This window comes from Eschscholzia californica, unplaced genomic scaffold, assembly GCF_041429995.1.
Source record: "Eschscholzia californica isolate CP2 unplaced genomic scaffold, dmEscCali1.0.p SCAF_3, whole genome shotgun sequence".
Lineage (NCBI taxonomy): Eukaryota > Viridiplantae > Streptophyta > Magnoliopsida > Ranunculales > Papaveraceae > Eschscholzia > Eschscholzia californica.
In genome coordinates this window covers 21564864-21634129 of record NW_028238420.1, presented here as the reverse complement: position 1 = coordinate 21634129, position 69266 = coordinate 21564864, and the positions used below count along the sequence as shown (strand labels likewise).

The following is a 69266-nucleotide window of genomic DNA, read 5'->3' as shown; positions in this document are numbered from 1 at the left end:
TGGGGCTATGGGGTGAGATCTTGTAACCACTATACAAACCATCCTCTTCATATTGATTAATAAGAAGAGAGAGAGACTGAGAGACGACATTGTGTTACATATTAACTGGACGTTCAACACTATAAATAAGGGTCCTCCCCTTTGGTTTAGACACAGAAAAAAAAAATCTACTTCTCTATTTCTTATCTTTTATTTCTTATAAACAGTCTTCTTCTCAGTTTGCATTTTCTTACACTGTCAAGATCTTACAGATCAGAAATACGAAATGCTACTATATTTCTGATTGACTGCTGAATCCTAGAGGCAGTCGTCCAATCAACTGCCTAGCATTTCTGAGAGGATAGCAGGGGCGAATTTTGTCTTAAGGATAGCGTGTTAAACACGTGCCTCAGTCGAGTTCTTCACCTTTATCATCTCTGTGGTTGCAGGTCTTTCCTCAGGATATATGACATCTATATCTTCATAAAAAATAGATAAGTTATTTTATTTTATTTTATTTCAAGGTTATTTAAAATCAATAGAGGAAATTTATTTTTATTATTATATATTATTAACAATCTTAAGACAAAAATATTCTATTTATTTTTCACCTCTATTTGGTTTTAACTTCTCTATTTTTGGTCAAAAGAAAAGAAAACAAATCTTATTAATTTACCAAGTTGCTTATTTGTTTAACATGGACTACAAAATGAGCTTTGAGAAACAAGAAAAATTTGATGGCCAAAACTTTAAAAGATTGCAACAAAAATTATTATTTTTTCTGACCACCCTCAACATTCATTACGTCCTAACTGACCCAGCAACCAGTGGCGAGGCCAGAAAATTTTATGAGTGGGGGCACTTTTTTTGTTATAGTTAGTGAAAGAATTCCATAGTATACGATTAGGCTAGAATCAAAAAACAAATTTTCAACAAAATTTTATTTATAGTTTAGATATTCCATGGTAATTTTGATGTACAACAAGCAATAATTTTCTCATCAATATGGTTTGGGGATCTTTCCCCCAACTGCATTCCCAAAAAATATTAAAATAAAAAACAAAGGAAGGGATGAAGAGATAGTGGTGAAGATTACGAAAACGATGGTGGAGATGATGAAGAGCAAGTGATCGTAATGGAAAAAAATAAAGATAAACTTTTCTTTCTAATAACATGTTTACTATAACAAACGTGTAAAAAAACAGTCTTGAAGTCCAAAATACAAGTCACTAGAAAATCAGACAGAATCAAAATTAATGGAGTTATTTAGAAAATTCATCATCTCTACGAAGTCGTGTTATTAAGTTGGTCTCTTTGAGGAGGCCAAAATTGAATTAGTTGAATTCATAAGAATCAATTTTACACCAAACATGCACTTTATAAAGTATTTTCAATAAGTAGTCATCTTAAACCAAACAATACTTTCAACTAATGTAAATAGTAGAAATTCTACGAAAAAATGTAAGTAGTGGAAATTCAAGAAAAAAATGTGTTGTGTGTGGGTCGATCCCAAGACCTCCACAATGTAATCCAAACATTTCACCACTTGAGCTACAAACGAATTCTGTTTAAAATGTGGAACTATAGATACATAATATAATGACAAGTGTAACTTAAAACATACGAGTCACATTAGGGTCGACCGTCGTGGGGGCACGCGCCCCCACGGGCCCCTATGTGGGCTCGCCCCTGCCAGCAACCACAGTTATTGGGGAAAATGAACCGGGAAAATCTGGGGCTGAGGAAGCATGGAAAAAAGCTGACTACTTATGCAGGAATTATATTTTAAATTGCCTTGACAACACTCTATATGATATCTATTGTCAAACAAAATCTGCTAAAGAGTTGTGGGATTCCCTACAACAAAAATATATTTCTGAAGATGCAGGAATCAAAAAATTTGTAGTCAGACGGTTCCTCGATTTCAAAATGGAAGATGCTAAATCAGTTGTTGAGCAGTTCCAGGAACTCCGGTTAATCATAAACGAAATAATGACAGAAGGAATGGTGATTGATGAGGCTTTTCAAGTTGCTGCAGTAATCCAGCTGGAGTGAATATAAGAAAAAATTGCGTCATAAAAGGAAGAATATAGATATCCAATATCTAATCCTTCAAATCAGAGTGGAGGAAGAACACCTCAAACAGGAGAAAAACGAAGCTGCTGCATCTTTGGTTTCTAAAGCTCATGTGGTTGAAGAAAGGAAAAGGTTTATTAACTCTAAACCTCATATCTCGCGGAACAAAGGTAACTCTAAACCTAAGAGGGGTATCACTAAGGCTAAAGTAGGATCTTGTTTTGTATGTGGCAAACCCGGACATAGAGCTAAAGATTGTAGACACCGGAAAACTAATAATGACAAAAACCCTAAGCCTAATACTGTTAATGTAGCTGAAACAGAGAATTTTTGTGCTGTGATCACTGAAGTTAACTTAGTGACCAATGTGAAGGACTGGTGGATGGATACAGGGGCCACCAAACATATTTGTTCATCTAGAGAGGTCTTCACCTCATATACTCCAATAATAGATGCAGAAAAATTATACATGGGGAACTCTTCTTCCTCTATTGTTGTAGGCAAGGGCAAGGTGATCCTGAATCTCACCTCTGGAAAAAACTTGACTCTGAATGATGTCCTTCACGTCCCCGATATTCGGAAGAATCTAATCTCTGTTTCAGTTCTTAACAAGAAAGGGTTTAAACTTGTAATAGAGTCTGACAAAGTTATTCTCACCAAGGGAGGAGTTTATGTCGGGAAGGGTTATGCCACTGATGGCTTATTTAAATTAAATGTTCTTGACTCTGAAATGAATAAAGCATCTACTTCTGCTTACTCTGTTGAATTATCTAATATGAATGTATGGCATGGTAGACTAGAACACATAAGTTCCTCTTCACTCCAACGACTAATGAATCTAGGATATTTACCTAAAGAAAAATTCAAAGATGGAAATAAATGTGAAATATGTGTAGAATCCAAGCTAAAAAGAAAAACATTTAAAAATGTAGACAGAACAACTAATAAACCTCTAGAACTAATTCACACTGACATAGGAGACTTAAAATCTACTCCATCTAAAGGAGGAAAAAACTACTACATAACTTTTGTAGATGAGCATTCTAGGTATTGTCATCTATACCTACTACATAATGAACATGAAGCATTAGATGTATTTAAAACATATAAACTAGAAGTAGAAAATCAACTTAATAAGACAATAAAAATACTTAGATTAGATAGAGGATGAGAATACGTAGGAGACCTGTTTTCGGAATTCTGCAAGAATAATGGAATAATACATCAAACAACCGCTTCATACTCACCTCAATCTAATGGAGTGGCAGAAAGAAAAAACAGAACACTAAAATAAATGATGAATTCTATGTTAATAAGTTCAGGGTTACCCTACAACTTGTGGGGGGAATCCATTCTCTCTGCTTGTTATGTGTTGAATAGAGTACCTTCTAAAAAGCAATAAATTACTCCATATGAAATGTGGAAAGGACGAAAACCAAGTTTTAAACACCTGAAAGTGTGGGGGTGCCTAGTCAAAGTAGCAATTCCTTTTCCCAAAAAGACAAAGATAAGTCCCAAAACCGTAGATAGTATTTTCATAGGCTATGCAGAAAATAGCAATGCATATCGCTTCTTAGTTTACAACTCTTCAGTTTCAAGCATAAGTGAGAACACTATAATAGAATCTAGAGATGCTGAATTCTTTAAAAGCACATTTCCTAAGAAACTTGAAACCCTTAAAAGAAAAGAACCAGAATTGGATGTATTACCTTCTAGTAGTCATCCTACTCCCAACATAGAAGATGAACCTAGAAGAGGTAAGAGGGTTAGGACAGAAAAAACCTTCGGCCCCGATTTCGTATCTTTCTTAACCGAAGATGAGCCACTAACCTACAGCGAAGCAATGACTTCTCCAGATTCACCCTTCTGGAGGGAGGCTGTAGTAAGTGAAATGGACTCTATCCTTCAAAACCAAACCTGGGAACTAGTTGACCTTCCTCCAGGTAGTAAAACAATAGGGAGTAAGTGGATATTTAAAAGAAAACGAAAACCAGATGGGACCATAGAAAAATACAAAGCTAGGTTGGTAGTTAAAGGCTACAGGCAAAAAGAAGGACTAGACTTCTTTGACACTTATGCTCCGGTAACTAGAATTACCTTAATAAGAACACTTATAGCAATAGCTGCCTTGTACAACCTAGAAGTACATCAGATGGATGCCAAAACTGCATTCCTAAACGGTGAACTTGACGAAGAGATCTATATGGATCAACCTGAGGGGTTTGTAGTAAAAGGACTAGAACACAAAGTATGCAAACTTTTAAAATCTTTATACGGGTTAAAGCAAGCTCCTAAACAATGGCATGAAAAATTTGATTAAGTCGTAATATCTAATGGTTTTAAGATCAATGAGTCAGACAAATGTGTGTATACTAAATGCATTAATGGGTCGTATGTGATTGTGTGCTTATATGTTGATAATATGTTAATATTAGGAACTTCCCTAGATGTAATCAATACTACCAAGGACATGTTGACTAGAAATTTTCAAATGAAAGATCTAGGTCCTGCTGATGTAATCTTAGGGATTAAAATCATAAGAAAACCATACGGTATCATCTTAAGTCAAAACCACTACATTGAAAGTGTACTTAAAAAGTTTGGCCAGTTTTACTCGTCTCCAGCTAAGACACCCTTTGACCATACAACCAACTTAAAGAAAAATAAAGGTGAACCCATATCTCAACTAGAGTATTCCCGAGTCATTGGGAGCTTAATGTATATAATGAACTGCACTAGGCCAGATATAGCATATGCAGTAAGCAGGCTTAGCAGATATACCTGCAATCCTGACCGGACTCACTGGGATGCTCTAATCAGAGTATTGAGATACTTGAAGTATACTCTTTCCCACAGTCTTCATTATTTGCATTATCCTGCTGTGTTGGAAGGATATAGTGATGCAAACTGGATCTCTGATTTAGAAGATTCTAAATCTACTAGTGGATATGTTTTTACACTTGGTGGGGCAGCTATAGTTTGGAAATCCTCTAAGCAAACCTGTATAGCGCGATCTACGATGGAGTCAGAATTCATTGCACTAGACAAAGCGGCAGAAGAAGCTGAGTGGTTGACAAGCTTCTTAGTGGACATACTTCTTTGGCCTAAACCAGTGCCTTCAGTTCTGATTCATTCTGATTCTCAAGCTGCCATAGCTAAGGCTAAAAACAAAATTTACAATGGGAAATCTAGACGTATTCGTCGTAGGCATAACACTGTTAAACAGTTGTTATCTAATGGAGTAATATCTATAGATTTTGTAAGGTCTAAGGATAACCTTGCAGATCCTTTGATGAAAGGACTATCGAGAGAAGTAATACATGAAATGTCGAGGGGGATGTGGCTACAGCCTATCATCACATGATACCATCTGTGACGGATACCCAACCTTGGAATTGGAAACCCCATGCACATGGTTCAATGGGACAACTAAGTTGTAGACGGTAGTATAATAACCACTCTATGGAGGTAACTCCCTCCCATCCCTACGACAAATTAAGAGTGGTACCTGTTCAATGTGGGGGATGAGATCTATAGCTTGGAAATGCCAAGTGGGGTGGAACAGGCCACTCTTGATAGACTCACCTATATGAGTGTGGTAGTGGGCCCGCTTCCTATGAGAACTGGGCTAATTCTCTAGAGCACTCATGAATACTAGGATATGGCTCAAGGCCGAAATGAGCACAACTGCTAGATCTTGACATGAAAGAATATAGTTATGTGTGAAGTCTGTTTGTGTCTGTAACATGGAAGGTTAGTTCAAGACATTGTGTTCACTGACCAACCACTAGTCTCAACAGACTCTCACTAAGTAAAGGTTCAAGTCCAAAAGACACCTTCACTAAAGCATAACAATTCTTGTTTTTGATTTATCGTTATTTCATTCATGTGGGGGATTGTTAACATTATTTTTGTAAGGATTTTGGTAACTAAATGATTTCTTAACAAATAATTAAAATTGAATGAAATTTTTGGTCTATCTATAAAATTCAAATTTGAATTTCAAATCACAGTCAACTAAATTTTCCTTCTTTAAGAGAATATGCCATTATTTTATTGCCTTGGTATCCAATATCATTTGTTTCCTTCTCTGGTTGATTTGTCATTATTATTGATTTTATTCTCCTTTAACATAAAATCAAATATGGCATATTCTCTCTTATTCCTTTTAAATTCGTTCTCCATTTTAACCGTTAGATCATAGGTTTTAAATCTAATTCAGTCATTAGATTGCAGAGATTTTGTTGTCAAAATCTAGACCGTCCATGTAGAATGTCAACATTATGTCGACATTGTGTTACATATTAACTGGACGTTAAACACTATAAACAGTCTTCTTCTATTTCTTATCTCTTATTTCCTATAAATAGGAGTCCTCCCCTTTGGTTTAGACACAGAAAAAAAAATCTACTTCTCTATTTCTTATCTCTTATTTCCTATAAACAGTCTTCTTCTCAGTTTGCATTTTCTTACACTGTCAAGATCTTACAGATCAGAAATACGGAATGCTACTATATTTCTGATTGACTGTTGAATCCTAGAGGCAATCGTCCAATCAACTGCCTAGCATTTCTGAGAGGATAGCAGGGGCGAATTTTGTCTTAAGGACAGCGTGTTAAACACGTGCCTCAGCGAGTTCTTCACCTTTATCATCTCTATGGTTGTAGGTCTTTCCTCAGGATATAAGACATTTATATCTTCATAAAAAATAGATAAGTTATTTTATTTTATTTTATTTTATTTCAAGGTTATTTAAAATCAATAGAGGAAATTTATTTTTATTATTATATATTATTAACAGAAGTAAGTACCTTTCTTTGATTTGCATTGCCTCTCATCTTTGTCTCTCAGAGATTTTATTACTTAGGGAAATATTAGGGCAAAAAATTTGTTGCTCCATTATAAATCTGTTGTTTTGTCATGAATCTAGGTTCACTAATCATCAACAAGTCCATACCAAATTATCTAAAAATAACAAATCCATACCAAAACCATAAAACTAAACTTGTCTTTCCAACAAAAGAGTTTGAGGTTTCAGATTTACCCAATTCTTCTACATTACATTTTTTATGATTCAAAGATTGGACGAAGAATATAGAAAATTATCTTCCTTAAACGCAAGTTCGTTATGCTAGATTTTTTATGGCTATCTTCACAATAAGAGGACCAGCTAGGTGCTACAGGCAACATTTCTTTTTGGTTATGCAGATTTTCAGTCATCTTGTTTGGACAATTAGGCACGCCCATTTATACATGCTCAATTTTTATTTGGTACAAGTGGGAGAAACCACTTCATTTAGACGGTGCCAACGCCAAGGTTTGTTTTTCCTACTTAGATCTTCATTATTGTCATACTCCTTGACATGCTTTGGTAGCATTAAACTATAATTCCCTAAAGAACCACTTCATTTACATAAACCTAAATTCATCAAGTTTGATGTATATGTTTTGGCATAAAGTTATCTAGACAATTAGCAAATAGTTTGACCCTAAAATTTCAACTTCATACTTTCATACCATAGATCCAAAAAATGTAATTTACCTCAAGATAGATTGTCATAAAGATCGCTATATATGTTTATAATGTAATGTGTTAATTTGGTTCGTTTTTTAGAGTTCTAAACCTTAGATATCACTCCTTAGGTTTCTGATTTTTCTAGGATTTGTTTTTCAGAGTTCACCCCCTCCAAAAACGCCATGGAAATGGAGTTGAAATACTTGAAGTTGGATTCTTGAAGATTGATGCCAAATAACATGATGCCAAGGAACTAACTAAGCCCTGCATTAAAGATAACTTGATGCCTAGAAGTAGAGCTTGGACCTCCTAAACTCCAAAGTGGATGTATCCTATGTTGGGTGATAGTATGGAGAGAATAGCCAAGTACCTAGAAATGGAAGACATAAAATGCACTTTATATTCTTGGATAAAAAGTGTCGACACGTTCAGGCTCGTTTCTGATGCGTTTTGCCGAAAGCGTGAGTACGGAGTGAATGTAAAATTGTAACAGAGTAACTAGGAAGATCCGGATCACCACACTTTGATAAAGTTGCCACCACAAAGTGATAAAGAAACCGGTTGAGCTAACACCACACCTGGATAAAGTTTCCACCACCAGATGATAAAGACGCTCGAAATCCACCACCAATGGCTCTTCCAAAACCAAAAGATAAAGGAGTTGATCTAAACATACCCAAAGTCACAAAGTCTCTATAATTTCCAATTCAATATTCTTTGATTTTTACATTCATAATAACCCTCATTATATAGAGAATAATACATTAAATGGGGAAATAAAAGCTAGTCTAAATGCATAGAATCTAGTTACATTGGAGACTTTCTTAGATTAAATGCATGAATGTAGAAAGACTAGACTAAATTTAATGCAAGTTACTAAAACGAGAATGACTCTGCAAGTCGACGAGAAACTTCTTTAAAGACCATAATTATCCAATTGATTGGTCCAACATCAGCAAAGTAACGCTCAGACCCCGGGTAGGAATATCGTCGTATCCCAGCGCTACTTGTTCCAGACCTATTTCGTGATCCAAAGCTATTTGGGTCAGCTCGGGTTGATCTAGCTCTGATGCTCCCGCATCAGATTCTCCGGGTTGGAAAGGATTTGTCTTCAAATCTGATATCTCCTCATCTTCAAAATAAGGAGAAAGATCACCTACATTGAATGTAGCCGAACCACCATAGTCACCTGGAAGCTCTAGTTTGTAAGCATTATCACCAATTTTCTTAAGTATCTTAAAAGGACCCTCTACTCTTGGCATTAGCTTCGACTTGCGTTTATTTGGAAACCTCTCCTTTCTTAGGTGTAACCAGACCAAATTACCTGGTTCAAAAGACTTAGCTCGCCTGTTCTGGTTAGCCTTTTTCCTGTACTTCTCATTAGCTTTTTCAATTACTGCCCGAACAGACTCATGTAGCTTCTTCATTGTGTTTACCCTATCTATTGCTTCAAAATCTACATTAAACCCCAAAGGTAGTGAGATCAAATCAATGGGAGTAAGTGGATTAAGACCATAAACAATCTCAAAAGGTGAACGTCTTGTAGTGTAGCTTGTTGACCTATGCAAACTCAGCCTGAGCTAGCTTCAAATCCCATTCCTTCAAGTTCTTCTTTATCAAGCCTCTCAAAAGAGTAGTTAAGGTTCTGTTTGCCATCTCTGTTTGACCATCAGTTTGTGGATGACAAGAAGTACTAAAAAGGAGCTTAATACCAAGTAATCTCCACAAATTCTTCCACAAATAGCTCAGAAACTTTGAATCACGATCAGAAACAATGGTTTTAGGAATACCATGAAGGCGTACAACCTCCTTAAAATACAAGTCAGCAACCATACTAGTATCATCAGTTTTGTGACAAGGAATAAAATGTGTCATTTTGCTAAATCTATCAACTATCACCATTATAGAATCTTTTCCCCTCTGAGCTCTTGGTAGTCCCACACAAAATCCATGCTCACATCATCCCAGGGCTAGATTGGAACAGGTAAAGGTGTGTACAGACCTGGTTGGAAATGACTTTTCATTCTTTGACACGTGGCAAATCGTTCTATGATTGAATGAACATCTCTTACCATCTTGGGCCAGAAAAAATGCTCCTAAAGCATGTCCACTGTTTTGTTGATCCCAAAATGACTAGAAAGACCTCCGCCATGTGCTTCACGAATCAGTAATTCCCGAACAGAACTCCTTGGCACGCAGAGCTGGTTTCCTTGAAAAAAAAAATCCATCTTGCAAATGGTACTGATTTGTAACTCCCTTTTTGCACTCATTATAGACTTCAGCGAAGTTTAAGTCTTCATCATATAAAGTCTTCAACAAATCGAATCCCATAAGCCGAAAATCTAGAATAGAAGTTAGATCATACCTTCTTGAGAGTGCATCAACAACAACATTCGTTTTTCCAGCCTTGTACTTTGACACAAATGAGAAGGATTGTAGAAATTCTACCCATTTAGCATGTCGGTTGTTTATCCTGTGTTGGTTGTTTATAAACTTTAGTGCCTCATGATCAAAATGTAAACGAACTAACCTGGCCTCAAAGAATGCTCCCAATGAGTCAAAGCTCTTACAATAGCATAAAACTCCTTATCATAAGTCGAGTAGTTCTTTTGTGCTCCTGTAAGTTTCTCACTGAAATAAGCAATGGGACGTTGTCCTTGGATCAGAACAACTCCTATACCAACTCCACTAGCATCACACTCAACTTCAAACACTTGATTAAAATCTGGAAGTGTTAAAATAGGTGCATCGCATAGCTTCTGTTTCACCAGTTCAAATGCCTTTTGGACAGTACTGCTCCATTCGAACTTGTCCTTCTTCAAGCACTCAGTTATTGGCGCCATGACAGTGCTGAAATTCTTCACAAAGCGTCTATAGAATGATTCAAGTCCATGAAAGCTTCTTACATCAGATTGGGTTGTCGGAACTGGCCATATCTTGATAGCTTCAACTTTACTTTCATCTACTGAAATGCCCTTATCTGAAACAATATAACGAAGAAACACAATGCTAGAAGTAAAGAACTCACACTACTCCGGCTTAGCATATAGCTTGTTTCTTCTCAACACCTTGAAAACTTTCCTGAGGTGTATAGCATGCTCGGCTTCATTGTTGCTATAGACAAGAATATCATCAAAATACACCACAACAAACTTTCCAATTAAATCACGCAGAACCTGATTCATTAGTCTCATGAAAGTGTAGGGTGCATTGGATAATCCAAATGGCATGACTAGCTATTTAAACAGTCAATTCTTTATCTTGAATGCAGTCTTTCACTCATCACCTTCCTTCATTCTGATCTGGTGATATCCACTCCTTAGATCAATCTTCGAAAATAACTTTGATCCATTCAGCTCATCTAGCATGTCATCCAACCTGGGTATAGGATAACGATACTTGATGGTTATTCTTTTAATACCTCGACTGTCTACACACATCCTTATTGAGCCATCTTTCTTTGGTACAAGCATAGCTGGTACAGAACATGGACTCATGCCCTCTCTGACATACCCTCGATCAATCAGTTCTTGCACTTGTTGTTGCTACTCCTTAGCCTCTTCTGGATTGCATCTATAAGCAGGATGATTTGGCAAAGGTGCACCTGCCAGTAAATCAATTTGATGCTCAATACCTCTGGTTGGAGGTAGTCCGGGTGGTAATTCTTTAGGAAAAACATCACTGAACTCATTCATCAATTCCAGCATCAATGGAGGAGAAATCCTTCAGCTCCGCCATTCTTTTCAACCACCAATAAAGCAAAGACCTCCTTACCCTTACCCATCTTCTTCATGATTTGGTTTCACCTAAAAACATGTTCTCCTTGCATTTCTCTGCTGCAGACTTAGCACACATAGTAGGTGATAATGGTGTCAATGTAATATGCTTCTTATCCTTATGAAAAGAATAAGTGTTCTTGTACCCATCATATACAACTCTTCTATCAAACCCCAAGGTCTGACAAGCAATAGATGACAAGCATCCATTTGAATGACATCACAGATTACCTCATCATGGTAGTTCTTCCTAATAAAAAAGGAAATCACAACCTGTTTAGAAACTTGCAACTTGCTCTCATCAGTCAACCACTTCAACTTGTAAGGTTGTTGATGCTTTATAGTTGGCAAACTCAGCTTCTCCACAAGTTTACTAGATGCCACATTAGCACAACTTCCACTATCAATGATCAAATTGCAGACTTTTCCTTTGATTGTGCACCTGCTCTGGAAAATAGCCTCTCGTTGCGCTTCTTCTGTATTATGAACAGAATGCAACACCCTTCGAATCACCAACAATTCTCCTCGATCAGGTTGCTCAATGACTTCATCATCTTCCTCATGAACTTTCTGATCAGCAACTTCTAAATCATGAGATTTCTGTTTGAGTTCTTCTTCAATTTTCTCAATCTCTTGAATTGTCATAACTCTTCGATTAGGACGTTCAGCCTGGAAATGCCCAAATCCTTGACACTTAAAGCACTTCTTCTCCAAATTCAAGTCCATAGATTTTGATGAATTCTGAATTTCTGGCTTTCTATTGCTGCTACTAACATCAGTCTTCATAACTCCTTTTGGAATCAAAGAAGAAACTTGATTGTAGGGTATGTTATATGGCTTCTTGCTTGTTTTGATCTGCTTCTCCACCTTGATAGCAAGCTTCTTTACGTCATCAAGAGTCCAGAAAGGCTGCAACTCCACCTTGGTTGAAATCTCATCATTTAAACCATGTACAAAGCGTACAATAGTCCTCTCCTGTGGTTCTTGAACATCACACCGTAATTGGAGAAGATCAAACTCCGTTGAAATCTCTCGCTTTAGGTACAATTCTTGCTTGTAATCATCGGGTAAAAATTTCCTCTTCATAAGTCGTTTTAGCTTTTCCCAAGACCTGATTCTGGTCTTGCCTTCTCTTATACGCTGCGACTTAAGAGTATCCCACCAAAGGCTAGCATAACCCTTTAGGCTTAAGGTTGCTATTTTATACTTCTTTTCATCATCATAAATATTATATTCAAATGCACGTTTCATTGATCTTAACCAATCTAGAAAGTCATCTGGATTTAGATTACCTTCAAAATCTAGAAAATCAACTTTGAATTCTTCTTGTCGAGTGTGTTGATGTGGTCGATTATCTCTTCTTCTCCCACGTCCCGAACTAACACTATGATCATCATTAGAACTAAGAAAAACACGTCCGTCTCCATCAGAAGATGAATGGTTATCTCCAACTCTTTGTCTTCTTGGCTGCGCTTGCACATTCATGCCATTAAAAGTCTGAACCATTTGTTGCATTTGTTGCCTCAGCTCTTCCATTTCTCTACCAATACGCTCAGCGTATGCTTGGTCGAGAGTTAATCCTCTTGGAAATTCCATATTATCAAAACAGGGGATTGATAATTTCACTTGATACCACTTGAGTTATTAGCTTTGAATTATAATTTCACTCCACCAACCTGAATTAGAGCTCTGATACCACTTGATGCGTTTTGCCGGAAGCGTGAGTACGGAGTGAATGTAAAATCGTAACAGAGTAACTAGGAAGCTCCGGATCACCACACTTTGATAAAGTTTCCACCACAAAGTGATAAAGAAACCGGTTGAGCTCACACCACACCTGGATAAAGTTTCCACCCACCAGATGATAAAGATGCTCGAAATCCACCACCAATGGCTCTTCCAAAACCGGAGGATAAAGGAGTTGATCTAAACAGATCCAAAGTAACAAAGACTCTATAATTTCCAATTTAATATTCTCTGATTTTTCCATTCATAATAACCCTTATTATATAGAGGAGAATACATTAAATGGGGAAATAAAAGCTAGTCTAATGCATAGAATCTAGTTACATTGGAAACTTTCTTAAATTAAATGCATGAATGTAGAAAGACTATACTAAAACGAGAATGACTCTGCAAGTCGATGAGAAACTTCTTTAAAGACCATAATTATCCAGTTGATTGGTCCAACTTCAGCAAAGTAACGCTCAGACCCCGGGTAGGAATATCGTCGTATCCCAGCGCTACTTGTTCCTGACCTGTTTCGTGATCCAGAGCTGTTTGGGTCAGCTCGGGTTGATCTAGCTCTGATGTTCCCGCAACAGTTTCTACATTGATGTTGTAATAAATTGGGAGGCATGGATGTCGTGAGATGTTCACTCTCTTTCCTCGCCTTTTGTAAATAGTTTTTTCTCTTTATATATTCAATCAAAGTTTCAAAAAAGGGTTATTTCCCTAATGGCCCCCTACTTTGTGACCAGCTTCCCGCCTGGCCCCCTACTTTACGAAAAATACCCATATGGCCCCCTTCCGTTATAACACCGTCACTCTCTCTCCTCCATCATGTTTTCTCTCTCTGCCAAGTCACGCCACATCACCTTTTAAGCCACCTCATCATCTTCTCCGGCATGTCGCCGACCGGCCAAATTTTCGACCGGCGACCTTCAAATTTTTTTTTCTCTCTCTCTAAAAAAAATTTTTTTTTTTTATTCTCTCCTCCCTCTCTCTCTCTAAACTCCGGTCGCCGGAGTTTAGAGAGAGAGTGAGAGGTGAGAACAAAAAAGAAAAAATTTTTTTTTTAGAGAGAGAAAAAACTTTGAAGGTCGCCGACCGGAAATTTGGCCGGCCGGCGACCATGCCGGGGAAGATGATGAGGTGGCGTAACAGATGATGTGGCGTGACTTGGCAGAGAGAGAAAACATGATGGAGGAGAGAGAGTGACGGTGTTACAACGGAAGGGGGCCATATGGGTATTTTTCGTAAAGTAGGGGGCCAGGCGGGAAGCTGGTCACAAAGTAGGGGGCCATTAGGGAAATAACCCTTCAAAAAAACAAAAAAAAATACCTAGAAATGAGATCTTGCAAGAACACATTCTTAAAATAGAGATTCCACTGTATGAAGTTCAAATTCATACATTCTTGGATAGTTTTTAACAGTCAGAACAATTCAACAATGGTTTCTTTCTTTAACATGGGGAAAAATTGAAGTCGGAATGCAGGACAGCGATTTTAAGTCAAATTAGTGAGAGTGTTTTTCGCTTTTGAGTCATTTTTGAAGTTGCAACACAAAAATGGCACAAACCATTTCTTTTTGTTTATCATATTGCTTTGTTACTTATTGTGCATGTATTTTCTTCATCAATTGATACTATGATTTTTCCCTATTTTCTTCTCGTCGAAAACAATTATCGATGTCAACACTTGGTGCCTAAGTGGTTGATAGTGTTGACATAAACTCCAAAATCCTTGAAGTCTCAGACTCGATTTTCATAGGAGGTGGAATCCATAGTTACTGAATTTAGGTTTATTAAAGGTATAAATATTAAGTTTGTTGGGTTTGTCAACAACCCTTGGTTGGAGTGGTAAGAGGTATAGTCTTCCATCCTGGAGGTCAAGGGTTCGAGACATGCTAAACAGTTCAAAAAAAAGTTTGTTGCATTTTAAGCTCTTTAATATGTTCTTGGGCTTCGGACCCCTTTAATTAGTGGTTTAACTTAGGCGGTTATCGTATTTATCACATCTTATGATGTATCAATTTCATGTAATGACTAACGTCGTAGATCGTAGTTGTAGACGGTAGAAAATCACACAATTAATAGATCGTCGATTGGTGGGCCACCGACAACTTGGGCTCTAGATCTCGAGACGGTTGAAGTTCCGGTTGGACCTGTAGACAGACAAAAACAAGTAAAATCGTGAAGTCTTGGGGACACCGGGATGGTGTCTTGCCAAGGGCACTCCAACGGTCAAGTCAGCAAACTATAAAAGATAAATATTAATCGATTGAATGCTGAGGGTGTCACCGTGTTGTATCATTGGAGGGTGGCTAGACTCGTAGAGTGGCCGGAGCTTCGACTCTACGGGATAGTTGGTCGGATTGATCTCCTGGAGCAAGTCGAGAGGTCGTCTCGATCAGAGATTCTGAATAATGGAGAAGTGGGATGTAACAAGGACTTTAGAAGGACTTCCAGAGCGATGGAGCTTGAAGATGTAATATCGTCGTCTAGAGTGATCCCCTGGAAGATTATCCCTCAAGACTTCTGGAATTCGAAGGTTGGTTATTGTCGTCTAGAGTACTGATCAAAAGATGATAAAGGAGAGAGAGAAGAGTCTTCAGTAGTTTTCTAGCTGGTCTTCGATGCCTTTGGAGTTGGGTCTCCTTCTATTTATAGGCGACTGATGGACTCGTGGAGTCTGTTAGATCCGAGATAATAGGGGTCGAGGGTGACCCCAAACCCTAAGGGAGACTCGTTCTTGACCGTCGATCTGTCGTTTGGAGTAACTCGATCGTACGATTACGCCGCCTCGACTTTAAACCCTTTGTAGTCTGAGATCGCCTAACCGTACTCAAGGCGACGTGGGGTTTTAGAGCGACTTCGTCAAATGAGTACGTGGCGAGGTCTCCAGAGTTGAGGTTGACTCGGTATACTGTAGGCTCGGTTGAGGGCGACCAAGGGGTGCTTGGAGCATTGTAACTTTTGGTGGGTTATTGTTCGTCTAGATGGGCGTTCGCAAGGGCTTAGACCCGTCTGGACCTCTAGTGAGTCGAATTCCATATTGAAGAGTGTCCAACTAGCAAGCGAGTGGGCTGGGCCCAAGAGGTATTTATTCGAAGTAGGTTGGGCCTAGCCATTGAAGGATATGGTGCCTGAAGTCTGAAGGAATGGTATCCTTCCGAAGGAGTGTCCTTCGACCAAGGATGCAATGCGTGCAATTTGGCTATTAGGATCTTAATGACCTTATTCGGAAGATCATTAGTCCGGTCCAATTAGGGGTCGTAATGCTTAGCTAGAAGCCAACTACGATCGTCGAATCAAGAGTTGATTCGCGGCTAACATAGACCGGATCCTACAAGGGTTACACAACAGAATAATGATTTGAACGGAGAGAATTGACTAGATGGATAATGGCAAATAAGTGGATTGGATCCGTTATTGGTAAGTCCAGAAAGATTCGGAGAAGTCCGAAAGAGATAAACATGTCCGGGCCCAAAAGGGAGGCCCGGAATGGCTTTAGGGAAGCCGGCCATGTGATGGCCGGCCAAGGCAATAGGCCCGGCCATGTGATGGCCGGCTAGGCCCTAAGTGGGCCGGCCAAGGAAGCCCATAAAGGGGTATGTTGGCCGGCCACACTTAAGTGACCCAATGGAGGGTATTTTGGGTGTTGCCTAATAATTAGGTTTATGGAATCCTAGTTTGAGTCTAATACCTCTTCTAGGGAATTCTATATATACCTAATTATACAACCTAAAGAGAGAGATTGAATTCTCAACAACTGAGAGGGTTAACTGAAAGAGTTTCAGAATATACATCTCAGAGAGAGAGAGAGAAAAGGAGTTTTCTCAAGTATCTAGTCAAGAAGAAGGAGTTCTTCATCTCAACCTTCAAGAAGGTCCTAGCTGACTGAAAGGAGGGAGTTCAAGTCATTATTCGGTGTCTCAAGTAGAGGAGCTACACTTGGAGCTCTTATCTTCCGAATACTGATCGGAATTTAGTTCGTGGGAAAGCGATTAAGAGGTAATCTTCTTTCCAATCTAGTTCATTGGTATGTTCATGTATAGATCCTGGAATTAGTGTTAAACATATGATGTTTGAGATTCCGCTACCAACACTAATAGACAATTAGGTGTATGAGATACACTAGTTTATTCCCCATCAGTGGCATCACGAGCCGTTTGCATGAACTATCTTTGACTAGATGAATTAGATTCATACTTGAACAACTAGATATTAGTGTTTTAATGTTTGAATAGAGATTTAAACATAAGTTTGATGAGATCAAATTAGGGTTTTGGATGAGATTCATGGCCTAGAAACACTAGAAACAAAGTTTTATGAAAAGAGTTTTCATAAACAAGTGTTAGGGTTTTAGAATTTTGATAGAAATCATCAAAACCATGAAGATTGGTTGATGAATTGATCAAAAACAGTACCTAACAGTAGCTGGAACAGAAAGAAAGAAAAGGAAAAGAAGTTGGAACGGCAGGAATTTCCAAAAAATTTGGAAACCCTACTGGCCGGACCGGCCAGGACGCGTCCAGGACGCGTCCGGGCCGGACCAGCACGTCTCGGACAGACAGTCCGAGACAGACAGGGACACGGACTGGAAATCCCAGTCCGTGAAGGACCGGGAATCCTAGTCCGAGCTGGACTAGGAGTCCGAGACTCTCGGGTCTCGGACATCCCAGAGCGTCTAGGACGCGTCTGGGAATCCCAGTCCAACACGGACTAGGAGTCCGAGACTCTCGGGTCTCGGACGTCCCAGCGCGTGGGACGCGTCTGGGACATCCCAGTCCGAGACGGAATAGGATTCCGAGACAGGAGCGTCTCGGATATCCCTGACGCGTCTGGGACGCGCTCGAGGGAACCTATTTAGAGTCTCGGTCTAGGACCGAGACACTGGACGGGCGTCCGGATGCATCGAGGATGCGTCTGGAGCAACCAGAAGCATCTCGGATGCGACTGGAAGCTTCCGGACGCAACTCGGATGCGACCGGAGCATCCAGAAGCGTCTAGGACGCGTCTGGACACGTCCAGAAGGCATCCCAGATGGGATGGCCTAGCCGTCTGTGCACAGAAGCGTCTGGGACGCGACTGTGGGGCACGGGTGCATCCCGGACCAAAAATCCGAGATGGCACATGTGCTGTCCCGAGACCAGACACGTCGGGGACGCGTCTGGGAGTTCCAACAGCTCTCGGATTAAGCATCCGAGAGGCATATGCAGCAACCGGATGGTCTGGACGCGTCTAGGACGCGACCAGGACGCATCCTAGACATCTCACCCGAGATGTCTATGGTCTGTCCTAGGACAGATGCGTCTAGTTGGGCTAGGACGCGTCTGCCCGAGAGACATAGCACGGCAGGAAGGTGCTGTCTCTAGGACTGGACCTTGACCAGGCTGAGTCAAGAGTTGACCAGAGACCAGTCAAGGGGCTTTGACCAGGGTTGACTCATATCCTTTTGAGTGAGACTCAAGGGCCTTTTGGGCCACGATCTGAAAGGGAGTTTTTCAGACTTTTCTCCCGGTTCCGAGCATAATTTTTCCGACTTAGACCCGGGTTAGAGGAGTACCCGAACGGAGTTTTTCCTTATTTTGATTTTGGAAACAATTAAGGAAGAAACGTAATGTTTTAGTTTAAGTATTGAGAATACGAAACTTTAGAAACATTAGACATAGAGATGTCACAAAATCCCACGAATAGCTATGCGATAGCAAAACCTAGAAACGAATCTAGGATACATACTTTATTTATTATGATTGTCATATTTTTGTATGTATGGATATATGTGATTGCGTAGAATAGTATACCTTTAGATAGGATTATCGTTTCTTGTTCTAAGCGCAAGGAGTTGTGCCCGAATAATACTTAGAGTATAGGGTCTTAGAATCTATTGACGAACTGAATGATGAGATCATGGTTCAAGTGGGAGTAGTCAATAGAGGTTCTTGGATAAGAATCCAATCGAACCATAGGCGAACAAGAAATAAACTTAAAAGATGGCATCTTTTAAGGGGTAATACTAAGATTTAACAAATCATTACGCAAACCCACATAAACTTTTACGTAATAAATCATGAATGGTTATGCAAGAGTTCACAGTAACGCAACTTGATAAATTACGTAATAAGTCCCAAAAAGAATTTTGAGTAAAGCCTACCCAGATTAAGACACCTGTTGAGCCCTTGTTCATCGATGGTGGGTCATGCCAAAGCAGGGTGCCATCTTTTACCTCGGGACAATACGGGTAGATCTATGAAGAGGTCTACATGTCTAAATGGTTATTCTCAAACGAGTCAGCAAAAGGGTTTTGGATTTCGAGGCTAAAGGACGATTTAATGTTTAAATCGTTAACCAAGAGTCATATGAGATATGATCAGTAAGGAGTTACTCACCCAGGAGGGTGAAGTTAAGGGCAGTGCCAAAGTACGCTTAGCTTCACAGGAATGGGATCTTGGAATTATATTATTCTAAGGGGACAACAAAAGTAGAATAATATAGGCAAATTAGGAAAATTGCCAGGATAACAAGTTTAATCACTTTCGCATTTCTTACATGTAGTTTAATTATGACAACAAACATCTTCAACCTCTACACCATACTTGAGAAATTGAACGACACCAACTTCGTTCAATGGGAGAGGAACCTGAGAAAGGTTCTAGGAAAAAGCGCAGAAATATTGGACAGTCCGATCCCCGTGCTTTCAGAAACTTCTTCTGATGAAGAACGTAAGCAAGTAGACGATATTCGAAGGAAGTCAGCGCCAGTAACCGGTTTAATGCTAATGGCCATGGAAAGAAAATATATAGATATGTTCATTGAAATGGAGGCATACACCATTATTCGACGGCTAAGAGAAGTGTTTGGAACACAATGTCGAATAGAAAGATTTAGAATCACAATGGTGATACTGGGGATGAGACTGGAGAAAGGGAAACCCGTTCGTTATCATGTTTTGGAGATGATTGATCACTTCAAAGACATGGAATGGATGGGATCTCCTATGCCAGTCGAACTGGCTGTTGACATCATCCTGAATTCATTGGATGAAAGGTTTAAGGATGTAGTAGCAAACTTTGAAGATAAGTTTGGACGGGTATCCTTCGAAAGTCTACTGGCGATTCTGGAAGTTGCTGAAAGTGGTTTCAGCACTCCTGAAACTCTAGAAGAGATTCTAGGGATTCAGGAAACTATAAACACGGGAACGGAAGACGTTAGGAGAAGGAAGCCGTCTGGCAGGAGAATGGGCAAGAAAGCACCAAGACCCAGAACCATCCTTCCTAACAAGAGATGTCTTGTGTGCGGTAGTACATCTCATATTCGATTAAGAGATTGCCCGCGATTCTTGGAAGAACAAAACGACGGAGCTGGGAGTTCCGGTCAAGGTAAAAATTGTTAAAAGTTATTCAATTAAATACACATTCCTCAAGGTATGCGATACCTAAAAGACTCTTATCATTGTGAATGACAGGAGCGAGAGGGAGCTGAGTATTTATTGAAGAGGAGATGAACCTGTCGAAAGCTGAAGAAGGCAAGAGTTGCTGGAAAAGCTCAAGAAGGATCATAGACTCGATAGGCAATACTTTAAAGTAGTTTTAGTATTTCTATTTCTTTTTAGAACATTGACTCTGTAATGAGATTATGGGAGTGAATAAAATATGAGATATTTTATGATGTTCTTAAAAGAGCCTATCTAACTTTTAAGTAAATTTTAACGGACGAACCGACTTAGTCATTCTAAATCTTGTAAGAGTATACAAGAGTACAGTTAATCGTAGAAAACAATGTTGGACATGAAAGTCTGCGATTAGTGTGATTAGAATGGACATAAGACTTGATTGTGGAGGAGTTTTAGAAACAAATCCAAAGTCGAGAAGTGGATCTGGATGACTAAAGAATATGATGAGATCATGAGTTCGATAGTCATCGGTCTTCCAAAACACAAAGTCTAATACGTATCTGCCAAACCACTAAAAACCTAAAAGCTATAGTGAATAATTGAGTCCATCCGGATATGGACATCATTTTAGAAGGAGTTCTAAAATTATCAATTATTCCAATGTCTAAAGCGTGTTAGACATAGGTTCTTCAAGAAGAAGAACGGGGTTTTCCTGCCAAACATCGGAACACAATGAGATTGTTGCTCTCGATGGTGTCTTCATTAAAAGGAGGGTCCTTCTAAGAAGACAAGTGGGAGGAAAAATCGAATGGGATTCGATAAAGAGCAACAAGAGGAAGTAAGGAGTTACTTGCCTTAAAACAAAAGAGAGTAAGAGTTACTCGACTTAAAACGAAAGAGAGTAAGAGTTACTCGTCTTACGTGACAAGGGATGTCGACTTGAATGGTTCAAGGGACGATCGCCTAGAAACTTCTTAAGGAGTTAAGAAGGTTGCTCAAAAACCCCAATGAGTCTTGGGAAGATTCAAAAGAACTATAGCAGAAACCACTCTGAAATTGGATCGGAAATCCAAAGAGATAAGAGTAAGAATGGTTGAATCTTGTGAGACAAGAAGGTAAGTGGGAGTGAAACAAGAGTTGTTTCAGGGGTCCTGTATGTGGGAGACATACAAGAAAGGACAAGAAGACGAGGGTGAATTAACCATGGGCATCAAAAGTCTATGGAGATAGACCTTAGATGATAAAGACTCGTTCAAAAGGAGTTTTGGAGAGGTCTGAATAAGAAATTCTCTTGGAGAGAAATTCTACCCAACTCCCGTGATAAACACAGGAGAGACACTTATGTTAGGAAACATAAGAACGATCATGAGATGATTGTTGTTTACCCGTACATCTAAAAAGTACTTGGAGTACGAAAAGATGTCGTCGCCCATACAAGTCAGAAGATTGAAGAAAGTCATAAAAGTAATCTTCCGAAAACAAAGATAGGAATCTTTTAGGAAGGGCTAACAGATGGGAAAGAGTTTTCCATGCTGGGAGTCGTTACTTAACTCTACTAGATAAGAAAGTAAAATTAGAACTTGGGAAGTACTAATTTCAGTGGGAGAAAACTGATAATATCATAACAGCTTACGAAGAGTTCGAAAGCAAGATAATTACAAAGCGAAGTGAAAAGGAAACTAAACTGTCACCTTAGAACGATCATGAGATGCTCGGGTCTAAGGAATTAGGATCTAGGAGGAGAATCCTAAAAAGACTTGTAAAATTGAGAACGTGAAGGAGTTCACGCGGGTGCTCAAATTTTACAAACTCTTGTTATCCGAAATAAACTGGGTTTATTTCGTCATCTAAATTGTGGTTTAGAATTTAGACGACAGTCCAAAAGGATGGAGTGTTCCAGGTAGGTTTATTAGATACGTGATCTAATGAAAGAAACCCTACTAAGTGAACATGGAAGCACATCATCCTACTATCCCTAGTCCAGGTCATTAGTTGGACAATAATGACTTATGAAGACTAGCATGAGTGATTGACAAGATAGCGCTGTTTCTTGGGCTATGGGAATAGGAGTATTCAAAGGTCAACTTCATGGGTGTATAGTTGATACACTGGAAACCCGCCGAATGAGAGTACTTCAAGAGTTGAAGTTATAAGATGTCATAACTCTCATTTAAGCAAATTGGAGAGATTCCTCAAAACATGAGTACTCACTCAGTTTATGGAAGGAATGTCGAACTTTGGTACCGTCAAACGCCATCCGTAAAAAGTGGTTATAAAAGTGGCATACTGGGGGAGACAGGATAGACATGAAATTGAGTGGGAGTACAAGAATGGATTATGTTTTCCTGAGTAAAATCGGGATAAAGTATCTCCGGGCCACTTGATGAGAAACAACTGAAAAATGCATGGCCGTGCTCAAACAGATTAAGAGTTAATCGTTTGGATTGGAAGTTGTTCTCGGGATCAAGAGAGTCTGATAAATATGACATATCAGATGAGATACGAAAAAACATGGGAATCGAGCATTGCACTTGTTCTAAGTACAAGTGGGAGACTGAAGGATATGGTGCCTGAAGTCTGAAGGAATGGTATCCTTCCGAAGGAGTGTCCTTCGACCAAGGATGCAATGCGTGCAATTTGGCTATTAGGATCTTAATGACCTTATTCGGAAGATCATTAGTCCGGTCCAATTAGGGGTCGTAATGCTTAGCTAGAAGCCAACTACGATCGTCGAATCAAGAGTTGATTCGCGGCTAACATAGACCGGATCCTACAAGGGTTACACAACAGAATAATGATTTGAACGGAGAGAATTGACTAGATGGATAATGGCAAATAAGTGGATTGGATCCGTTATTGGTAAGTCCAGAAAGATTCGGAGAAGTCCGAAAGAGATAAACATGTCCGGGCCCAAAAGGGAGGCCCGGAATGGCTTTAGGGAAGCCGGCCATGTGATGGCCGGCCAAGGCAATAGGGCCGGCCATGTGATGGCCGGCTAGGCCCTAAGTGGGCCGGCCAAGGAAGCCCATAAAGGGCTATGTTGGCCGGCCACACTTAAGTGACCCAATGGAGGGTATTTTGGGTGTTGCCTAATAATTAGGTTTATGGAATCCTAGTTTGAGTCTAATACCTCTTCTAGGGAATTCTATATATACCTAATTATACAACCTAAAGAGAGAGATTGAATTCTCAACAACTGAGAGGGTTAACTGAAAGAGTTTCAGAATATACATCTCAGAGAGAGAGAGAAAAGGAGTTTTCTCAAGTATCTAGTCAAGAAGAAGGAGTTCTTCATCTCAACCTTCAAGAAGGTCCTAGCTGACTGAAAGGAGGGAGTTCAAGTCATTATTCGGTGTCTCAAGTAGAGGAGCTACACTTGGAGCTCTTATCTTCCGAATACTGATCGGAATTTAGTTCGTGGGAAAGCGATTAAGAGGTAATCTTCTTTCCAATCTAGTTCATTGGTATGTTCATGTATAGATCCTGGAATTAGTGTTAGACATATGATGTTTGAGATTCCGCTACCAACACTAATAGACAATTAGGTGTATGAGATACACTAGTTTATTCCCCATCAGCCATCACTTCGTCGAAGTGGACTTGATACGATTTTTGACCACTACAGTAGTCCATTTCTAAAAAAAAAATATTACCTATCAATCGACTATTTGCCCGCGATCTTCTACTTTAAAAAACTTTTATTCCTCTCTCCTTCCACTGCTACCATTTCTTTTGATACAAATTTGTCAATCTATTATCAGTTAGAAGAGTCAATCTACAACATTCGATCTTGGCGTGATTGATGAGACCGTTACGTTGAATCTCGTTTCAATCAGTCCTCCTCCCGCCCCTACTTTTGTGAACCTGGGGGGGATGGGGGAACCTGCAAGGAGCTCGAAAATCTCTTCGACGCTCAAGACAGTTAGATTGTCATTGTAGTTAAAAAATTGAGTATTGAGTGAATCATGGATTTTGTACCTTGTACAAGGTAATTTGATGATATTTTATAGACTGTTTTGTTAGACTGTCGTTAGGCGATGCGATTGAGGCGGTTGAGATCCATCATGTGGGTTTGAAACTACTATTTCATAGTTAGAAGATATTAGGGTTTCCTTTGAGGTTATCCCATATCTTTGATATTTAGGAGTTCCTCTGTTTAAGGATCCTTGATAGATATCTTTTCGAGTTGATAAATATTCTAGGAGATGATTCCTCCTTTATGACTTTTGAAGCCCAATTTAGTAAAATACTTAAGATCCTCACCGACTGCAATTTTTTATTGGATTCGGGATTAAGTCGGTAACGTGAGGCATACTTCTACCTCCCCATGTTTCGGTTTTAAGGTATCGGCACAGATTACGTGGACTTCCCTAACCTCCTCGTAAATCTCAGGACAGACTTGGTTATATTTGAGTCAATGCACGATTTAAGGTACATAGGATAATCGTGTCGACCCCCTGTTCTGGGCTCGAGGGGCAAACCTCCTTCGAATTTGACCTCCCTGTTGACTTGACGCGGGTTGACCCGCGACCCTTCGATCTTCTCTTGACTCATTGACCTCAGTCAACTGATGACCATGTTTTGGATCATCACGAGTCTGACTACTCTTTAGTCGAAAGTAGAGAAACTAAGAAGTAGAAGAACTTAGAAATCTTTCCTGTAGCTCACCTTTGTACGAGTGATCCTCACGTGGATTATGATGCTACAATAAATTACTTAACAAATAAGTCCTTCAAGTTCTGAATATACCTGAACCAGAGCTATCCGTGAAGTCCGGTTATTCTTTTTGTAACTTCAACATTTTTGCAGCACCGCTTGGCAAGACTGCATCTTCTCCAAGTACATTACGACCTAAGGCCAGAACTAGGAGGTCAATACGAGTTTCCTAGGTGTATTAACCCCTGCTTTGACTCTAAAGAAAACCAGGCCATCCTTGGTAAGAGCTCTGCTCTGGGTCTTAAAGCACTATTTTGGAGAAGTTCCAAAAACAAAAAAAAACAAAAAATAGAGATGGCTCGGCCAGGTAGGACGCATCTCCGCCAGCCGCCAAAGGCTCGTACAAAGTCAAAAACGTGCACGGCCCGAACTTTGCCATGCGCGTCAGTACGCACATAAGAAATCCCAAGCGAAACTCGAATAAATGGCCCAGGACCGTCTTAGGCCAACCGATGGCGCCTTCGCCTAGGGCTGAGACAAGTTTGGCCTAGTGCCAGAGCATGTATGGACCTTAGTTGAGACATGGCCATGGACCAAGGCCGAGAGGTATCAGGCTTTACCAAGACATTCTCCAATCGTTCGAGAAGGCCTCGGAACGCGGGCCGAGATCGGAGTTTTTCGTTTATCTCCAACTTTTCTCCAGTTTTAGATACGCATTTTTTCGAGATATGACACGGGACGATCTAAGTCCCATACCTCATATAAATACACAGACTGGCTTATTGTTTCCCTGACAAAGTTCTCAATTTTCATTCACTTCTTCAATTTATAACAAGAAAATGGAAGAATGTATAAAGAAACCCAAGTTAATGAACAAAAGGTAGTTTTTATCTTATAAGAAATCTAACATAAGCCACACGTTATTTGGTTTCTTTGTTGTAGGCCTAAGGGCTTCACTCCAAACAACTTTTATGTCGCTAAAAGCTATCATGTTCGTAGCATATCACATATTAGTACTAGAACGCCCAAAACCTCGAAACGCTGCTCGACATGCCTAGATACGAACGGAAATGTTCAACCCAAATCCCAACATGAGTAGCGCGCATCCAACCCACCTAAAATTTATGAGTGCCTTGGCCTTCATCCAAAAATCCTTACCCGCCCTATATAAACAGAGTACTGGGCCCATACTATTACCCGTCTTAGAAGCCCAAGTGTCGCCATATACTGATGGTCCTAAAAGGTCACCCAAAAAGGTCTCCACCCGCAAGTATACGGGCGTCAAGTAATAAAACCCGATAAGACCGAGGTCGATGCACTGAGACTAGTTAACTCGTTCTTAACCTAGAATCAGTGCGGTTTTTCAAATGATTTTGTTTTGGTGATGAAGTAATAAAATAATCGGTAAAATGAATTCAAATGGGGGAGAGGATCTGGGATTTTCCATCTTAACATGTATCAATGATAGTCTAAACATGCATATCTATTCTTATCACTCAAGTTGTGGTAAACGATCATACCAAACCACGGAAAATAGTCGAATTAAAGCCGAATAACCCTAAAGTCAAAACTTCAAAGTATCGAAATATTGAACTCGCAACTATTAAGTATCAATCCATAAGAATGAAACATTAAAGACGATGAGTCTAAATATAAAACATCAAACTAAAAACATAGCTAATGAAGAAATATTCGTACATCGAACTAAGAATTATTTACAAGAATCAAAGCATCATAAGATATCAAGCATAGAAAGGATGTGATGGAGAGATTTAGCAACACATAATTATCAAATTCATCATAAAGAACATCATACAAGAATTTAGATCACAAGAAAATTAGGAAAGAGGTCACCAAATGAGAGGTTTCAAGATGATGATATGATGGACATTGATGATGTAAAACACCTCCCTCTCTCCCTCTACAATTCTCTTTCTTTCTCTATCTTCTCGTATATAACATAAAGAAAAGAAAAAGATAGATCTAGTGTATATAAGAGGCTCTCTATTTTCTTTCTCTCTACAATGCCATTCTCTGTCTCTTCTCACTAAAAATTTTCTGAATAAAAGAGGAATAAGACTCTGATTTCTCTCTCTAAACGTTGCTTTCCTCTCTGTTATTTTCCTTCTCTCTCTATAAATTCCTTGAAGCTCTTGAGAAGAAGAAAAAGAAGAAGAACATAGCACTTATTTTTTGTTTAATGTTGTTTCCTGTTCCAGAGAAGAGAAGATGACACCCCCTCTCTATCTCACTGATTATATAAGAAGAGTAGAAAATCAAAAACAAACTCTCTATCTCTCTCAAATATCTTCTCTATTGTCGGAAATAGCAATGGAGATATTGGAGATTATCTCTCAATCGTATCATTCAATCAATCTCTAATAAAATATCTTGTAAAAATCTCTTTCTCTTATCTTGTTTCTTCATCCAGTTGAATCCCTTTCTAATCACTGTCTTCGATTTCATTCTATCTCCATCTCCCTTGAAATCAAGAAAATGCTCTCTGAAATCTCCAGCTATTTGTTTCCATCTTCCACTGTATCACGATTTCTTTCTCTCTTAGTTTAGAGAAGATAGATAGATGAGATCAAGAGAAAAAGAAAGAATCAGATTATCTTTCCTGTAGAAGAAGCTCCAGCTCCCTCCACTATTTCATTCTTTCTCTCTACTTTAAATAAGGAAACATCAATTTCTCCTTCTGTAATCTTTCGATCAATCACTCTTTTCAACTCCAACCGAAAGCTCTGTTATCTCCAGGGCTCTCATTCGATCTCTTTCCATCTCTTGTAGTTTCAGTCAATCTTCAAAGCATCTCCTTTTTTCTCCCTCTAAAATATCATCTTCAACAGCTCGCTGATCTCTTACTCTCTCTAAGAATATGTCGTTCAATCTCTCTCAGTTCTTCTCTCTCTAGAATCTTTCTTAAATATCTAACGCCCTTATTTCAATCTTTCTCTTTGAATCTTTCTCGGTTTCTCGATGTTCTCTCTCTCACTATACTGTTAAGTTTAGAAATAAAAACGAGGGAAATAGCAAGGTATTGTTTGTTTTTTAAAATTCTCACATATGAAATCTGAATTGAAATCCAATTCGGATTTCAGATGTTTGTTTTGTATGTAGGTAAATCTTTAAAATTTTCACAATAATCTGAATTGAAATCCAATTCGAATGGAGGATAGTATCGGTAGCCGTCAGTTGGCTATAAGGAAAACCCAGTTTGGCCAGCTTGCTAATGAGCCTGACCATGTGACGAACATGAGGCCCTACTGGTTTTCCTTTCTCGAGGCGCATGTCCATAAGTGCTTTAGAGGTTTCATACCTCTCCAATCTCGACTATTTCTGGAACATTTCCCAAAGTTGTCGAATAATGGAGCAAGCTTCCATGTCTATGAACTACTCTTGAAGAGTTGGTTCCATGGTTCCTAGCATCAAGCACGTTACTGGGTCTGCCTTCTTCCGAATACTCTTTTCATTATCTTTCTCTTCTTGAGTCGAACTAGCATCCAATATAGGAATTGGGTTTCTAGTACATTTTGCTTGCCTTCCATCCTGAGAACTATTCCCAGGTTCCTCTCCCAGTCGAGGAAGTTGTGCTCATTCAGCTTCTCCTTCTCGAGAAGTGAGCGGAAGTTGAAATTCTCTTTTGTCATCTTAATTCTACATAAAGGAATGGCAAAGTTTTAAAACTCGTTATCATTTTTGAAAAACATTAATTTTCACACATAATTCAATATAAAATCGTCCCCGATTGAATAAGTGATTCCAAGACCCCCAGTTCTTCGGAGTAAAGCGGACTAGGGCCCTGTCCTTTGACTCAGTCGTTCCAGGTGAGTGAACTTACTTCACTGATCATACCCTTATGACTCTTGGTTGATAGATTTCATTGATGAATGACTAATCTATCCTTTTGCCTCGAGTATCCAAAACTCTCTTGCTGATCTCGTTGAGTAGAACCATTTAGACATGTAGGCCTCTTCTATAGACCTACCCGCATTGTCCATAGGTAGAGGAGGTATTCTGCGAAGGCCGACCCACCTTCCTCGAACAAGGGCGCAAAGGGTGTCTTAATCTGGATAGGCACTTTACTCAAGATTACTTTTAGGGACTTTTACACTAGTCTGACGTTTGTTATAGTGAACTATTTAGCCTAACTAGCATCCACGACATAAAGCATAAATAAGTAAGTAAATGCGCGCGAAAAAGTAAATCAAGCAGACATGGATCCTAATATGGCCCCTAACCTAGAAGATCTAATCTCCTTTGGTTTGCTTGTTGTTTCATCTTTTGGTTAGTCTAGATCTCCATCTTTGAATCTCCATTGATTTCTCTCATTCGCCTTTGGATTTCTTCCTCGAGTTTCTTCAATTGACTTATACACTCTAAACTCTAATTACAAGACTCTAACGATTCGCAGATCGTATAAACTTGAAATTAAAACTAATTACAAATTATGCACCCATCTGTGCTTAAAACAAGAATAAAGAAACACTTTCTATGGCCATACTAGTTTCCCGCATTCACATCACATGCAATCATATGATATATCAAGGCTAAGAATTATATATGCATGATAATCCGAGAGATACTTTTGTCGACATCCCATGTCACATTCCGGACCTTAAGTCTAAATTCGAAGAATTCGACTAATGGTGCGTTCTTGTTTTATCTCTTATGATTTCTAAAATCAACTTTAAGAAAAACTCCGTTTTAGGCTCGACAAACCCGGGTCAATTTCGGAAAAAACTTAGTTCGATTCTTAATGATTTCATAAATCAATTTAAAGAGAAACCCGTTTTGGCCTTCCGGATGGCCCGTATTAATTTTGGAATTATTTGGTTGGAATCGGAAGAAAATTTGGCAAAAACTCCCACTCGAATGATGGTCCCTTTTCATGGTCTAAAAAGCCTCGAAAAAGGCCGGGACAAGTCCTAGCCATGACCCGGCCCTTAGGGGCGGTATGTCCTGGCCGAGGCCTTTAGGCCTGATCTCGTCCTGGCCGAGGCCTTTAGGCCTGATCTCGTCCTGGCCGAGGCCTTTAGGCCTGAGCTCGTCCTGGCCAGATCTAGGACGTTAGTCCATGCACCAGACGCGTCCCAGACGCATCTGGTGTTGGACCGGACCAGCACTAGGTGTCTCGGACCTAGTCCGAGACACCTAGGACCTCCCAGACGCGTTTGGTCGAGTGCTATTGACGTGTCCAGGAAGCTCCCTCGCAGTTGCTGGTCGCGTCCTAGACGCGACCTGGATGGGTCTCCAAGACGCGTCCAGAAGCTTCTATCGCAGTTGCTGGTCGCGTCCTAGACGCGACCTGGACGCGTCCCCAAGACGCGTCCAATAGCTGCTCTGGACGCGTTCGAGACGAGTCCAGAAGCTTCCTGGTTGCAGTTGCGTCTCAACAGCTGCTCTGGACGCGTCCAGAGGATGCGTCCAAAAAAAACCCTAGTTTCCAAAAAAAATTTATTTTTTATTTTTGTTTTGCAAATCTCTATTTGCTATTTTCCAAATTTTTTAAAACTCTTTCTAAATTTTGAAATCCTTTTAGAACACTTTTAAAATATTCCAAATTTTGTTTTTGGGAGTTTCCTAAAACTCAAAACAACTCCTCTTAGAATTCTTCTAAAATTCCAAATTTTTGTTTTTGGGAGTTTCCTAAAACTCAAAAACAACTCTTTAATCAATCCAATTTGGATCAAAATCTTAGGTTTTTGAAAAACTATCAAGAACAAATTTTGAAATCTTTTGAAAAATCTTGAATCCCATTCAAATCTAATCAAAATTTTGTGTTCAAAACACTTTTAAACACAATAATCTATCAAGAAAAGCATGGAATTGGTCTAAAACTAAGATAATATAGGCTAATTGAAAGAGACTCTGACGCCACTGTTGGGTTTTACACCCTTATACTAACGTCAAAGGCGGAAACAAGACATCTAATGTCTACATTAGTATTCCCAGGATCACATGCATAAGCCCATAATAGTACTAAGCAAAAACTAGGAGATGAATACCTTATTCGCTAGTTTTTCCCTCGAACCTTTCCAATTGCTTTTGAGAAGACCTAGAGCTTCAAACGTAGCTCCTCTAATTGGGACACGAGCAATCAACTTGATCTCCCACCTTGTTGTTAGCTAGCACACCAATGGTGGTTGGAAGAAGAACATCTTTCTTCTTTGACTAGATAGATAGTAATGGGAATTAGCTCACTTTCTCCTCTGTACTTGATGTGGTAGAGTAAGAAAGCTTAGAGAGAAATTCCACACCTTATTCTCTGCCCTAAGAGTGTTTATATAGGACCCTAATGAGAACACACCTCCTCAAAGGTTTCCTAAAACACCCTTTAGAATAAGATTTAGGGAAATTATCGAAAATAGCAACTATTGATATTTTCTCAATTCTCTAAGGAGGGGGTGTCCAAACACCACGAAATTTTGCATACATATTGCTTTATTTACCAGAAATTCACCCTAAAAATTCAGCCCAATCCGAGCTCTAGAAGTGCCCGAATCGGCCTAGGCCCAAAACCCCATTTTTGGGCTTTTTGTACTATCTTTGCCTAATTTCTCTTTAGGCCTATGAGATATATTTATGGGACATTCCCATTATTATATCTCACTCCCACTAATCATATCCTATGTCAAATTGACACTCTTATGTGTAACCTGTTATAGGATCCGATCGAAGTTAGCCGGAATTACTTCGTAATTCGACGATCGTAGTTGGTCTCTAACTTAAACTCTACGATCCGTAAATCAATCGGACTTGATGATCTTCTACATTAATTGTCCTATCCGACAAATTGTTCGCATTGTCACCTTGGTCGAAGGACATCTCTTTCAACTCCTTCAGGTACATGGTTTATATGTTATTCTGAATGTTGTCTTTTAAACTAAGTTGATACTTCTATTTTTTTTGTAGATCAAAGTAACAATATAAGACTGAGATATTATATGGAAAAGTGTCGTTCTAGGTTATGTCAATGTTTCAGTTGAAAGTGAAGCTCAATCTAGAGCAGTGTGGTACAAACTAAATAGCTCATCAGGGCGGGTGAATTCACTTTCCGACATTTGTTTTATCGTCTAATTTGAATTTTTTTTAGTAGAAAGCGACTTATGTGTGCTATTCCAGGTCTGTCTTCGTAACTAACAAGTAAACTTTCCGACGATCAATTGGGTGTCGTTAAATTTGACACTTTTTACATGATGGTTAAACTGTATGTATATATGCGTCTATTCTAATCAATTCGACTATTTGATATTGAACACTGTTCTGACTAGATATGTTGAAATCAATACTCAAAAAAGGTTATCTTAGATAAGCAAGATCCCACTATGGTTCATCAAAGATCTAGGCCGCTTCAGACTATCTTTGAGCTCCCTCGAAATGAGGTGAGCTCTCTTTGCATCGTTAAAGTCATCTTCATTTGTAGAACTTGACTTGAATAACATTCTAACTTCTTACCTCATCTCTCTAAGGGTCTTTTGGATCATCGAAACACTTGATTTAACAAAATAAATGTTTCTGTTTTAGGTTGTTCCAAATAGTTTTTCACTTGCTCTTGAGAGGTCATTCTTGTATCATGAACATGTCTATATCTCTCCATGGCATATTTACTTCCATTTTTATGAATTCTCTAAGCATATGAAGGTTAGGTCATCTTTTCCATGATTTAGGTTATAAATTTACTAAGCTTTATGTAAGTATTCTGTAAAGGAGGTCATTTGTTCTTTTTTATTTACACAGTACACCTAAGTATGTGGCTAACACTCTACTACAAATTCATTAATATTGACAGTTTTTTTTGGTTGCCAATACATGGACAAACGAATTTCTTATGTGGACAACAAATTCGTTGGGTGTAAAAATAATCTATTAGTTTTTTGGGACAACTCTATGTTTCTTTCTCTCTCTAAAATTCCTATCTTCACTGCCATCACCATGGAGAACCAAAGTTTTTCATCCTCTACACCATCACCGTTTCCATTAGCATCAGCCATGTCTATTAAAACTGTCAATTTCTTGTTTCTTTTATTTATGTGAATCATTACCATGTTTGGTTTATGGATTTTTTTTTAGGGTTTGGACATTTGGGTTGAGGTGAACTTTCTTATTGGGTGAAGGCCTTGGATTTAATCTATCCTTGTCAATTAAGAATTAATCAGATAGTAAAATCTTCAATTGTGTTCACTGATTAACAATGGATTTGATCTTCCTGGATATTGAACGAATCACAAATACATATTTTGAATATATAATGTACATTTCTCGAATCTTGGCATTGTCGATTATATAATGTTCAAACTTCATTTCTGCAAATATATATCTTGTTTATTCTAATTTTAATTTGATTTCTATAAGTGGCTACGATTTAAATCTCACACACACCCATATATTTCTAGAGAGAGAAAGAGGTGAATCCATACAGTATTCCTTCTCTCTAGATCTTGATTTGTTTTAGAGATGTAGTGATTGTTGAAAGAAAACCTAGGTTTGGAAGTTTTGAAGAACTCAACAGAGTTCGGAGTAAAGGGAAAGTGAGCGTCGGCTTTGCTGGATTTGTTAATCAACGTTTTTAGTTGAAGAAGAATGAAGTGTGAGAGGAAGAAGACTGAGTGTAGGTTTATTTAAGAAGGTGTTGGTGAAGAAATTTACGAGATTCACAGAAAACAAATTGTCCCAATTAAAACTACTAATAAACTATATTTACACCCAATATTTTTGTTCACATAATAAATTTGTTTGTCCGTATATTGGCCACCTTTTTTTTTGAGACAAAATGACATCTATTTGATTAGATTAAGTCCAAGTACATTGATGTTATGATGAGAAGAAGGGAAATTAGGAATTGATTTAGAAATGCTAGTACTGTTTTTCCTAGAGTTTACAGCAAGATGATTAGCTTTTCCGTTAAACTTCCTATTTACATGAATAAAAGAGAGAGTAGCAAAAGAAGGAGCTAAATTCTTGACTTCATTTAAAATATGCTTGGAAGTCTAGTGGATCGAGTTCCTCATATGATTCAAAAAGTTGCTAACATTGACATAATCTCCTTCCAAAATGACTTTTTGTACTCCATGATCTTTGGCCCAGATTGCTCCAAGGAGGGTTGCTTTTCCTTCCCCTTCATCTAAATCTGCTGGTTGAGATGGTTGATTCCTTGGCGAGTTGGTTTCCTGAACAATCATGAATAACAATACACAGATAGGTAAGAAGTGAATCTTTAACAAATGAGATATCATAGTTAATTTTGAGGAACCCTGTAGGGGGTAGACTTCAGGAAGTAGCTCCCCCTGTATGTGAGTGTTGGTAGGTGGTGAGAGAAATGGTCTCGGAAGGAAGGTCAGAAGATATCTCTGCGTTGAGGGTATCCATGTTTAGTTGTCTCTCTAAATATTTTATCACATCTATGCTTTCATAAAAGCCAAATTGAAGTAGATAAAGTTTCAAGAGTTGTTAGAGAGCACATGTGATCATAATCTTCATCAATGTGATTGAAAAAAACTAAACCATTCCATGAACTTAATAAAGCTCCTTTGGGGTTGATGTGAAGGATTGAAGTGATGGAGAAGGGCTTTAGTGACCTTACATTCTAGAAGGAAATGCATTGTTGTCTCTTCAGTTTCCTCACAGAGAGGACAAGTTGGGGATATACTATCCAGATAACCAGATAAGAAGAAATTTAAGGGTAGGATTCCTTGGCCTATTTTCTAGAGAAACAATAGGATTCTAGGATGGACTCTCAACTTCTGTAACCGTTTCCATATAGAGTTGGGGATAGGACCATTTGGACTGAAGTTGTGAACTAGGTGTTTGTAAGGGCAGAGATAGTGAAGTCTCCGGTCTGAGATAACTGCCATTTTTGAATATCAACAATGGAATTTAAGGGAATAACATGTAATTTTTTTGTTGTCTGGAGGGAAAAGGAAAGAGGGAATCTACTGGTTCCAAGAGTGATCATGAGAGATTAATTGTGAGACTTGGTTATATCCATGAGTGTGAGCAGGTGATGCACCCGAAAAGGTTGCACACCCAAGCGGAGGTATCAAGTAGTAACCGGTAAAACCGGAGTCGATCCAAGGATAGGAAGGTGGTTCGGATAACGAAGGATCTTGTCCCTCGGTCTAGATATTTCAAGCTAACTTAGACTAAAAAGGAAAGGAAACAAAGATAAATGGGGGTTTGATCGACTAAGGTGATAAGAGAATAAAACAAGTAAAATAAACTAAACTAAACAATAAAAGTAAACGGGCGAGAGAGATTCGAGAGAAGAGTCGAAGGAACAAGAGTCGGGAGACGGTAAGACTCGATTCGGGCAACAAATAAGTCAGAGAGGTGTCGAAGTCCGGAAATCCATAATGATAAACCTACGACTATGTGTAGTCCGATTTGATGTGTCGAGGTACAATCGATATTCGACTCCTAAAGTAGATGTCTCTAAGTACTATGTATATCCAGAGATCATACTTAGTCAAACAAACGTCTAAATCAGTTAATCCCGAGTCATCGAAAGTGTCGTCTAGTCGCCTAACTATATGAAGTGCATGACAAGACACAGGAAAATACGATCAAAACGATAATCGAAATAAATGAACATCAATTTATAATCAAAATATCAAATCATATTAAACATAGTCACGAATTCATCACATTTCATCTCATATAATCAACAAACTAAAGTTAGCTAAACATGGTGATTGAATAAGAAATGGAAAGGAAATAGTGAGAGAATCCCCCTTTTTCGATGTGGTTCGAGGCTAAGATCGTCGGAAAATATGAGAAGCTAGCCAAGATGATGGGGTGCAAAAGCCCTAAGATTTCGGACCAAGAAGGTTGCCGGAATACACAAGAAAAACCGGCTAAAGAGATGAAGATTCTGGCCAAAACCCTAGGTGTATCCGGCAATAAGCTGTTGTCCCGGCAAGAAGCTGTTGTTCCGTGCGCGTCTAAGGTGCTGTCCGGAGCTGTGCACTGTCCATGGACGCGTCCCATGCACGTCCGAGCTGCAGCTGCCGTCCTTGGTCGCGTCCCGAGCTGAATCTGGCGTGAAGCTGCTGTCCCGAGCAGATCTGCTGCTGTCCCGAGCAGCTCCAGCTGCAGCCGCGTCCCTGCTAGCACAGCTGCTGTTCGGCCGTGCTCTGTGATGCCTTCTCTCCCGGGCTGCTGTGCAGATTTCCCGAGCAGCTCGAGCTGCTGCCGTGCAGCCCGAGCTGCTGCCGGCCAAGACTAGGCCGGCCTTGAGCTTGGCCGACCTTGCTTTGGCCGGCAATCCTCCTTCTTCTCTCTTTCCCTCTTCAAAACCCTCAAACACCAAGAACTTAGAACCCTCCTTAGAAAACTCTAAACTTTTCTCTCCCTAACTCCTTGCTTCCTTCCCAAGGTTGAAGATGATGAATAGTAGAATACACTACTAAAACCTTAGGGTCCATTGACTTAGTCAACTTCTTTAGACTATGTTGACTTGGATCCATAAAGAGAGGGTACTTATAAAATCTTCCTTGTCATTCTTCTTTGGGCTCTAGGGCTTTGATTTAGAAACCAAGAGGGTGCCTCCATCCTTGTCTCTGCATTTTCAAATTCTCACAAAGGACTAGAATACCCTCGGACTTCTTTCTTTCATATCTTCCCCGTCCGAACTCCGAATTAAATACCGTTTTCACCGTCGGACTCGTCATTGACTATACTTGTCATTTGATTTGCTTGAAGTCTTTTTCTCTCGTTTTCGGCACATGAAATGATAGTGACAATTCGTTCCCTTTATTCCGATTTTCATGTCTAACTCCAAAATAGGTACCTAACATGAAAAACACATAAAATATTATTGATAACACTCGAAAAGGAATAATTCGCCTAAGTTAGGTTCTCCAAATGTGACATTTTAGTGTCACATCAGCAGGCAATCTAATATGTTGCATACCTCGGATCCAAAAATGGGTTCAGATGTTGACTGAGGTTCCATTGCCTATACCCCATGTTATATATTTATCCACTAAGTCTTGGTTTCTTGCAATAGTTTTCCATAACCAAGAAGAAGTCGGAGGAAAATTGAGATGTTTCTTTAAAGAAAAAGAGTATTTAGCTTTCATAAATGGCCATCTGGTATCTTGGGGCAGCTGAGAAAGATGATTTGATCAGTTCACCTTTACCAGCCTGAGACAGAAGGTTCCTTTTCCAAGTAATGAGCTTTTGATTTAGTCTGTCCAAATGGGAATGAATGGAGTAATCCTTGATTTTCCAATGAAGATAATAGTTCCTAAGTAGGTATTTCTATGATTGATGTTTTTGACTCTGAGAATTCTAAAGACTATCCTATCGTGTTTATGATGAGCATTGGAGCTAAAAAAAGATTCCACTCTTTTGGAAATTGATCATTTGTCCTGATATTTTTCCAAAGGTTTTGAGAAGATCTAGCAAATGGTGAACAGAGGGGATATCCATTTTGATGAAGATGAGACAGTCATCGACAAATAATAAGTGGTTAATTATAGGAGTAATGGTAGAGATTTTGAACCCTTGAATGAGATTATTAGATTGAGTTTGACCTAACATTCTGCTGAGGGCTTCCATACATATTATGAAGAGGTATGGAGAGACAGGATCTCCCTATCTTAATCCCCTGAAAGGGGGGAAAGAGGGTCCATGAATCCCATTAAGAAGAACATAAGTGGTGGAAGTGGAGATACATTGGGAAATTAACGAGCAGAAAGGCTAAGGAGTATCCTAGTTTAGTCAGGTTGTCCAGGAAAAATGACCATTCAATTCTGTCAAAAGCCTTACTTATGTCTAACTTAAGACACATGTATTTTTTACTTTCCCCTTTGAGATTTCATTGACTGAGCTATTTCAGTAACTAGGATGATGTTAAGTCTCATGCCTCCCTGGAACAAGAACACTCTGATGAGGACAGATGAAGTTATCCAGAAGAGGCTTTAGTCTATTTGGAAGAATTTTCGAAATCTGATAAGTTGTGTTGCAGAGACTAATAAGTCTATAGTCAGAGGCGGTTACAGGACTATTTGTCTTAGGAATCAAGACTATATTTGTATGATTTATCTCAGGGGCAATCTGCTTGGTATGGAAGGAATCTTGAACCATTATAATGATATCTTTAGAAATGGTTTCCCAGTGTTGGTGGAAGAAGGATGGGGAGAACCCATCTGGTCCTTGAGATTTGTCAATCTTGAGGTGATAAACAACCTGAGAGATTTCTTCTTCTACGGGAACAGAAGTGATAGCTTCATTGATCTCTATTGATATAATAGATCTGAAGAAGCCATCCACCAGACTATTTGCAGGAGGGGAGGTGGTGGATAGAAGTTTTGTAAAGTGGTGAAGGAGAATGTTGTCTAAGCCTTGTTTATCCAACACCCATTCCCCTGTGTCAGATGGAAGGCCCTTGATTTTATTATTTTTGGTTAGAGGAAGCCACAACATGAAAAAACTTTATGTTTCTGTCTCCCAGAGAGATAATGTTGTCCCTAGACTTAAGCTTTCAAAAAATTTTTTGTTCATCTAAGAGAGAGTTTAAATTGCTTAACAGCCTAGAGTACTGATTAGAATCATTACATTGATCAAGTTGAGTAGAGGCACTATTTATGTGAGACACAAGCTTATTGTAATGGTGTTTTTTCCATTCAGAGAGTAGAGGTTGGAGATTAATCAATTTATGATGAACCTTAGAGATTAATATTGACAGTTAGATAGATTACCTGTGTAGACATTTTTTTTTACGAATTTGTTAGTTAAGAGTTCACATATTCTTCTTGATAGATGAGTATTCCAGTTCAAGATATAGATGAAGTATGTACATATATCAGTTCTTCAACGATTTTATGTCTTGCTACAGTTTAACTGATGTGTTTATATATTACATATTATTATTATTATCATTATAGCGGATAAAGATGAGCCAACGTGCATTCATAAATCTTGTTATTATTATTATTCTTTGCGGGCGGTGGTGGATATGGTGTACTGTCGCTAGGAAGTCTAAATATTAATCTTACTAGGGTATATATCGTGCCCTAGGGCACGGACACTTGTATCAATCAAATGTTACGAAATTTATTATTATATTTTATTGAGAGAGATAGATTTTTATTAGTTATTATTTTTTTTGTTTATTTTCTCTTAAATTAGTTATTATTTTATTGAGAGAAATTTTAATTTCTTTTTTTAACTTTGAAATTTTTTTTTTTTTTTTTCTTAAATTAGTTATTTTATTTTTAAGAATGAAACGAATATTGTTTTTTAAATAGGTAACTTTATTTCTAAGAAGGGCTATATTTTAAATTTTGAGAAGAGCTTCTAAACAATATCCTTTATTAAAAAAGAATGTTTGTCCCAGTCATCGTTTTCCCTTCTATTTTATTATATAGATGTTGAATGCTAGAGGAAAGCTTACGTGCGGGAGGTATGTGCTATACCCTACTAGATATTGATACATATATATATATATATATATATATATATGTATATATATAGATGCGTATATTGTATGTTTAAGATTTAGAAGATGACCTCAATATTGTATGTTTAAGATTTACTCAACTTTTTCTTTTCTCATTTTTAAATGCATGTACCAAAAGTGCATTTAACCCTCCACGGGCTAATATCCAATGGAGGCTCTGTGCATGAAATTTTAGTTTCTGCACAGCAGAATGCCGTCATTAAAAGTTCACTGATCTCTCTAACTTTGGATGCCTAGAACACCCAAACCCTGCTCGATTCCCACCCCTACATATGAGTGTGCAGACAGTTTTGTTGGGCTTCATAAAAATAAAAGATATGTAGAGAATTTTGAATGGGGAAAAAACAAGCAACAAGTATATTTAATACAAACCCAAATTAGTTTTCTGCACAGCCCGAACCCGCCATTAAGTTCACGGATCTCTAACTTTGGCTGCCTAGACAGCCCGGCCTGATTCCCACCCCTACGTATTTGTGTAGCCAGTTTTGTTGGGTTCATGATAATAATAAAATCAGAAATAGAGAAGCGACAAATATACTTAACACGAACCCAAATTTAGAAGTGCTGTAAGAAAACTGCTCAGAAATAGTCTTAAAGGTAAGATTTCCATTGCAACACTAATAGCAGCACCGTTGTTTACTTCGTCCGAAATAGTCTTAGAGGTAAGGTTTCTATTGCTACCTGAAAGTGGAAAGAGATATTGTTACACTAAAATAAATAGGTGGAAAACCAATCTCTTATTAACTAATAAAATTGATACTTACCCAAAGTCTAGGAGTTCTCGGATCAACCTTGTGCGCTTTGGATAGTTCTGACTGAAAACTAATGACAACAGACATCTGAAATTCAATTGAAAATGGTCTGGTTTGTCGTACGCGTCCACCACAATGGAAGATTGTTAGTAATTATTTTGCATGTACATAACTAGGCCTAGTACGAATAAATAAGTAACATACAAACCGTCAAACCCGACTCCTTTTCACAACTAAAATGGGTAGGCAAATGGCAACAACTTCGAGAAAAATGTTCAGTTTTTTTCATACATTTGATTTTTTTTCCCATACATGTTAAGAGTGGTTGAAGAATTAAAATCCTGGTTTCATAACTAACAAATCATTATTTAATGTATGGTTAGTACATGAAGATATATCCGAGTAAATCAGTTCAATCTAATTTTTTTTTTAATAATTTGATTTAATTGAAAATAGAAGATAGAATGTACAAGAAGCCTAGAAGGCAGAGGAACAAAACAGCAAAAGCAAAAGCCAAGAGAGCCACAAAATTACATAGAAAACATGAAAACCTCCGAAGATTCCGCCATGGTAACAAAAGATATGGTCATAGCCCAGCCCAGATTTCTACTCCAGTGATAAATAGAGCATTTAGCTGAAAAGAAAATCTTGTCTGGCGAAGAAGCTTTATCTCTGAAAATGACTTCATTTCTGCTCTTCAAGAGAGCCCAGCCTTTGGGATCAGGTTGAGAATATACTTCTTTTGAGAGTTCCCTTTCATGCCATTCCAGACAAGGATAAGGTCAACAATAGAATTTGGAAAGACCCACATGATGCCTAAGCTCAAAATGAACTTCTCCCATACCCTATAGGTCACAGTACAGGAGATGAACAAGTGAGGGACTGATTCCTCTGAAATGCCACATAAGGGACATCTGTTAGGGGTTGTTAGCCCTCTTCTTCTAAGGAAGTCTATAGTTGGGGTCCAAAACAACAACCGAGAGGAAAAGAATAACTCTCATTGGGATGTTGTTCCTCCAAATGTCTGAAAAGATGTGGGATTGAGGGAAATTGTCTTGAGATAACATAAAATAAGTAGATTTAACTGTCATGACAGTAACCTGAGAAGAAATCCAAACTCTAGTGTCCTCTTGGTTTGAAAGAGTCGCCTGGTTTAGGGAATCCAGAAGAGCACTGACCTCACTAATCTCCCAATCATTCAGGTTTCTTCTAAATTCCAAAATCCAAGAACCAGAAGAGGAACCGGAGAACTCAAACACAGAGCCTTCTTTAGCAATGGAGGGGTGTCCTTCAACCAAATATCCAACCAAAAACTGGTGCACTTGCCATTGCCAATCTTAATCTTAGTAATGTCTTTAAATTTGCTCCATCTGTTGAAGATTCCTTTCCAAACCGAGAGTCCACAGGTACCTTTAGGCTTGTTGGGGATCCAACCAAACTCTGTTTCACCATATTTTTCAGCAATAATATTCCTCCATAGGAGCTCCTTTTCAAGACCAAACCTCCAAAGTTGTTTTGACAGTAAGGCATCATTCATGTCCCAAATTTTTGATCCCTAACCCATTTTGAATGATAGGTTTGCAAATTCAATCCCAAGGCACCCAAAGAATTTTCTTGGATGATTCATCATTGTCCCAGAAGACATCCCTAAACTTCTTCTCCACTAAGCAATAATGGAAACAGGCATAGAGAAAAGGGAGAGGAAGTAAATAGGGAGGGTTGATAAAACTGCTTTGACAAGAGTAAGTTTACCTCCTCTGGATAAGAGTCTTGCTTTCCAAGTAGAGAGTCTCCTAAAGATCTTCTCAATGACAGGATCCCATAGATGTTTAGATCTATAAGCTTGTCCAAGAGGAAGACCCAAATAAGAGATAAGGAGAGAAGCCTTCTTGCACCCAAAAGTAGTAGCCAATATATCCAACTGAATTACTTCTATAACTTGACTCTTGTTGAAATTCACTTTCAACCCAGAAGCTGCCTCAAACCAGATTAAGGTGTCTCTGAGTTCAGAAACTTCCCTAACATCATTCCTGCGAAAGAACAGGGTGTCATCAGCAAACTGAAGGTGGGATACAACAGTCCCCACTTCTGTTGCTTTAAAACCTTCAAACCAGTTTAGAGTTTCTCCCTTCAAAATTAGACAACTTAACACTTCAGCCACCATAAGGAATAGAAGAGGGGAGAGGGGATCCCCCTGTCTAAGGCCCCTAGAGTTTAGAAAAACAGAGGTAGAGGTACCATTGATAAGGGCCGAGAAGGAGGTTGTAGAAATGCAATTGAAGATCCAGATCCTCCATCTTCATTGGAATCCCACTTCATCCATCAGAGTAAAAAAAAATCCCAGCTGATTTTATCATACGCTTTCTCTAAGTCCACCTTAACCATAATCCCAGAAGAATTGGATTTTACTCTCGAATCCAAAAGTTCATTAGCGATTAAAACACCATCAAGAATCTGCTTTCCTTCAATGAAAGCCCCTTGATTGGGAGAGATGATGGAGTTAAGGAAAGGCTTCAACCTATTAGCTAAAACTTTGGAGAGGATTTTGTAGGGACCATCCACTAGACTAATTGGCCTGTAATCATTGAGAGTTTCAGTGGTATCCTTCTTGGGAATCAGAACCAGGAAAGTTTGGTTTAGCCTCCAATCGAAGTTACCTGTCGACCAAAAAGAGAGAATCACCTTCATAATATCTCTGCCAATAATGTCCCAGCATTTAACATAGAAGTTGAGAGAGAAACCATCAGGTCCCGGAGCTTTATCTTTGGCTAAGTCCTTGATGGCTTGGAGCACTTCATCCTCAGTGAACTCCTTCTCAATATCCTCAGATTGAGCACCAGATATACTAGGCAAGTTCAAACCTTCTACACCAAGCCTCCAGTGAGGCTCAGAATAAAGAGAGGCAAAATGAGAAACAACCCTGGACTTAATCTCTTCATCCTCCAGAAACAGATCATCCCCCACCTTGAGAGCAGCAATCCTGTTTGATCTCTTTCTACAATTGATGATGCTATGGAAGTATTTGGAGTTTCTATCTCCAGCTTCAAGCCACTTCACTCCGGATTTTTGTCTCAAACTAATTTCCTCAAGGCTAAGGATCTTATCCAAATCAGACCTCAAAGCAGCTCTCCTGTTTCTCTTAGAAACATCCAACTCTCTTGTCTCCTCAAAAGTATCAAGAGTGTAAATCCCAGATTGGATTCTATTTAGAGCCTCTTTCTGAGCTTTGTACTTCTCACTTGACCAGGGTTTCAACATGTGCTTGAGGTGGTTTAACTTAGCCCACAGAGGTAAATCCCTCTCAAGGTCTTCCCACCACTCCTTCACCTTGGGGAGGAAATCCCCATCCAGAAGCAGATATCCTCAAATCTGAAAGGAGGATTACCTTTCCTGATAAATTCAGACTTGAGGAGAATAGGGGCATGATTAGAAACTGGCTTGGGAAGAATAATCTGAGACACTGAAGGGTAATGCTCCTCCCAGTCCTTGTCGATTAAGAATCGGTTCATTCAATGGTACATTGAGCAGGATGTGTGGAATTCCATTCAATAGGTGTTGGTAAAGTCAAAAGTATCTCACTTTAACTCAGTAAAATCTAAACACACATTCTTCTCTTATTTCTCGTCTCCACTTCACTCAAGCTGAACAATATTCTCTCGCTACGGCCATATTCCGAAGGGAAAAAAACCTCTATTGCAGAGAAAAATAAAATGTCTCAAAACAGAGGAAGGGAGCTAGGATCTTCACAGCTGTTCTCCTATTTAAGACTTTATGTGATTACTCTGCTACATTCAGGAGTTTTTCTATTTTATTTATGACGCTTGATGTTAGTAGAAATACTTTAGACCACTCCTATATCCACACGATAAGTTAAACAAAGTATCATGTTAGTACACGATTAGTATGGCGTGTGCGGAGTTTTGTTCTATTCTTCTAACATGCACTCAATGTTGACAATAACAAACTAAGGCATAGTCTTTCCAGGTAAGAAGCAACATGTTCATCGCATACTGCACAAAAAGGCGACGGCATTGGGATGCAATAGCTAGAACCTAACACACACAAAATTATCTTTGAGAACACAAATATACTTGTACAGGGAAAAATAAGGGAAACTTGATTAGGACTTAGGAGGTCACTGATATGAGAGGCCAAAAGTGGGGTGAAGAGAAAGATTTTAATTAAAAAACGATTCAAGGATGGGAGGCACAGAGGTATGAGGTATATTCAACTAAATTGGATTTTGGGCTTGGACTCATGCTGCAATGCTAAATATCAAGAGAATGCAATTGATGATGCAAATTATGATAGGTATGACTGAAAGCCAGGTTTTCAGACGCTAACTAATATGCGTTAACATAAAGGTTAAAAGTACAGAATACAAGAACGTTGACATTTACAGTGGAAAACAGGAAGGTTAATATATGATCACAACTCACCCTGCAGCGACTGTCGGACAAGTCAACAGGCGAGGAAGTACAACATGAATGGGTAGAGTCATGCCTCGATAAACATCTCCATCTGCGATCTGGCAAGTGGAGGCAAATGCTAGTCATATAACCTACTTAAAGCAAAATAAATTGCCAAAATATGAATAAGCATTTACTTGCGTAGTTTGAACAACTGACGTCTCCGTCACAATCTTTTCTCCAACAAGAATTGATTCCAAACGGAGTAGATGAATATCTATAGATTTTATAGGGACTGCTGATGATTCAACTGTTAACTCGCCATTGATAGGATCGAGCAATGAACATTGAGTGGAGATTTCTCCAGTAACTCTAAATCTGCCTATACAATAAAATTTCTAGTCAGTGTGAAGTTTGCTCACAGCACAGATTGAACTCTAAGAGGTAAGAACATCAGATAACCAATCCATCCATTCATTTGCATGTCGATACCGCTTAATATAAGACAAAGGAAGGCTTTAAAAACCTGAGACCACTTCTGGCAGTAGGGGATGTCTTTGAGTATCCTGGGTGATATAAAAGCTAACTATTTCTGGAGCGACTGGCGCCAAACTAAGATTGGCTGGAAAGAAGAAAAAGAATGAGCATCACGCGAAAGTAGTAGAAGTTTCCCTTTTTGAGAGAAACGAACACAATCTGCTTCATGGTTATTTAATTTAGTTATGTGCGAGAGAAACAATTAAAAGATGTATTATTACCCTTTCCACTTTGAAGAATGAACTCCATAGAAGCAGATAATGATTTATGTAAGTATCCTCTCATTACGTTCACTGCTACCAAATACTATCATAGAAAGTATTACACACAATAAAAGACAGGAAAGAACAACATGCAAGAAAAAATAAAAATCAAATATAAACCAGACAAATATAAAATGACTCGAGAAAAAGTTTACCTGAATGCTAATATTTGCTCCATGAAAAGTCTCATAGAATATGGTAGAACCGTCATGCTTTTGTGTGAAAATGACAGAAAATGGTATCTGCCAACATAATAATAAAACAATATTCAACTGAGACACTGAGTAGAGATTAAAATGCATTTTCTGAACTTCCACCGAGAAAATATTGGAAGCCAGAAATGGAACAGAGGAATCTAGAAAGATAGAAGAAGATGCCATAACTTTAAATTATTTAACATTGTAAGCATATTAGTGACAACAGTCAAACCTGAAAGTCATAAATAGCGGCAGAAGGCAAAACGATAATGGCATGACTCAAATAAGTACCTGAACTATCTTTGGTAATCTTACCTCTGTTGTTCCTGAACCAAGCTTCCCAGAAGATCTGACCTCAACACTCTTAGTACTGTTTAAGAGAGGACTAGTTAAGAGGACTAAGAGAACAATATAGAAAAAAAATAAACGAAGAAACCTCAACATAGTTATACACAGATATCTTGACTGAACTCTACAACCAGAAACCAAGTCGATGGAACCAGCGAACCAATTGAGTACACGGACATTTGAGATACAAAAATCGTTCACTTACAAGCTTCATAAAAGTCAGCTAGCAAATCCTAATGAGCACATTTTCTGCATCAAACTTGCTGATTAAGTTAGAAAGTTATTATCTTTTCTGTAGTTATTATTCAAATACTTATTAATAATTTAGTATATTTACTATTATGTGAGTAAGTATTTGTGGTTCCATGCGTGAGAGACATGTATACCTACTAGGGCCACTGGTAGTCTATACCTGTAGGCACTTATTTACTTTTCCCCAAGCCATTGATTGATTTTCTATAGAGATTAATCATGTTAGTTCGATTTTAGCACATAATAATAGTGTCCGTAATCTGCTTAAACCATTATGAATAGAAAAGTTAAGTTTTATACTGATTCCTTAATTTTGATGCAAAGCCGCTTTGGTTCAAAGATTTATTAAGGTCTGAGCAAATAGTTCTTGTCAATGTTATTGGATCGTCAACCTATAGTGATGAGTTGTTTTTTCATTTGAAAACCTACCGTAGATTCAAATAGTAAAGCCCAAGTCCTTTGTTTCTGTATGTAATAAATAGTGCCTACTTGCTTAAGATAACATTACGTACTAGTATTAAGATGCATTTAGAGATGAAGTTATTAGTTTGATAGAAAATTGAGTTGAGTAGACTGCCGATTAATCAGTGAGTAAAAAGTGAGATGAAAACAACATCTCAAAAAGATTGAGCATTTGACATCTTTTTCTTTTAAAAATGGTTGTCTATATGGCTAATGTTTTGTACATGTCCAAAAATTGGCTGTCACTAAATCTTCTAAGAGAAGAAACTAGAGAACGACTCAAGAACTCAGCAGGTGGTTATAATATTCTTGTTCCAATTAAAAGAAATAGTTGCTGGTTCGTCTCCAGAAGAAACTAGTAACGGTAGTAAGAAACCTAATAGTAAAACAGGAGGAAGCAAAAGTAAGGAAAGAGGATGAAATGACGAAAGGAAAGCAAAAAAGAATTTACTAAGATTTGTTAAAGAAAAGAAAGAGAGAAGAAGAAATGAAGAAAGAGAAGAGACAGAGACAGAGACTGAAGTACAGTGATCGTGTATTTTACAAGGTTTCTTTCCATCCCTCACTCCGACAACCCCTCTTCCTTCCCATTGATTCCAAGTATTTCAGCCTATCTGTAGTTACCCATTTCTCTGTATTTAGTCGTTGAAATCTAACTTATTGCAGACATTTCCTTGTGAATTAACAACCTAGACAGTAGATGGACAGACGGTAACACCTCTGAATGAGGTTCGATCCCTAGGCTATTGGAAGTTCTAACTTCTAGTAAGACTATTATCAAGTATCTTAACAATCACTGTTGTAGGATTTGAATATGCATTCAAAACCATTTCATAAATTTAGCAACTTCGGCTTAAAGTTGTATGTGATGTGTGAATTGATCTCGTAAATGCATTTCATGTCCATTTACAGCATTGTGTATCACCTAACCGTGAGCTAATCAATCAAGGAATAAAGAAAGTACAGATCTTAAGAAGAAGCATTTGCATAATTGCATTTATGAGATCTTTTAAAGAAGCACTATCAATTTTTCATCAGTGTACTTTCGTTTTTTGCCAACTTTTGAACTTAAAATGAAGAAACCCCACTAGAAAACATCTCAAGAGAACATGTTTCCATAGCCAAACCAATCAACTAGGGTTATTTGAAGTATCACAGTAAATGTGGGAAACCACGCTTAGAGATATTGAAGATTGCAATTACTTGAATGCAAGATAGAGAAAAGAATTGAAAACAAAAAAAGTTGACATACAGAATAGATATAGGCTTTACAACACCGTAGAAGGACTCGATTACGCCAGCTGTTCCACCACGAACCTGGAAAACAGAAGAGACATATTTGAACAAGAGAAAGAGGGGAAGAGAGAGAAAGTAAATACAGGAGAAGGAAAGATCCCTTCAGGAAGCACCTGCAAGTTGACGGTACCAGTGGTAGTGAGGCGAATTCCCTGGTGAGAAATTGAAGAAGGGAGTTTTGTGATGATTTTCCCCTCTAATGGTTCCTGAGAATTGATTAAAGAAAAGGCAGAATATAATGGATCAAAAAACAACCAGACAGGAAATAAATTAGACTTTAGAGGGACGAATTGTTTACATCGAAGCGATAGATGCGGTTTGATCGAGAGAGTTTAAGTTCTATCGACATTGAGGAACGTACGTACCCTCTTCACTGATTTTCTCTCCCTCTTCTTTGCACTTCACCTATTAGAGGGTTTTTGATGGTCTTTGGTACAGGTGTCACGCCCTTTTTCTCTCGATAGGCGTCGTTCGGCACTTGTGCGTAGGGGTGGGAATTCAGCCCGGAAGCCCGAAACCCGATCCGGAACGCCCGAGTCCGACGAAGAAACGTGCAGCCCGAAGCCCGAGACGGGCTATGCCCGCCCGGCCCGTTAAGTTTTGGTGGGCGGGCCTGGGCTCTACAAGAAAATGCCTTGCCCGAGTGCATAACCCGAGTACATAGCCCGAAACATATGCCCGATTCATAAGGTCCGTTTGATTAGAGATGGATGGTCAGATTTAAATATTTAATCTTAGGGTTTGTAGGGTATTATAAAAGGCTCTTTACTTGGCTGCCTTTCCAGTTTCCACTGCCCACATTGATCCAGAGAGAGAGGGAGACAGAGAGACAGAGAGAAAGAGAGAGAGAGAGAGAGAGAGAGAGAGAGAGAAAAAGACGAAAACCAAAGCATGAAAACATAGGTGGTGTGTTGTTGGTTGAAGATAAACTATCTTTACAAATTTGGAAATGAAGAACAATAATCATATTACTATATGTTTTGCTTCTTAATCATCTTTTTCTTGTACATTCTTCTTGTATTCGATCTCTTTTAAAGTATATATTTTTGTAGATTTGTAACTTCTCTTTGTTTTTCATTGTTTGTGAATATGTAGTTTTTGTCTCACCTTCTCTCTTTATATTTCTCTGTGTATGTTTCATATCTTCTCACCCTTTATGTATGAAGATCTAAGAAAACATTGAAGGAAATTTGTCCATCAAATATGATATCGGATCCTTTTTTGCCAAGTGCTTGTAGAGATCCTTTCTCTGTTTTATGGAAGTTCTTTTTTACCTTTTAGTGTTTGATATTCTGTGGTAAAATTTTATTTTTTCATATTTTAAAGTGAACGGCCCGGTACCCGCCCGCCCGAAACCCGTTAAGCCCGTCGTGGGTTACTACCCATGGCGGGCAATGTGCAAGAGATCTTCTATTTTACCCGGCCCGAACCCGCGCGACAAGTCTGCTGGGCATTGATATTCCCTACCCGAAACGCCCGAGTCCGAACTTGAAATGCCCATGGGCGCCCGAGCCCGGCACGTTTCCCACCCCTACTTGTGCGCGCTCTCGGTACAAGTCAACCAACAAAGTAATATTCAAAAGCTCAAAAGTAGCTACAAAAGAAGGTAACAAGATTATATTGATTGATAATGAAAGCTTACAACGAAAGACAAGCATATGACTAAAGAAGTTTCCTAAAGGCTAGGGAGGCTTATGACTCTTCGGTTGCCCACTATTTGGAAGGTAGTTACCATCCACACTCCGCTACATAGTGCAAAATATAAGTTTCATCTATTCTCACAAGGAAACATCAATGCTTACAACCAAGCATACTTGTTGGAAAATGCACACGTCTATGTCTCCGTGCCAAAGAGAAGCTATCTAGGAAGCTACCTAATTACAAGGCACTATACTATGCACGCTCAAGACATATACCGGCCTAGCGCAAGGCATATGCTACACTTATTACAATGCATAAAAGTAAAAGACACAGGTCATCGGCAATACCAACAAGGCTTGACAAGAAGGCCGTGACAAACTCCCCCACTTGTTATGTCGACGTCCTCGATGACTTCGCTACCAAGTACTCCACGATCTTTTCTGCATTGTCGAGCAAAGAGCTGGCGCGTTCCCAACTGGCTTCAACTTGTGGCAGGTTCTTCCACTTCACTAAGTACTCGATCTCCGGTGGCGAATTGTGATGAGCTTGAGCACGACGATCAGCTACTATCTTCTGCACCTCCTTGGTTGGTTGGAGCTCCGGTCTTGGATTAGGTCTCTGTTTGTTGGTGATGCGCCCGAAAAGTTGCAAACCCAAGCGGAGGTATCAAGTCGTAATCCGGCAAAGCTGGGTTCGATCCCTCTTGGATCTTGTCTCCTTTAGCCAAATAATCAGTTCCCAGCTGCACCTGTACATTCACAATGATAGGGCATTTTAGGTATCCAATACCATATTGGGAATTTTATAGTATTTGATAAATTAACTGTTAATACCTGCACCGGAAACTACCATTTTGTTCTTCTTGTCCACCTGGAACTTAGGGCAGTTTCTCTTCCAGTGACCCTTGCCATCACAGTAGAAACATTTGGTGTTAGAAGGAGGACCTTTGTCTTTAGGTTTGGCAACTCGTTTGCCTTTTCCTTTTGACGCAGTTTTCTTCTTCTATTTCCCACCTTTCTTGAAACCCTTGTCCTTTTGTACCATAAGAACATCCTTCATATTCTCCACTATTGTTACATCATTTTCGGTCGTTAGAAGCACGATATGAAGTTCCTCCAATGCCTTGTCCCATCCATCCATGTTGTAGTTCATCTTAAACTGGTTGAAACCATTATGGAGGGAATGGAGGATAGTATCGGTAGCCGTTTGTTGGCTATTAAAAAAAACCCAGTTTGGCCAGCTTGCCAATGAGCCTGATCATGTGACGAACATGAGGCCCTACTGGTTTTCCTTTCTCGAGGCGCATGTCCATAAGTGCTTTAGAGGTTTCAAACCTCTCAAATCTCGACTGTTTCTGGAACATTTCCCGAAGTTGTCGAATAATGGAGCAAGCATCCATGTCTATGAACTACTCTTGAAGAGTTGGTTCCATGGTTGCTAGCATCAAGCACGTTACTGGCTCTGCCTTCTTCCGAATACTCTTTTCATTATCTTTCTCTTCTTGAGTCGAAGTAGCATCCAATATAGGAATTGGAGTTTCTAGTACATTTTGCTTGCCTTCCATCCTGAGAACTATTCCCAGGTTCCTCTCCCAGACGAGGAAGTTGTGCTCATTCAGCTTTTCCTTCTCGAGAAGTGAGCGGAAGTTGAAATTCTCTTTTGTCATCTTAATTCTACATAAAAAATGGCAAAGTTTTAAAACTCGTTATCGTTTTTGAAAAACATTAGTTTTCACACATAATTCAATATAAAATTGTCCCCGATTGAATAAGTGATTCCAAGACCCCAGTTCATCGGAGTAAAGCGGACTAGGTTCTTGCCCTTTGACTCCGTCGATCCAGGTGAGTGAACTCACTTCACTGATCATACCCTTATGACTCTTGGTTGATAGATTTCATTAATGAATGACTAATCTATCCTTTTGCCTCGAGTATCCAAAACTCTTTTGCTGATCTCGTTGAGTAGAACCATTTAGACATGTAGGCCTCTTCTATAGACATACCCGCACTGTCCCAAGGTAGAGGAGGTACTCTACGAAGGCCGACCCACCTTCCTCGAACAAGGGCGCAAAGGGTGTCTTAATCTGGATATGCACTTCACTCAAGATTACTTTTAGGGACTTACGCTAGGCTGGCGTTTGTTATAGTGAACTATTTAGCCTAACTAACATCCACGACATAAATCATAAATAAGTAAGTAAATGCGCGCAAGAAAGTAAATCAAGCAGACATGGATCCTTGTATGGCACCTAACCTAGAAGATCTAATCTCCTTTGGTTTGCTTCTTGTTTCGTCTTTTGGTTCGTCTAGATCTCCATCTTTGAACCTTCATTGATTTCTCCCACTCGCCTTTGGATTCCTTACTCGAGTTTCTTCAATGGACTCATAGACCCTAAACTCTAATTACAAGACTCTAACGATTCGCAGATTGTATAAACTTGAAATTAAAATAATTACAAATTATGCACCCATCTGTGCTTAAAACAGGAATAAAGAAACACTTTCTATGGCCATACTAGTTTCCCGCATTCACATCACATGCAATCATATAATATATCAAGGCTAAGAATTATATATGCATGATAATCTGGGAGATATTTTTGTCGACATCCCATGTCACATTACGGACCATAAGTCTAAATTCGAAGAATTCGACTAATGGTGCATTCTTGTTTTATCTTTTATGATTTCTAAAATCAACTTTAAGAAAAACTCCGTTTTGGGCTCGAGAAAGCCCGGGTCAATTTTGGAAAAAACTTGGTTTGATTCTTAATGATTTTATAAATCAATTTAAAGAGAAACCCGTTTTGGCCTTCCGGATGGCCCGGATTAATTTTGGAATTATTTGGTTGGAAACGGAAGAAAATTTGGCAAAAAACTCCCATTTCATGGTCTGAAAAGCCTCGAAAAAGCCCGGGACAAGTCCTAGACATGTCCTTCAAGCAAATCAAATGACAAGTATAGTCAATGACGAGTCCGACGGTGAAAACGGTATCCAATTCGGAGTTCAGACGGGGAAGATATGAAAGAAAAAAGTTTGAGGGTATTCTAGTCATTTGTGAGAATTTGAAGATGTAGAGACAAGGATGGAGGCACTCTCTTGGTCTCTAATTCAAAGCCCAACATCTAAGCCCAAGTTCAAGAATACCCAAAAAAGAAGGGAGGGGTAGAGATTTTATGAGCACCCACTTTTGGGTCCAAGTCAAAGTAGTCTAAAGACTTAGTCAAGTTAACTAAGTCTAGGGTTTTAATCAAGTTATCTACTATTCATCTTCTTCTTCATCAACCAATCAATCTCAAAAAAGAGGAGGGAGAGAGAAAAGAGGCAAGAGGGTTCTTGAGTTTGAGGGTTGTTCTTGAAGTTTGAAAGAAGAGAGAGAGAGAAAAAGAGAGAAAGAGGAAGGAGTAGCCGGCCTATGCTTGGCCGGCCATGCCGGCACAAGAAGCAGCAAATGCCGGCAAATTACCTAGATCAGCGGCGCCAAAAACTTGATGCACCCGAAAAGGTTGCACACCCAAGCGGAGGTATCAAGTAGTAATCCGGCAAAGCCAGGATCGATCCAAGGATAAGAAGGTAATTTAGATAACGAAGGAGTCTCGTTCGCCGGTCTAGGTATCACTAGCTAACTTAGACTAAGAAGGAAAGGGAATAAAGGCAAATGAGGGTTTTGATTGAATAAGCAATAAAGAAAACAAATAAACTAATTAAAGGATAAAAGTAAATGGGCGAGAGAGATTCGAGAGAAGAGTCGGAGGAACAAGAGTCGAGACGGGTAAGAATCGATTCGGGCAACAAATGAGTGAGAGAGGTGTCGAAGTCCGGGAATCCATAATGATAAACCTACGACTATGTGTAGTTCGATTTAGTGTGTCAAGGTACAATCGATATTCGACTCCTAAAGTAGATGTCTCTAAGTACTTCGTATATCCGGAGATCATACTTAGTCAAACAAACGTCTAAATCGGTTAATCCTGAGTCATCGAAAGTGTCGTCTAGTCGCCTAACTATGTGAAGTGCATGACAAGACACATGAAAATATGACTTAGACTACGATCGAAATCGAATACTTCGTTTTGCCTATTAACTATGTAAAGTGCTTGAAAAGACACATGAAAATACGATCGAAACGATAATCGAAATAAATGAACATCAATTTGTAATCAAAACATCAAATCATATTAAACATAATCATGAATTCATCATATTTCATCTCATATAATCGACACACTAAAGTTAGCTAAACATGGTGATTGAATAAGAAATGGAAAGAAAATGATGAGAGAATCCCCTTTTTTCGATGTGGTTTGAGGCTAAGTCTGTCGGAAAATATTAGTCTTTAGTTGCAGCCGATCTCCCCTTAGCAAATTTCTGGGTTTCCCATAGCGACCACCATCATCTTCTCCATTTAGAACACAACCTCCATTAAAGCTAACCCTAGCTTTCTCTCACTAGAAATTTGTAGCCCAAAATCAAATCAAACCACATGAGAAGCAAGCCAAGGACATAAGAAGTAAAAGCCCCATGGTTTCGGATCAAGAAGGTTGCCGGAACACCCTTGAAAATCCGGCCAAAGTTGGAAAAAATCCGGACAAAAGCAAATCCGGCCAAGAAAGCTCCTTTCCGGACCTTGTGCATCCGGCCGGTGTTGTCCCGTGCATGTGCACTGCCCGCGAATGCGTCCCGAGTGTCGTCCCGAGCTGCAGCCGTGCATACCGTGCCGGCCTGTTGAAGACCCGAGCTGGAGATGTGCAGCCCGAGCAAGAACAACACAGCCCGAGCTGCTGTTGCATCCGTCCACCAGCATCCCGTGCCTTCTTGGTGCAGCCTGGGCTGCTGTTGCGTGCTGCTATTCCTCTCGAGCCGGACAAGCACTCCCGAGCTGCTGGCCTGAGTTGCTTGTTCCGGGCTGCTTCTTGTGCCGGCCTTGCTTGGCCGGCTGCTCCTTCCTCTTTCTCTCTTTTTCTCTCTCTCTCCTCTTTCAAACTTCTAGAACAACCCTCAAACTCAAGAACCCTTTTGCCTCTTTTCTATCTCCCTCCTCTTTTTCAAGATTGATTGGTTGATGAAGAAGAAGATGAATAGTAGATAACTTGATTAAAACCCTAGACTTAGTCAACTAGACTTAGTCAACTTGACTAAGTCTTTAGACTACTTTGACTTGGGCCCAAAAGTGGGTGCTCATAAAATCTCTACACCTCCCTTCTTCTTTGGGTATTCTTGAACTTGGACTTAGATGTTGGGCTTTGAATTAGAGACCAAGAGAGTGCCTCCATCCTTGTCTCTACATCTTCAAATTCTTACAAAGGACTAGAATACCCTCAGACTTTTTTCTTTTATATCTTCCCCGTCCGAACTCCGAATTGAATACCGTTTTCACCGTCGGACTCGTCATTGACTATACTTGTCATTTGATTTGCTTGAAGTCTTTTTCTCTCATTTTTGGCATATGAAATGATAGTAATAATTCGCTCTCTTTATTCCAAATTACATGTTTAACTCCAAAATAGGTACCTAACATGAAAAACACATAAAATATTATTGATAACGCTCGAAAATGACTAATTAGTCTAAGTTAGGCGCTCCAAATGTGACATTTTCGTGTCACATCACCAAGCCCACAAAAGGGCTCGGACATGGCACGACCCATGGGGCAGGCATGTCCTAACCGAGGCTTTTAGGCATGATCTCGTCCTGGTCGGAGCCAGGACGCTAGTCCATGCACCAGACGCGTCCCAGACGCATCTGGTGTTGGACCTAGTCCAAGACACCTAGGACCTCCCAGACGCGTCCCCAAGACGCGTCTCTAAGACGCGTCTGGTCGAGTGCTCTGGACGCGTTCTATACTCGTCCAGGAAGCTCCCTCGCAGCTGCTGGTCGCGTCTCCAAGACGCGTCCAGAAGCTTCCTGGTTGCAGCTGCTAAACGCGTCTCAGCAGCTGCTCTGGACGCGTCCAGGAGCTTCTGGTCCGGCCAGTAAGCTTCCTGGCCGGACACTAGGGTTTTCCAAAAAACCCTAGTTTTCAAAATCTTTTTTTTGTTTTGCAAATCTCTATTTGCTATTTTCCAAATTTTACAAAACTCTTTCTAAATTTTGAAATCCTTTTAGAACACTTTTAACATTTTAAAAACTTTTAGAAAATATTCCAAATTTTGTTTTTGGGAGTTTCCTAAAACTCAAAACAACTCCTTTTAGAATACTTCTAAAATTCCAAATTTTTGTTTTTGGGAGTTTCCTAAAACTCAAAAACAACTACTTAATCAAACCAATTTGGATCAAAATCTTAGGTTTTTGAAAAACTATCAAGAACAAATTTTGAAATCTTTTGAAAAATCTTGAATCCTATTCAAATTTAATCAAAATTTTGTGTTCAAAACACTTTTAAACACAATAATCTATTTAGAAAAGCATGAAATTGGTCCAAAACTTAGATAAGATAGGCTAATTGCATGTAGGCTCTAACACCACTGTTGGGTTTTACACCCTTATGTTGGGATTGACACCCTTATACTAATGTCAATGGCGGAAATAAGTCATTTAATGTCTACATTATTTTTCCCAGGATCACATGCATAAGCCCATAATAATACTAAGCAAAACGTAGCTTCTCTACTTGGGACACGAGCAATCAACTTGATCTCCCACCTTGTTGCTAGCTAGCACACCAATGGTGGTTGGAAGAAGAACACCTTTCTTCTTTGACTTGATAGATAATAATGGGAATTAGCTCACTTTCTCCTCTCTACTTGATGTGGTAGAGTAAGAAAGCTTAGAGAGAAATTCCACACCTTATTCTCTGTCCTAAGAGTGTTTATATAGAACCCAAATGAGAATACACCTCCTTTTAGGTTTCCTAAAACACCCTTTAGAATAAGATTTAGGAAAATTGTTGAAAATAGCAACTAGTTGATATTTTCTCAATTTCCTAAGGAGATGACGTCCAAACCCATCCAAAATTGGCATATTTAATGTTCATAAAATAAGGAAACGTCCCTCCAAAAATCATCCCAATCTGAGCCCTAAAAGTGCCCGAATCGGTTTAGGCCCAAAACCCCGTTTTTGGGCTTTTTGTACTATCTTAGCCTAATTTCTCTTTAGGCCTATGAGATATTCTTATTGGACACTCCCATGGTTATATCTCACTCCTACTAGTCATAATGTCATATCCTAAATCAAATTGACACTTTTATTTGTACCCCGTTGTAGGATCCGATCGAAGTTAGCCGCGAATTACTTTGTAATTCGAGGATCGCGGTTGGTTTCTAGCTTAAACTCCACGACCCCTAAATCAACCGGACTTGATGATCTTCTTCATCAATTGTCCTAGCCGACAAATTGCTCGCATTGTCACCTTGGTCGAAGGACATCTCCTTCAACTCCTTCACCTTATACTAATGTCAATGGCGGAAATAAAACATCTAATGTCTGTGTTGACCAAAAACTACACCTGGGCCCTCGACGATAAAATGTCCATTGAGACGTCAAGCCCAACTCGGTTCGCTTGTCCTAGTTTGGGCTTAGCCCAGAAGTCTCTTAATGGGCCCTCGTCGACTAAACCCTAAAACTCGTGTCAAAGCCCAATCACGTGCAAAGAGTTTTCACATGCACAACACTCCACACGCCCGAATCTCCACACGTCTGGCGCTCGACACGTCTATATCTCCACGCACCACGTGTAAGAGATTACTTAATGAAGAGATCCTCTATATGTCAAATATATCCATAATGACAAAGATCTCAGACTTGGTCAACGTAACTCCAACAACGAATATCCCCCCATTGATGAAAGGTATAACATGGTAACATCTCACATAAATAATGAGACCATGTACATGCACACTGAGAGTCATTACCAGAGAACATGCACAACCGTTGTGCATGTACAACTCGTGCACACGTCACCACATCCCAGGTGTCTTGCCATGCATTTACTCTGTAACGGTCAAGCCTTTACTCCCCCAACGGATCACTCCTCAAGCCTATATAAAGAGGAGCACTTTCATTTCTCAAGTCATCGAATACAGAGCAAAGCAACCCATACAACTTCTTCTTCTCCACTCGCTCTCTGTTCTTCGACTGTCCTCGAGACATTTTGCATACAAGTTCACCTGGTTCTGGTCGTCGACTCTACTAGACGCCTCAAGGGTGTTAAAGCTTATCTTTGCTCGACGCTTCCTGCTCGACGCTTCTGGCTCGACGCTTCCTGCTCGACGCTTCCAGACGTCTTCGAGGAGATCACAACCTTCTTCTTGCTCGACGCTACTGGTAACATCTACTCTCATACTTCTGATCATTTCACTCCCGTAGATTCGAACTCCGGTCATTCTACGAGCCTAGCCACTCTCCGATTATACATCAACGGTTATACCCTCGGCTTTTCATTTATTATTTACTGTAATACTTTGCTGACTTGACCGTCGGAGGGCCCTTGGCAGGCACCATCCCGGTGTCCCCCCAAGACTTCACGGGTTTGTTTGTGTCTGTTCACCTTCTTTTGCAGGTTTCTTTGACACGTTGCTGGTGCCCATCAATAAAGAACTCGACATTTGGAATTCTAGAAGACGTTTCCGCTACCGACCTTCTGACTTCCGACCCATAGACTTCTCACCGTCTACAGTTTGGCGCCCACCGTGGGGCCTCAGCAACTAACAACGAAGACAATCAGCCATATGGAAGAGAACATGACATCTGCTCCTCTTGACGTTTCTGCTCAACTTACTACACTTACCGCTCAAGTACGAGAGAACTCTGAACGCTTCAAAGCGTTGGAAGAAGATAACCTGTTGGTTAGAGCAGATAACCAATTGCTCCAGGAAAAAATTACTGAACTTTCTATGACGACTCCAGGAGGTTCCAGAATTCATACCTCGAGAAATGTCAGACCAGTTCCTACAAGTACAGAAGGAGCAGGCCCCTCGAGTCAAGAAGTTCCTATAACAGTTGGAGGATCAACTCCAGTCCCTACCGCTACTCCTGTCACACCATTACGTGTCTCCCAGCACACGCATCAAACTCTTCCAACTACTACCCCCTTTTACACTTCTCTCCCCTATACTTTACCTACTATGTATCCTATGACAAACGGATCAACTCAAGTTAATGTATCTTCTGATTCGCTTCCGTTTGCGTTTACAGGTACTCCTCTAGAACAGGCAATGGCAAAGAAATTGGCAGAGATGGAAGCATTGATTACACGTATTCCAGGAATGCCCACTCCTTTCAAAAAGAGTCTTCCTCACAGTTACGCTGACTCGCCCTTTGTCGATGCTATCGCGTTAGTGGAGATGCCAAAGAAGTTTTCTTTCCCGAACATGAAGATGTATGATGGTACGTCTGACCCAGATGACCACATTGCCTCTTACAAACAGAGGATGTTCACAGCAGCTATTCCAAGAGACCTGCGTGAAGCCTGCATGTGCAAAAGTTTTGGGTCTAGTCTCATCGGACCAGCATTGCAGTGGTACACAAACCTCCCAAATAACTCGATTGCATCATTTGCCCAGTTGACGGACACCTTTGTCGAACAATTCGCCAGCAGCAAAAAGTTGGGAAAACTTTCTGGTGACTTGTACCGAGTCCACCAAAGAAGAGGAGAACCACTACGTGACTACATGGGAAGATTTAACAGGGAGAAAGTATCTATCCCTTATTGTAACCAGGAAACTGCTGTAGACGCCTTCAGAAAAAGGTCTTCTACCAGATGGAGAGCTTTACAAAGAACTCACAAAGTTCAACTGCACTACAATGGAAGACGTGTTAGCAAGGGCGTGGGTAGAAATTCGTTGGGAAGAAGACGAAGCCCACCGAAACAGGTCATACTCGTATGAAGGAAGAAACAGTGATCGACGTTCTAGACAGTCCGACAGAAGGACCGATCGTCGACATGCAGAACCATATCCAACATCCAGAGGACCATTGTCCCGAGAGAACAAGAAACCATTCAGCACCCCCTCTGGGCGTCCAAGTGATAAGAATCAAGCGCCTGTTCGCTCCAAAATTCCAGAATACAATCTCAACATTGAACCTATCGAAGTAGTCGCTGTAATGAAAGGAATGGGCAATGTAGTAAGATGGCCCGCCAAGACAAAAACTCCTAATGATAAGAGAGACAATACCAAGTGGTGTGAGTTCCACGCTGACCACGGGCACATGACCGCTGATTGCATAGCCCTTCGACTAGAAGTAGCTGAACTCTTGAAGAGAGGTCACCTCACTGACCTATTGACAGATAAAGGGAAAAATACTATAGCCCAAAGAGATGTTCATCCAAAGGAACCAGAGGAACCAACTCCAACAAAAACATGTTTGGTTATCACAGGAGGATCAGAAGTAAGCGGAGTCAGTCATTCAGCCGCCAAAAGAAGTGCACGTGTAGCGGCCAACCCAGACGCTCACTCATCTAAAACATCTTCACCTGTCTTCACCTGTCTTCACCGACCAAGTTCTCAGCTTCCCAGGCAGTTAAGCATCAGGGCTCGTCAACCCTCATCATGACGCTCTCGTTATCTCACTTACTATTTCTAATGTTCTTGTTAAAAGAATACTTGTCGATAATGGTTCATCTACTAACGTGTTGTTTTTACATGCATTGCGAGGAATGGGACTGGAAGAAACGAGTATTTGTCGCCGACCGACCATTCTCATCGGTTTCAGTGGCAAGCAAAAGTACACGCTCGGCGAAATTTCTTTACTAGTTTTTGCAGGTGGAATCAACATGAGTACAACCTTCGTAGTACTCGACAGTCCCTCTGCCAACAACATCATACTTGGACGTCCTTGGATCCACAACATGAGGGCGGTCCCATCAACCTTCCACCAAGTTATAAGGTTCCCTACTCCGTGGGGGGTACGTGAAGTCAAAGGCGAACATAGCACGTCTCGAAACTGCTACAAAAACACCTTGAAGACACCCAAAGCTCCCTTATAACAATTACAGACAGAACAACTACTCCATAGTGACCCAGACAAGCCAACTATAGAGGAGTTGGATGAAGTACAGATTCACTCAGAGCTAACAGATCATAAAGTACAGATCGGTTAAAGACTGAATCCTACGCTCAGAGAAAAGCTAGTAGAATTCCTCACACTTCACCATGACTGCTTCGCATGGTCACACGCTGACATGACAGGTATTGACCCGCAGGTTATCGTTCATAAATTACAGGTTGATCCGAGCTTCCCTCCGGTCAAGCAAAAGAGGAGAAAGTTTGCTCCAGAAAGAAACAAAGTAATCAACGAAGAAATTCAAAAGTTGATCGACATTGGCTCAATTCGTGAGGTCCACTATCCCGACTGGCTTGCTAATGTAGTAGTGGTAAAAAAGAAGAATGGCAAGTGGAGAGTGTGTATCGATTTTACCGACCTCAACAAGGCGTGTCCAAAAGACTCCTTTCCATTACCACATATTGACATGCTAGTCGACGCTACATCTGGACACGAACTCCTCAGTTTCATGGATGCCTTCTCCGGGTACAATCAGATCTTGATGCATCCTGATGATCAAGAGAAAACTGCCTTTGTGACAGAAAGAGGCATCTTTTGCTACAAAGTAATGCCCTTCGGCTTAAAGAACGCAGGAGCCACTTACCAGAGGCTCGTCAACCAAATGTTCGCTGAAATGATAGGGGATACGATGGAAGTATATATAGACGACATGTTGGTTAAGTCATTAGAAGCGGAACAACATCTCGATCACCTTCGCCAAGCCTTCGACGTCCTCAAAAGGTATAACATGAAACTAAACCCTGCTAAATGTTCATTTGGTGTTTCCTCAGGAAAATTCTTAGGTTACATGGTGACACAAAGAGGAATCGAAGCCAACCCAGAACAAATACAAGAAGTCATGAACATTCCATCTCCCACTTGCATAAAAGACGTGCAGAAGTTAGCAGGGAGAGTCGCCGCACTCAGTCGCTTCATATCAAAATCTTCTGAAAAGTGCTACCTTTTCTTCGCCACCCTGCGCAAGTCAAAAAACTTTGAGTGAACGCCAGCATGCGAAGATGCACTTCAGCAACTCAAAGCGTACCTGACCTCACCACCTCTACTCTCAAAACCCAAAGAAGGTGAGAAACTTTACATTTATTTGGCAGTTGCGGAGACAGCAGTAAGCGCTGTGCTGGTACGAGAAAAAGATAAAAAACAACTTCCAGTCTACTACGTGAGCAAATCACTTCTAGACGCAGAGACCCGATACAGCCGGTTAGAAAAGCTTGCCCTTGCACTGGTTATTGCTGCTCGTAAACTCAGACCTTATTTCCAGTGTCACTCAATAGTGGTCGTTACGACATTTCCTCTAAAGAATGTTCTCCACAAACCTGAACTTTCTGGACGTCTCACCAAGTGGGTAGTGGAGCTGAGTGAGTATGACATTTCCTACCAACCAAGAACCGCCATCAAATCACAGGTATTAGCTGATTTCCTTGTTGATTTTTCACCTAACATACTAATACAGGCAGAGAAAGAGTTGTTGTGCTTAACCGACAAAAGCGAACAGAAGTGGAACCTATCAGTAGACGGTTCAAGCAACATGAACGGTGTAGGGTTGGGGATAGCTCTGACTTCTCCCGATGGAGATCTAATACAACGAGCTATCCGTTGTGCATTCAAAGCAACAAACAATGAAGCTGAGTACGAGGCACTTATAGCTGGGCTTACACTTGCAAAAGAAATGGGAATCCAGAGATTAGACGTTAAGTCAGACTCCCAACTCATTGTCAACCAGTTACAGGGAACTTATCAAGCACGTGACGCCAAGGTGACTGCATACCTTGCTCACGTAAAAGAGTTACAAACTTCCTTCAAAGAAATGAACATAACACAGATACCTCGTCTAGAGAATGGACACGCCGATGCGCTCGCTAACCTCGGTTCTTCAATTCAAACAAAGGTAACTCAAAATATTCCTCTAGTTTTGCTCGAGTGGCCAGCAGTGTGGAAAAATCCTACTTCAGAGGTAGCCGCTACGGATCAAATCGATAGCTGGATGAATCCCTTGATTCGATACTTGGAAAATGATGAATTACCAGAAGACAAAGGAGAAGCGAGAAAGATTCGTGCTAAAGCTGCCCGATACACCATCCTAGATGGACAACTACTCAAGAGGTCATACTCAGGACCTTATCTCAAGTGTATCACCCCACAAGAAGCCAGGTACGTCCTCACTGAATTACATGCAGGAGAATGTGGGAATCATTCCGGAGGACGCAGTCTAACAACTAGAGTACTCACTGCCGGGTACTATTGGCCAACTATGAGGTCGGATTGCATTGACTTCGTAAAGAAGTGTGATAGTTGTCAGCGCTTCGCAACCACATCTCATCTCCCCCCAGAACGTCTCAACTCAATACTATCTCCTTGGCCATTCATGAAATGGGGGATGGACATAGTAGGAAAACTTCCTACAGCACCTGGACAACGGGTGTACATGTTAACTGTGACGGACTACTTCACCAAATGGATTGAAGCAGAAGCATTCCACCAAGTTCGAGATAGAGAGGTAAAAAGTTTTATTTGGAAGAATGTCATTTGCAGGTTTGGCGTTCCAAAAGAAATTGTGACCGACAACGGTTCGCAATTCATTAGTTTCGACTTTCAAGATTTTTGCAATGAATGGGGGATCAAACTAAACTTCTCAACTCCGAGATACCCCCAAGCAAATGGACAAGCTGAATCTTCCAACAAAACAATCATGAACACAATAAAGAAACGATTGAAGAAAGCCAAAGGCGCCTGGGCAGATGAACTACCAGGAGTTTTATGGGCGTACAGAACCACTGTTCGAACTCCAACAGGAGAAAATCCTTTCTCACTCGCTTATGGCTCAGAAGCCGTCATACCCGCAGAAGCAGGACTTCCTTCTACCCGTTACCAATGGACAGAAGAAGAAAGTAACTGGCAACAACTCGATCACAATCTCGACACGCTCGATGAAATTCGTGATATGGCAGCCATTAGAAATGCAGCTTACCAACATAAAGTAGCACGTCATTACAACAGAAACATACGAGCTCGAACGTTTAAGGTAGGAGATTGGGTACTTCGAAAAGTGTTCCAGAACACCAAAGAAAGCGGCGGTGGAAAACTTGCACCCACTTGGGAAGGCTCGTATCAGATCACTAAAGTGGTAGGACAAGGCGCGTATAAAATTCAAGCACAAGATGGACGTGACATAAACAACAGTTGGAATGCCGTGCATCTCAAACTGTATCATTTCTAAACTCTATTGTTACTTCTTTGTTTTCTCTCCTGCTTGTACATGTACTGACTTAGGCATCGGAGAGTCGGTGGGATTTCCACCGACTATAGCCCCTCAACGGAAATTGTGCAGGTAAAAACATCTTCACACCAGTACACGTTTCACGCTCACAAGAACACGTCGAGAGGAAATGGGAAGTAGTTTTCGCACTCTAAACTCAAATATTCCATCTTTCGCTTCTCTTTTAGTACTTGACTAACTTGAGCGTCGGAGGGTCAATGGCTATGCCATTGACCACTTGTTTTTTCCCCCACAGGAAATCGAAGACACCTCTTGCCGAAGGTTAACACAGCCTAAGTCCAGCACAAAGTTCAGTACTACACTTAGGCTGGGGGGAACACACTCATGATGTATTTTCACAGGACAAAGATATGTGGGAAAAAGCAAGCATGAACGAAGAAGCAATAAAATGCATGTAAAGACGTATGAAGAAGCAACAGATGAAGAAATGCACGTAAAGACATATGAAGAAGCAACAGATGAAGAAGCAATAAAAACGCATGAAAAGACAACACAAACCAGGTGTGAATGTACAACAAACTCAACTACAAGACAATCCGTTTGTCTGTCTACATTCACAAGCATCGACAAAGTGGCAACCCGATTGCTCATCTGTTTTACATGTACTCGGCAACCCGATTGCTACCCTTCCTGTAAAAGGGTTACATACGACAACCCGATTGTCTTGTACTCGTACTAATGTACGAAAACTTCACACGTATCAATAAAGAATTTCCTGAGGTATTAATTCACTTAAAATCTAAGTCTCTTACTTCTGCTTGTCTTTTTACATGCACAAAATACTTGCACAGATTCGGCATGCTCCACATCTATACTTATAAAAGGCAACCCGTTTGCTCATACAAAGAACGTTCACAACTTGTTTGCACAGTATAAGCGTAAACAAAATACTTCATTCAGAATATAACAAGTGAGAATCAACGTCTCACCAAGTTCAAGTCGGAATACTTAAAAAGAATGGGGCAAAAACTCACCCATTCACGAAGTCTATCAAACTAGTACTGAAACAAAAACAGACAAGCAAAAAAAGAAATAGAGTCCACGACTCAAAAGACATCTCTAGTCAGAGCAAAAATCTAGGTGGTAATCGACATCCTTCAGGGCCTCATAACGCTCAATCTCCCCTTCCAAGTCCCACTCCGTGTGCTCCTTCGCGACATACTCCTTCATCATCTCGCCTCGAGCTACTACCACGGTATTGTAAGTCATCTCTTTAAGCACTCCCGCACACTTCTTATGCGAGATCTTCAACTTGGAGTACTTGGTCTCTAACTCCTCATAGCGCCCTTGCATGGATCTCTCCGACTCTGCGTGGCGACTACTCTCCGCTTCGATCTGCGCGTTCAAAGAACTAATATGCTCCTGGGCGTAGTTCGCACTCATCATCGCCTACAACAAAGAATATGGATGTTAACACATACAAGTCGGGAAGCCGATGATGTAGCAAACGTCTGCTCTGACACTTTATGAACTACAAACCTGGTAACCACTAAGCGCCGTCTGCTCCAACGCCTTCTGAACACCTATCTTCTTAACATAGGCTTTATCACTCTCAGAAGTTAAGGAGCTAGAAACACGTCGAAGGGAGGATGGATCTTCGAACACCGACATCGAGGAGGAAAAATCCACGTGCATCGCTCCAGAGTCTGCCTCATGCATATTAGCTCTCGAGGAAGAGGGCCCAACACCAGAAGTAGGGGGATGGACGAGCACACGCTCGGGAGACGTTTCGACCCTCGGCTTCTTCGTTGGAATTTTCTTCTTGGAGGCCACCTCCTTAGCTGATGGTACCTTCAAACTCTTTCTTGGAGCCATATTTCCACCTGTAAAAAACAAAGGAAACAGCTGAAGAAAACATCTAAGCGCGCGAAGGAAACAGGTAAAAGTCAAACGGCTGGAGAAAGCTGATGCGCGCAAAAAGCAGAACACGTACCCTGTGCACGTCTAGGAGCTACAGACTCAGTCTCTCCGAAAACCAACCTTCTCCAACTCCTCCTCAATACGGGCTCCTCCCAGAAATTCCGGAACTTGACTATTTGATCTTCACGAGAAAGTCCGTGCAAGTTCCCGTCTGCCAATTCTACATTACACAGAGCAGATGTCAGAATAAAATATGTGGAACAAAACATGTGAAACAAAATATGTGAAACAAAACGTGTGAAAACAAAACATTTGAAAAACATGTGGAAACCAAACACACGAAAACAAAGCATGTGAAAGCGAAATCGACAATATGGACAACACTCACGAGCATCTCTCCATTTGAACGAGACATTCCCGTACTCGCGCGGGGCAAACACGCCGTCCCTCTTAACAAAGAAGAACCGACGCTGCCAATTCTTTTCAGAACGTGGCAAACCGACTATAACTTGTTGCATCCTTGGACGAACTTTGAGTTGGTACTGCCTTGATCCATGATCATTTGCTTTCACGAAATAACGGGCGGTTACATCTTGCGCGGTTAAAGGCTCGTTCAGATTCTCCCCAAGCTTCTCCAAAGCCATCAACAACCTCCACGCGTTCGGCATGAGTTGAGTAGGGGCTATCCCAAACCTGACCAGCACATCCCTCACCAGACAAGAAATGGGGAATCGTATGCCCGCTTCCAGAAAGTTCTCATAAAGGGCATAATATCCAGGTCGACGCGACTCGACTACAGTTTCATCGGGTCCAGGCGCTCTCATCTTTAGAGTTGCTGGAATTTGATACCTCAACCTGAGGTTTTCTACGCACTCCTCAGTCAGCACCGAGAGTTGTTGTTCCACATCGATCTCGTCATCAGACGAGTCAACATGAGGCTCTCCACCTAAATGCGGAGAAAGCTTAGCGCTACTTTGTTCACGGTTGTATGGGAAAGTCCTGACCATCCTACGTATCAAAGGGAAAACACACTCAGGAATGCGTCACACGAGTACAAAATAGGCTAACTAAAAATCGCGTGCAAAATGGAGGCATGTACAAAATAAAGACACTTACGAATCAAGAACGCGTATAGACGAGTCACGTTAAATTGAGGTATTTTCTGTACTACTTATAGGATTGAGCAAATTTTTTTCTCTTGCGCACAGATACACGTCAGATATTATACACGCATCCTCCTCATGAGCACGTGTACACACCTCTACCTCACAAGTTTACGTGTACAACTACGCGTACTACAAGTTTTACATGTACACCCACACGTGCTACTAATTTACGTGTACTCCTACATGCTTAACCGGTTCACTCGTGCGCCAATACAAATTACAAGTTTACTTGTACTACAACTACTACCAGTTTGCATGCACATCTACAACTACTCCTAGTTTACACATCCTCCCACAACGGCTACCGGTTCCCGTGTATCCCTATAACTACTACGAGTGGGTGCATACGCCTACTACAAGTTCACATGCATACGGGAAGTTTTCGTACAAGCACTAATATGGAAAAACATGCTGATCGGTAAGACAAACGTAAAATAACAAGTTCCATACGTCGAAAACAGATCGAAGGATCGAAATTTCAAAAAATGGAAAAATGACTTACTTGTTGAGAATTGGTATGAAGATCACGAAGAACGCGAAGAACAGGAGAAAACCGCTTCTAGAAATCCAGAGCTCTAAAAAATCTCACAACAATGAACTTCAAAGGCCTAAGGACCCCTTTTATAGGGCTCCCAACCCCTGATCAAAGGGCCACGTTGACTCACTGGTCACATCGCCACATGGCCAGATCCTGATGATCCATGACATAAACGCCACCTGGGCGTCCACATGGCACAACTCTGCCAAGTCGCCAAATTCGGTCACCCCGAAAAAGAGCTCTCGGCGTCGGAGCTCGACAAGAGCGGACTCTCCACGCTGCCAAGGCAGCGCGGGAAGGCTCCACGCTGCCCAGGCAGAGCGGGAAGTTCCACGCTGCCCAGGCAGCGTGGGGACGACCCTCGAGTCGCCTCGATTCAAACGAACCTTCAACGTTGTCCGACAACGCGAGGACATCTCGGAACCTGCCCGACGACGGGGAAGGTCTCCCGGACTTCTCCTCCCAAGCAGGGCTGCAACATTGTTATCTGGGTTTACACACCAAACACAGAAATTATCTGACCAACGAGACCGCTCTCGTTCCCTCTTCCTCATCTACTCTCCAAGGAAATAGACCATTAACTTAGAGAGTGGGGGACAAACTGTGTTGACCAAAAACTACACCTGAGCCCTCGACGATAAAATGTCCATTGAGACGTCAAGCCCAACTCGGTTCGCTTGTCCTAGTTTGGGCCTAGCCCAGAAGTCTCTTAATGGGCCCTCGTCGACTAAACCCTAAAACTCGTGTCAAAGCCCAATCACGTGCAAAGAGTTTCCACATGCACAACACTCCACACGCCCGAATCTCCACACGTCTAGCGCTCGACACGTCTATATCTCCACGCACCATGTGTAAGAGATTACTTAATGAAGAGATCCTCTACATGTCAAATATATCCATAATGACAAAGATCTCAGACTTGGTCAACGTAACTCCAGCAAAGAATATCCCCCCATTGATGAAAGGCATAACATGGTAACGTCTCACATAAATAATGAGACCATGTACATGCACACTGAGAGTCATTACCAGAGAACATGCACAACCGTTGTGCATGTACAACTCGTGCACACGTCACCACATCCCAGGTATCTTGCCATGCATTTACTCTGTAACGGTCAAGCCTTTACTCCCCCAACGGATCACTCCTCAAGCCTATATAAAGAGGAGAACTTTCATTTCTCAAGTCATCGAATACAGAGCAAAGCAACCCATACAACTTCTTCTTCTCCACTCGCTCTCTGTTCTTCGACTGTCCTCGAGACATTTTTCATACAAGTTCACCTGGTTCTGGTCGTTGACTCTACTAGATGCCTCAAGGGTGTTAAAGCTTATCTTTGCTCGACGCTTCCTGCTCGACGCTTCCTGCTCGACGCTTCCGGCTCGACGCTTCCTGCTCGACGCTTCCAGACGTCTTCGAGGAGATCACAACCTTCTTCTTGCTCGACGCTACTGGTAACATCTACTCTCATACTTCTGATCATTTCACTCCCGTAGATTCGAACTCCGGTCATTCTACGAGCCTAGCCACTCTCCGATTATACATCAACGGTTATACCCTCGGCTTTTCATTTATTATTTACTGTAATACTTTGCTGACTTGACCGTCGGAGGGCCCTTGGCAGGCACCATCCCGGTGTCCCCCCAAGCCTTCACGGGTTTGTTTGTGTCTGTTCACCTTCTTTTGC

At 40.2% G+C, this 69266-nt stretch overlaps 1 protein-coding gene and 1 pseudogene across 1 annotated transcript; both read right to left on the bottom strand.

Moving 5' to 3' along the window:
- Positions 1 to 8499: 8499 nt before the first annotated feature.
- On the bottom strand, positions 8500 to 12942 carry LOC147549016 (uncharacterized; annotated as a pseudogene).
- A 26974-nt stretch (positions 12943 to 39916) lies between these two features.
- Positions 39917 to 48569, bottom strand: LOC147549015 (Vacuolar protein sorting-associated protein 26). The gene is made up of 11 exons (XM_086666995.1): positions 48397 to 48569; positions 48212 to 48304; positions 48055 to 48119; positions 46056 to 46110; positions 45699 to 45785; positions 45502 to 45586; positions 45270 to 45365; positions 44941 to 45125; positions 44774 to 44862; positions 40347 to 40443; positions 39917 to 40263 (listed from the first exon to the last, which is right to left on the bottom strand). The coding sequence occupies exons 1-11, from the start codon at positions 48445 to 48447 to the stop codon at positions 40219 to 40221; spliced, it is 948 nt and encodes a 315-aa protein (XP_086523121.1). The 5' UTR covers positions 48448 to 48569; the 3' UTR covers positions 39917 to 40218.
- Between the last annotated feature and the right edge of the window lie 20697 nt (positions 48570 to 69266).

What these genes read in the sequence shown, in the direction of transcription:
- LOC147549015 (XM_086666995.1), bottom strand. Translation starts at nt 48,447, where the DNA reads ATGTCGATAGAACTTAAACTCTCTCGATCAAACCGCATCTATCGCTTC. An exon ending in TTGGTTCAGGAACAACAGAG is followed by an intron (nt 45,786 to 46,055) that starts GTAAGATTACCA and finishes TTATGTTGGCAG; the next exon opens with ATACCATTTTCTGTCATTTT. An exon ending in TGTCCGACAGTCGCTGCAGG is followed by an intron (nt 40,444 to 44,773) that starts GTGAGTTGTGAT and finishes ACGACAAACCAG; the next exon opens with ACCATTTTCAATTGAATTTC.